The sequence below is a fragment of the Cervus canadensis genome, chromosome 9 (genome assembly GCF_019320065.1).
Source record: "Cervus canadensis isolate Bull #8, Minnesota chromosome 9, ASM1932006v1, whole genome shotgun sequence".
Lineage (NCBI taxonomy): Eukaryota > Metazoa > Chordata > Mammalia > Artiodactyla > Cervidae > Cervus > Cervus canadensis.
Genome location: NC_057394.1, coordinates 34,226,661 through 34,298,749, shown reverse-complemented (window position 1 = coordinate 34,298,749; position 72,089 = coordinate 34,226,661). Strand labels below are relative to the sequence as shown.

Sequence of the window (72,089 nt, the reverse complement as noted above, 5' to 3'; positions counted from 1 at the left end):
GATTTTGAGGGTTCTGGTTAAAGGCACATCTGTAAGTGTGGGGTAGGGGGCTGACTGGACTCAGGAGAATTTGTAACAAAATGGCTTAGGGTTGATAGATGAAGTGAGGCAAGCATTTTAAAGTGAATCTTGAAGGGTAGACAGTCAATTGGGGAACCTCATGGAGTCATCTAGTGTCCTGAGTAGGGGCTTTTACTCTGAAAAGGACTAGTTGAATAGTCTATTAATGGAACAAATGGACTTTTGAAAGTTTCTCCAAAAAGTAATTAAGTATGTTATTTGCAACTTCATCTTCCTGGGCAAGAGATTACTGGAATAGCAAAGTCTTATTAGAGCAGGCATTTGAATTATAAAGCCATTTTGATGTAAACAGTATGCTCTGTGGTGACAGATAATTTAAGTTCTACAGTAAGTTTTTGTAATGTAATTTTCAGTGACATTTAATTTTTCTGTCATTTGTTTATCATCTCAGGATATAAATAAAATGTATTGGAAAGGGCAATTTAGAAACTGTAGTTTAGTATTTTAGAGCTAAAAGAAATGGAGACAATAGAAAATTTGGACTTATTAAATGGCAGAATAATCCTGAAAAAGCAGACAGTTTTTAGATAGAATTGTTTTGCTAGTTATTTTCCTTGGAAGTAATATGTAGTCTGTCTTTGTCTTTGATTTGTAATGTTTCCAAAATAGATATTTTATATCTTTTTTGATCATTTTTATTGTACCTTCCTCACTGCAAACATCTTTATGGACAGTAAGTTTATCTATATATTTTAAATTTTATGTTTCCTGGTTGAAAGTTAGCGTCAATAGGTGACATCAGTAATGTTTCTGTAAATTTACAATTGGTATTTTGGCAAGTCATTTGGTTTTGAATATGTTTCATCTAGTTCTGTCAAACCCATCAATAAATTGGACTGAATTTATTAACTGACTATTTCAGTGTCATGTAGATAGCTTTGGTGTGAGTAGAAATCAAAGCAACACTAAATATCTCAGAGAGGTGAAACAGGATTTGTGATCCTTGGAGGAAGTGGTGCCACTGGAGTGCCTTTACCCATGACTTTGAACATCACACTAGGAATTCTGCAGCAGGTGTGTCTGGCTTGTGGTTTCTGTTTCTTCTTTCCCTTTTAAAAATTCACTTTCAGGGTTCTTATTTCTTTCCTCTCGTTTTATTAAGTAGGTAGCATAAGAACCCAGTGTTATGCCCGATGTCCGAATCCCTGAGTGGGAAGAGAGAAGGCTTCCAAGACATTGCAACTGGCAAAAAAGGGAAGTTTATTGCTGACTCGAGTCAGGGCTTACTGCCACAACCAACACAGTGGTGCAGGGTCAGGAAGCCCTGAGCCCAAGCTGTTACACAAATTTATAGGGTGAGCATAAGCAGTTGGTAGCTGGCTTAAGCAGATTGGTTACATGTTTGCAAAGTAACCTTATTGGCTCAAACCTTCGCGGGCTTTTTTCAAACTTGAGCATTCTCGGGCTTTTCAGCTTTCCCCTGATAGGTTCCCTTTTTCTTACTGGGCGCATATTGATTGGCTGGCCTCAGGTGGCCTGATGGGGGTACGGAATCTTACCATTTCGGGGGAAATCTAAACTTAGGTCTGGGCCACCTGTCATGGTGTTAGCCCTCGCAGCCTCACATTCCCCCCTTTCTTTGTTTCTATGGAAGGCTCAATCATGGGTCTTCTATATCATCTGTGGGGACAGTCAAATATTGAGATCTGAGTAACATTAGGTGGACAGACAGGCAGTGTGTTTTCTCTAACAACTCCCCCTTGAGAGACTTCATACTCAAGATGCTTTTTGGGAATTGGGGTGGAGGTCTCTTTCTTCTGTAACTTCTTCCTGCTGTGCCTGGGCGTAGGCCTGTCTAGCAGAGCAGAAGTCTCTCTATACCTGACCTAAGTTGGGGTGTTTTATATCTGAAACCAGCTTTTACTCTTGTAATAACAGCAACTTAGTTTGAAACTGTTGGCGCCTCTCAGAGATAAAATAGACAGGGGCCAAACAGGAGACTTAACAGGATGGTCATCACTGGTCCCCAGAAAGAGGAGGCAACATTTGAGGTGATTGGCTGGTGGCCAAGCAACAGAGCTGTGTTCTAGGAATCTTGTGTTTAGTCTGAAGTTACCATCTTCCACCTGGGTGGGGGCTCCAGTTCTGTAGAAGAACTCAAAAGACATTGTTATGCATATTTCTTTGAGTAGGAACCAGGTCCTGTCTCAAGGCTGTACCACCATTTGATTGTTTCCCCTCTGTTTTTGTATTTCTTCCCTTCTCTGATTAGCAATTGTTTGAATCCACCCCTTGGAACTCAGGAATACTTCCAATTCAGTGTCTCTTCTCCAAGCTGAGGCAGTCCTATGCCCCATTTTGACAGAAAGTTATCACAGTCATAGTTGCCCTGTTCTCTAAATTAAAACTGAGCAGGACTCTGTGGGTGGAGACTCTGGAGTACAGATCTGCTGTACTGTAAAATATAGGCTTTATTCAGCCTCTTTGACCTTCCCTGAGTTCCAAGTCCTAGATCTGAGCCTTGTATGATTAAAATCTCAATCCCTTGGTCTGCCATTTTGTTGTAACATACCCAGTTAGTAGTAGCTGGAGGAGCAATAACTGGAATTTTAATAGACAAAATAAATCTCTTTCTTTTTAGAAGAATAGGCCTGAAACCCAGTCTGGAACTGGCACTTCGGGGAGACTTTTAGCCAGGTGGCCAGTTACCTAGTTTTATAAAAAGTAAGGTATAAGTTACTAGCTTTTAGCAGACATTGTTTTGAGAATGGTGGCATCTAAGCCTGACACGACTCAGAAAACTCAAGTGTTTAGCAATACAATGTCTAATCTGAAATTACACGCATAGTAACACCTGGTTATTTCCCAGGATGTCTGAACTATAGCTGAGTACTCTATTTTGACTTTTAATTGTTAAATTTTTTCTTAATAGCCAAAGCAGATGGCACCATTAATGATGTCAGTGTTTCTCTAGGTATGAGAAGATGCAAGAATTGGGACTCATAAAATCTCCTGAAAAGATCTAACTATCTGAAGGCCTGTTCTGTCAGTTTTTCCCAGAGCATGGAGCGCCTCATTCCTGATCTTCACCCTGAACTCCTTTCAGGGCCGTTGAAAGTCAGCAGTTGCAGTGGCCATGATATAATCTCTGTAGAGGTAGATGGCAAGTGTCAATCTTCAGTTGGCAGAGCCCCTTTTTGCTCATAAACTTGACCATGATTTTGAGGGGGGCATTTCATGACCATTTTATCCCACGGTGCTGAGAATGTCCATTCTCAGGTTTGGCAAAGATTTTGTTGACAGGCCACTCAATGTGCTGTTACTGGACTAGGCCATAAAACAGTATCCAAAATTCTCTGGACCACCTGTCTTACTAGCCTCTTGGTCCAGGAAAACATTCCCTCTTGTTGCTTTTTCTCATATCTAGAGTTACACTGCCATCACCATCGATCTCATAGGGAACTATATATTATTTTATCAGAGGCCTCAGTCACACATTTGGCACTGTAAGAAATAGCAATTTTGTAAAACAGGTGAAATACAAAGAACATAGCCAGCATTACTAGTAAAGTCACAAGTAAGACTTAAGAGCTTCCATTAGATGTAGCCCAGTATATCCCAGGTCGTCTGACTTAGTCTACTCTGTACGAATCTTTATCTTTCAAGGAAATTATACATTGGCACCACCATCTATAAGGCACATAGCCCAGTTTTCCAGTGTTACTAGACTGATTATCCTTAGCATGATATAATTATTTTCAACACAGAGGAGACTTTAAACCTTAATTACCACAGCCTGGTGTTATCTATATAAATCCATCTTATAATTGTGGGAGATTTCTTTTTCCTTTGTTGAAACTTTTTTTGTTGCTCTGATTGAGCTTGAGAAATAGAAAAAGGCTCAAATTTATGGCCAGAGTCAGAGTAGGCATTATTAATTGGCCCAGTGAGGGGATCTCGTCTGGTAGTATCACAGTGACCTGAATATGACTATAATTTTTTTTAAGTAAATTTCCTCAGGGCCAACCAGTTAGAGTCTTGTAGTAGAGAAATTTACCAAGGTAACCCAGAACTAGATACAGGTAATTGGCCACAAACCCAACAATTGGATTGATTTCTAAAACTGGCATAGAATCAGGCCTATGATAGAAAAGCATTTGATTTATATGCAAAGGTCTAAGAAGTCAAGAAAACATTATAAATGATCACACGAAGCAGATCCAGCATCTTGGGCAAGCTGTCTACCTCTGATGTTGCTGTCTTCTCATCCTGGTGTAGTGTAGTTTCTCTTGTTTGAGCATCATTTTAAGGTGAGATCAGGTCAGCAGTCTTCTCTATAGACCAATCCAGTGTAGGGGCCTTTGGAAGTGGGAATTAATCTAAGAGTTAATTTCTCTTCAGTTTCATTGTGCATGAGCTAGTTAAGAGTACCTGATAAAAAGTCCTTCCATCCAGGTTGGAGACAGTCTCTTAAATTATGTCTTTTTCCAGTCCTGGTTGCAGGTCATGAGGCATCTGATCTTCATCCAAAGATAGATTACTGAGATAAGCTTCAAAAACAAACTTTCACATTAATATTACATAACAGCAAAGAACTATCTGAGAAATGAGTCTTACTACATGCAGACCTCCATTAACAAACTGGGATTTAACATTTTTTTTGAAATATCTTTTTCTCCCTAAAGTTACCCTCATTTTTATCAAATACAACCAAATTAAGGCTAGTTTGCTCGCAAAATAGGTCTGTTTTCACTAATTTTGGTCTGATGATTTACATAACCATAATTGATCATAGACTTTTTATTTTGCTGAAACACTTATTGGATCTCAGACTGAACTTTTAATATAAAACAGGGCTGGGAAACTCACACCAAAGGCTTATCACAGATTTTGCCTAACAAATCTAGGTGAACTCTTTTCTTTTTAAGGTCTCAAAAATTCCTTGAGATTTTTGTACCTGTTAGTGAGATAACCTTTTTAGCTCATTTGATAAGCTTACTGGAAACTTAAGAGTTTCAAATTTCTGGAGGAGTCAGATAGAGAGAAAATATAATTGTTTTGTTTATAACGTGTAATTTTACCAAATTATTTTTATAATTAGTTTGAGAGGAAGGTTTTCCCTACTCCAGGAAAACACATGATTTAAACCTGTAATTTCTCAGATAGAAACCATAAAAATTATAAGCACATTCGCTGGTTCATTCAGTCCTTTGTTAACTTTTGTGAAGTCATCAGGTTTTTCATTAGAATACCAAGACATATCAAAATGTTAAGAACTCCATATAATTTCTAGGATATCTGTATTAGTAATTTTTCATACATTATAACATGAGCAGATTTTTACTCATTTGATAATCTTTTTTATGTAATTTAACCAACCAAATAGTTTAATATCTCTCTTTGGGATGTTTCAGGGGCCCTCTGAAACACCCCAAAGTTAGCTAGGTGTCAAAGGAACTTCAAAAGAATTCAATTTAGGAAGTTTTATCTAAAAGATCAATTAAAAGCTTTAGAACATTTGGTCAGATTTAGTCAATGTTGATGGGTGTATCATTTAGCTTGTTGATATGTCACAATGGGCGCAAATACCAAGGCTCAAGGTCTAGTGAAAGTCAGTTCTGCCATCTTGGACCTAATTGGCTCTAACCAGTTTTCTTATGACCATGTCATTTTTAACAAAATCCACTTATCTAACTAATTGTAATCTAATTTTAGAAAATCTTGATCATGCATAACTCTTTTTAGTATTTTTTTTTTACACTTTTTTAACTGAAAGCACACTTCTTGCTTTCCTTTAGCAACCAAGAGCTAACTTTTATATTAGCATTTTATAGATTGGTGAGCATAAATACCAGTGATAATTTCTAAAACCCTTGCCTTTTTTAAAACATTTTAGGATGGCATCAAACATTATTCATTTATAGTCCCAATTCTCTTTAGTTTTTCTGTAAAAGGAAATCAGTGTTTAGTAGTAAATGTTTCAAAATCTTATTTCATTTGGAAATGACCTAATTATTTAATAGACTTCCAATACTTAGTTTAGCACAACCCTTAGAAATTCAAGTTACACCAATCTGGAGAGACTATTTTAAACAGATATTTTTAAAGAACAATTATCTTTAATAGAGTTTATATACAAACTCATACCTCATCTACATTTTTTAGAAGTTTTTTTTTACTCGAGGTAATTTCCTTGTTGACAAACCTGTAACAGGTATAATATTTAACTTGTATTAAACCTAGGTACAATGAAAATATTTCACTTGATGTTAATTACTCTAAGACATGTCTATATTAGATAGGTCAACAAACAAACATTAATATCAGGTATTTAATACTGAATATTTCCCAGTTCACCTAAACCTGGAATTTATTGTTTAATTTAGAATTATTTGATTTGTAAGTGCTTACCCCCTTTTTTAAGCCAATTAAATAGAGCTCATTTACAAATTAACCTAAAAAATATTTTCCAGAGACAAAGACATACCAAAACATATTTAGACAGACACAGTGCAAGATCTAGCTTCATTTTCTAAGTTTGGTCATGAATTAGATATTACAATGTAAAATTTACTAGTTTATAAAAAAAGTTGAAATAAATAACATTTTTAAAGGCTTTTTTCCTTTTTCTCTCAGTCTCAGGAGTTAGAGATGGTCTAGATAAGTGTTCCTGAGAGCCATGGTCTCACGGCACAGGGAAAGAAAATCGAGTTCTAACAAAATGGCGGCAGGTCTAAATGGTGGCCAGACAAAGCAAAATGGCCGTCACAAATCACAACACAGAACAGAGTTAAAACACACACATATAAACCTGGCAGTCCTCATCAGACACTCCCTTAAATACAAGAATACAGTCTCTCAGAAAACCATCTATAGAGACACAAAACTTCAGATGTCTTCAAAGATTTCAAAAGGAGGAAAGGAAGCCAAGTTGAAAGAAGGAGGAGGAGGAGGTGGGAAAGGGGGGCAAAAGGGGTGGACTTACAGACGTCTCCTGCCACCTACAGACACCCAGGTGTTACAGGACTTTTCCCTGGGCTTCCAGAAAAGGGAGACCAGAGACAATGCCGGCACACACACAAACATGGAGAGCCGAAGACAAACACACGGACAGACAAACGTCAGCCGACAACACAGCACTGGGTTTTCGGGCCCCCTGAGTCCTCTTGCCTCCCGGTACAAGGTTTACCTTACCGAATGGCATCCACTGCTCACCAGACTCGGAATCAGGAGAGGAACTCTCCTTCCCGCAGAGCCGGCTGCCTTCCAGCGCGCTTGCTGGCCTCAGTCTTGTGCCGGCTGGAACGTCCAATCCGTTCCCTCTTTATAGAAAGCTTTCTCCTGCGCCAGATACCTCCCTGCTTCTCAGCAGGGCCTCGGATTTACACTGGACTTTCCTGTCCTGCCTGAGCACTGGTGCTATTATTTATCCTTCCTCTCTGTCCTGGAAGTGTTCTCTTTCCCCGGTCAAGGGATCCCGGACGAGCCCCCAAATGTTATGCCCAATGTCCGAATCCCTGAGTGGGAAGAGAGAAGGCTTCCAAGACATTGCAACTGGCAAAAAAGGGAAGTTTATTGCTGACTCGAGTCAGGGCTTACTGCCACAACCAACACAGTGGTGCAGGGTCAGAAAGCCCTGAGCCCAAGCTGTTACACAAATTTATAGGGTGAGTATAAGCAGTTGGTAGCTGGCTTAAGCAGATTGGTTACATGTTTGCAAAGTAATCTTATTGGCTCAAACCTTCGCGGGCTTTTTTCAAACTTGAGCGTTCTCGGGCTTTTCAGCTTTCCCCTGATAGGTTCCCTTTTTCTTACTGGGCGCATATTGATTGGCTGGCCTCAGGTGGCCTGATGGGGGTAGGGAATCTTACCATTTCGGGGGAAATCTAAACTTAGGTCCGGGCCGCCTGTCATGGTGTTAGCCCTGGCAGCCTCACACCCAGATCTTCACTTTCTTTTTTAACAGGGGAAAGTGAGCATTTTCAAAGGTGAACAAATTTAATAAAAAAAAATATATACCACATGCTATGTTGCCTGTTTAATATTGTAATATTCATCATTTTCATTTATGGTTTCCAATTCCTACCTTTAAGATGCTAAGAAATATAACTATGTAAAAATAACCCTAGGGATGAAGTATATTGCTTCTTGGGTGTATATATATATATATATAATGGGCTTTCTGGGGACTTGAGCTGAGTTATAATACAGAGGAGTAAGTTTAGGAATTGTTTAGGAGCTGAATTACAATACAGAGGAATAAGTTTAGGAATTGCTTAAGAATGAGTCCTAAACAAAAGTTCATATTACATTCTCAGAAGACCAAGTACATCGTAAAGAATAGGCTCAGTGTTCATATCTTTGTGTGTCAACCTTTTTCGTGTTGTGTGTGCATGCTAAGTTGACTTCAGGAGTGTCCGACTCTCTGCGACCCTATAGACTGTATCCTTTCAGACTCCTCTGTCCATGAGGTTCTTCAGGCAAGAATACTGGAGTGGGTTGCCATGCCCTCCTCCAGGGGATATTCCCAACCCACAGATGGAAGCTTATGTCCCTTGCATTGTCAGGCAGATTCTTTACCATTCCTCAGAATGGGATTATTTGTTTTCAAATCAATCAGGTGGAATAAAAACAGAGTAAGTAGCTCTGAAGAGGAACCACATGTAGCTTTTAGGTACACCAAATCTTGTAATAATGATGCTTGGTCATGAAACTTCAGATTAATCCAAAGCTCAGGATCCTAAAATGTGGATCAGGAAGGGAGCTCATGGTGGAAAGAAATTGGTTCACCTAGCAGATGGCTTAAACATAGCTGAAGGAAGGGAGTTTCAAAAGGGAGAGGATATATGTATACCTATGGCTGCTTCATGTTGAGGTTTGACAGAAAACAGCAAAATTCTGTAAAGCAATTATCCTTCAATAAGAAAAATAATTAAAAAAAAAATAGCTACGCTTGTCTAATGCATGGTCAATTTGTAAGGTCCATACTGTTACCAAAACAAATGGATGAGTTTTTCCTTCTTTTATTCCCCCACTCCTGTTATGGGACATTGTTTTCCTTTTCAAGACTCATTTTGAATTTTTTGGGGAACATGTTGTGTTGGAACTAATCACATGAAATGCATGCATGCTCAGTCGCTCAGTCATGTCCGGCTCTCTGTAGCCCACCAGGATCTTCTGTCCAGGGGATTTCCAGGCAAGAATACTGCCATGGGTAGCTATTCCCTTCTCCAGGGGATCTTCCTGACCCAGGGATTGAACCGTGTCTCTTGATCTCCTACACTGGCAGGTGGATTCCTTACCACTGAGCCACCAATGCTTCCCCAACCATAAGTGACAATTCTCTTAAAATAATCCATATGAATTTATCCTTAGTAATTTTTTGAAGACTTATAGTTTGCTCTTTTTCTTTCTGATTAAGCTATATGCATACATGTGGTTGCTGTATGGTTCATAAGTGAATATATTAAAACATTTAATTTACCAGTCTCTAAATAAATTAGGCCAGATATGCATGTTATCTTGTCCCACAAGACTATAAAAGATAATCACTTAATTTTCCATTTTTATTTTAAATTAGGAGAAACAAGTGAAAGATAGATACAGAGCTGGTGAATAATGTGCAACCTGCATTTAGTCAGTCAAGGAATTTTTGGACTTCGTGTGCAAGTCCTAACAGATATCATGACATAGCTACTCCGAATCAGGAAGTAGATTTCATTAGAAATTAATACTTTTTAAAGTCTCAGTTTCCATTTTGATTGTCCTATTTCATTCTGCATATCAACAGATCTTGTGTATTTGTATGCAAACCTTGAGTTAAAATCCTTTTCCTATTCCACAAACTAAACTTACTTACAGGGAGTTTAAACGAAACACCTGATTCTGCTAAAACAAGCTGATACATTATTTCAATTTTATAAGAGTTTTGTTTTCCACATGTGACAAGATATAGTGGGGATAATTTGACGATAAAGAAGATATAGAAACAGTTGAGTCTGTAACAAAGAGGGAAATATAGAAAACAATTTTACAAATATGAGATAAAATCTTTTAAAAATAATTTTATTTTTAATTAACTTTTATTGGAGTATGGTTGGTTTGTAATGTTTAAAAGCAATTTTAAGTGAATAAATAAAAATACTTTAATCCAAGAGTCTGTTTTTATTTTTTTTTCCAGTTTTATTGATACATAAAATTTTATTGATATATAAAGACTGACATAGCATATAAATTCAAACTGTACAACATAATGATTTGATATATGTCTATATTGTGAAATGCTTGCCACAATAAATTTAGTTAACATCTATGACCTCATGGGGGCTTCCCAGGTGGTGCAGTAGTAGACTCCGCCTGCAATACAGGAGACATGGGTTTCACTCCTGGGTCTGGAAGAATTCCTGGAGAAGGAAATGGCAACCCACTCCAGTATTCTTGCCTGGGAATTCCCATGGATAGAGGAGACTGGTGGGCTACAGCCCATGGAGTCACAAAGAGTAGGACACGACTCAGTGACTAAACAATAGCAATGACCTCATAGAGCTACAAAGTAACTTTGGTATTAATTTTAGTCTGATTTCACTTGGAGGGGAGAGGGAATGGAGGGGTAAGACATATGTCTGGACTGACCATCTGAACTCAAACCAGGCCCTTTGTTTCTTGCGAAGGCTACTTCTGGACCCAATATAGTCAATGCTGGCAATCCTTCTAACTTAGCTGCTCTTGGTGTGGGGAAATGGCTCACTTCCTTGAGTAATAATTTCACCCATGAACAATGCATGTTTTTAAGACACCAATAAGGGGGAAGAGAGAGTATGGGTCTGTTATTTTTAGCCGTGGTGCACAATGAAATCCCCTCAGGAGCTTTAAAAATGATCACTGCCTCAGTATCCTACTCAGAGATTATGCTTTAATTGATTTGGGGTATGTTCTGGGCACCAGGATTTTTAGCAACTCCCCGAGTGACGCTGATGGACAGCCAAGATTGAGAAAGACTGGTTAGATGTAGACCTGTTCAACTGTGTGAGACTGATGGCTCACACTGTAAATACGATGGCTCACCGTATTTACATATGATTCTTTTATTGAGAAAGAACTTGAGTTAGGGTAAATAAGTTAGTTTACAAACAAGACCATTGGAATTAAAACAAACAAATCAAAAAACCTCAACAAATTTAGAGCATCCCTATATATGACTCTCATCCTTTATGTTTGAATCATCCAGTGTGTGCTAAGTCGCTTCATTTATGTCCTGCTCTTTGCGACCCCATGAGCTGTAGCTCGCCAACCTTCTCTGTCCATGGGGTTCTCCAGGCAAGAATACTGGAGTGGGTTGTCATTTCCTCCTCCAGGGGATCTTCCCAACCCAGGGATTGAACCTGCGTCTCTTATGGCTCCTGCATCGCCATAAGCAGATTCTTTACTGCTGAGCCACTGGAGAAGCCTCTTGAGTCATTTCAGAGAACATTTAAAATACTCTAGGACCTGGCCCCAACCCTTAGATCTGGCTGAGTTGGCCCCAGACATCCAGTATTGTTCAAACAGAAGATTTTAATGAGCATCTAGGCTTGAGAACCGCTGAAACAAACTGCAGTACTCTAATAGATGCTACCAAGCCCCAGAGATAAACATTTTACCTCATTCATACATGAAATGGAGTGGTATGTGTGTATGCAGTCTAATTCACTTCAGTCATGTCTGACTTTGCGATGCCATGGACATCTGTCCACTAAGTTCTGCCTTAAGATCTAATAAAAGGGAGCTGAGTTGCCATCCGGGTAAGAATATTCGAGTGGTTGCCATTTCCTCCTCCAGGGAATCTTCCCAACCCAGGAATCAAACCTGTGTCTCTCATGTCTCCTGTATTGGCAGGCCGGTTCTCTACCACTGGTGCCCCCTGGGAAGCCCAAATGGAGTGGTTCCTGGCAGCAAAGTCAAGGGGAAAACATGTTACAGGGCTTCCATTTTCTGGATGAAGTATACTAAACTCTTCTTTATTGTCTTTTTAATTATTATTATTTTTTCTTTTAATTTTAATTGGAGGCTACAATTTAATTTTAATTGGAGGCTACAATTACTTTACAATATTTAGAAGCAACATATTTCTGGAGTAAAATTTAAGGTTGAATTTTCCTGGACTGACCCTTGTGTAAAGTCCTGAGCAGCGATTTATGGCTTTAATCTAAGTATTTCAATAGACACATGTTATATGCCATGATGCTCAAATGAATACTTCTTATAAAGACCTGTTAGAGATGCAGAGGGTCAGTTCAGTTCCATTCATTCTCTCAGTTGCGTCCGACTCTTTGCGACCCCATGGACTGCAGCAAGCCAGGCTTCCCTGAACAACACCAACTCCTGGAGTTTACTCAAACTCATGCCCATCGAGTTGGTGATGCCATCCAACCATCTCATCCTCTGTCATCCCCTTCTCCTCCTGCCTCCAATCTATCAAAGCATCAGGGTCTTTACCAATGAACCAGTTCTTCACATCAGGTGGTCAAAGTATTGGCGTTTCAGCTTCAGTATCAGTTCTTCCAATGAATATTTAGGGCTGATTTCCCTTAGGATTGACTGGTTGGATCTCCTTGCATTCCAAGTGACTCTCAAGAGTCTTCTCCAACACTACAGTTCAGAAGCATCAATTCTTTGGCACTCAGCTTTCAGATAAAATGGGTCTGTGAAGGAAATTTTGGCTAGGTAAAGAAGCAAGGAGACCTGAGAGAGGAAAGTCACTTATTATTAACCTAATTTATTAATAGATATAACTCAGTTACCCCATTAGAATTAGTTTGCATCTCTGGCTCAAGGAATCATTGAGTGGTCACGAATATTCCTGAAGCCTGATTTGCACAGGTGTCTCAGCCTTCCATGAAAAGCTAATATGAAGATCTATCTCAGCTTTGGCCTAGTTCCTTAGTTATCTTAAGTGACTTGCCTGGGGGACATCCTGATAAAAGTTGAGGTAGCAACTTGAAGAGAAAAGGCTACTTGGAGACTTGAGGGGTAAGGACCTGAGTTCTGCCTTAAGACCTAAATAAAGGGAGCTGAGTTGCCACCTGGAAGTTGACACTAAATCTCTCTGCAGCACATGTACACCAGAGCATGTGGATCTTGTAGCTAATATAGAGTACCTGCTCTATAAGTAGCAGAAGGAGAATTCAGTCATGAAAGAGCTCCCAGTCAGCACTTGATAAAGGTTCAAAATATCTGAGTTGAGGCAGACTCTCACACATTTATGTTGACATCACTAAGGTCCTCAAGTTCTGTCCCTAAACAACCCTCTTTGTTGCCTAGTTACAGTTGGTTCCTCTCTGTTCATCAGTTTGAGTCCTCCTTGAATTCTGGGGTTAGGGGCACCTAACCCCACTGGACTTCATGGTAGGAAACTGTTAATAAAGAATAAGAAAAAGAAATCAATAATTTCCACCACTGTGCGGAGTCATATTCTGAGTCCTCTTCTTTTTAGCTAAAAGTTTGTAAAGGTGAGTTATTTAACTCTTTTTGCACCTCACTTCACTCATTAACAAAGTGAAGATAATTATATGAAACTGGTAATGTTGGTGTAAGGATTAAATAAGATAATGCTTGCCAAGAAGGTCATTATATAGTTCCCAACACAAAGCAATCATTTGATAAAAATTAACTATTTTTGTGGTCATCATTGATGTTTTCACTATCATCATCATCCCCTGAGTGAAATACAAAAGTTTCCCAGGTAGGCAAGGCAATAAGATAGACATCTATTTCGGGAGTGTCAATTTTACTATAAGACTGAGGAGTCGGATTGGAGAGAGAAACATTTTTTATTAAAATAGCAACATACTTTGAAATAAATTTCAAAAATCCCAAGGATATTTAGGCTAAAATATGAGTAATCTGTGCTTGCAAAATGTCATAAATCTGTGCAACTTCACGTAAGTCTCAAGACCTCAGAGGTCACATATCCGCTCTCTTCTGCCATCAATGGAAATTTTCTGGAAATTTTGGAAAGTGTGATGGTGTAGCAGAACTCTACGATCAATTGCATCTTAAATAGTTCCTTTCTCTAGAGGAGTTAAACATCACTGCAATTCCCACTGGGCTTTATACTACACTGTGAGTTCCCAGCGAATGTGGGGTTGGTGTGGTGCTTGAGGAATCAACTCAAGAGGCAAATGGACAAATAGGCACACACACACACATACACACAAAACCTTGGATGCTGTAGGGAGACAGGTGCTGAAGTTCTGTCTAAGAACAGCTGGGAGAAGGAAGAAACCACCTGTCCTGGTGTTGACTACCAGGGCAGCATCTGTTACCTGCTGCCCAGACTTGCTTCATGAAGCAGCATACGGGGTTAATCCTGAGTACTGGGACTTCCAGGATTCTCCAAACCTCTCTGTTACCTCAGCATGAGTCTCTTGAAAGATGCGTGCATGTGTGTGAGAGAGAACCAGGAAAAAGTTAAAATTAGATTGGGATTTGTGAGAAGTGGTATTTTTTCTTAATCATCATCGAGAAGAACTAACATCATCTGTGGTGCATCCCAGTAGGACTGAGTGCTTGGGAATTCAGAGGGGACCCTGGAACCCAGTGAAAGAGAATAAATAATAGGAAGTAGGCAAGCAGTGTTGGTGTCCAAGGCAAGAGGGCTTAGGGAAGGACTAATGGAAGCCACAATTAGCCATCTCTGAGTTTCTCTCTCAACTCTCAGATATTATTCAGATTCTTTTGAGTCCAAATGGAAAGACTTAATAAAAATCAGAATCTGCCTCCATGACATTTTGTGGACTTTAATTTTTTCAGATACTTGATGGAATCGAATTGTATTCATACTTCTTAATTTGATAGAGTAGGTATCCCGTGTAGACTGAAGGAGGGCACATTGAGCATGCGTGCTCAGTTGCTTCATTGAGTGGATGTCAAATTTAATCCTTTAGTTGTAACCTATAGGAGGATCTCATTCATGTTGGGTTTGGTTTGAAGTGAAGCTTGCAGGTGGATCCAGTATATCAGAAGTTTGCACTTCTTAAGCACTTGAAATCATGCATGATATAGTCTTTTAAAAACACTGATGTAGCAGGAGCTGGTTCAAAGGACTCATATGCCTCTTTTGAGTGCTGCTATTCAAGCAGTTACATTTTTAGTTGCCTATGGCATCAGAATATGGATTATAAGACTATCTATTTTAATATATAAACACATAGAAAATAGATATATATGTATATTCACTGAAAATGCATATATAAGAATTCAAGTTGCATTTTCTTACTTACATTGGCAAGAGAACCTAGTAATAAAGAGGTTAAAACCTTGTTTTAAGTTTAGTTACATAAAATGGATTAAAGTTTTAGAATTTTTCTAAAACTGAATGGAAAAAAATTAAAGTCCACAAAATATCATCGAGGCAAATTCTGATTTTTATTAAGCTCTGCTATTTTGACTCAAAGGAATCTGAATAATATCCTGTTATAACAGGGGATTGCAATGAATGTCTGAAATGAAGCAGGTAAACAATTTTGGTTCAAGTATACTTAAGGCAGCTAGCCGAAATATGAACTATAGCCCAAAGCTTAAAGTGTGGGTCTCCTAACAGAAAACATAATTTCATCCAAAATCAGAATACACTGAAACTTGATAGAAAAAAAGGATAAAAATGTTTTCACAGGAAAGGGGATATTGCAAGGAAACTTCTGTTTTACCTCATTTTCAGTAACTTTTCTCACTGACTAACTGTCATGGGAGCTTGAGGCCAGTTCCTCTGATATCATTCTTCTTTTTATGCTTTATATATGATGCAGACTATTCAAACAGATTACAACTCAATTTCTTTGAATCAGGCTGCTATGACAGATTAATCATGATGAGTAATAGACTTGAATTCTTAAACCAGTGATGCTAATGCTTATCACTGCATCTGACAATTGGCTTTTTTCCATTAATGATTGAAGGAAGAGTGGCCTTAAAGCCATGATACTGTAAAATGGGCTTATAAAGAACTTGAAGTTAGACAAAATTCTTTAAAATGTTTTACCTTCTCAAAATAACAATTTTAAAAATTTCCATGTGCACATCTTTTTGGGGGTTGAAAGGGTATATGTGGATAGTTAGCATTATCTGTCTCTTTTCATTCAGAAGGTTGGTAGATCTTTGTGGGAATTGTTATTTTACAGATTTTTGAGAGTAATAATCTTTAAGAATCTGTGCCTGGAATATCCTATGAGCCCACATGCTACGCTTGCTCCTAGATGGTTTGTTTAGGATTTGTCCCCCACATTAGTCCAAGTCTCTTAAATATATTCCACATGAAAAATTTCCTATAATTTAGGCCCCATGGAAACTTTTTTCTTGATTAAAATCTTTTTGTTTACTGATCTTGGAAAATCATATTTTGACATGTGAGCCTGCTCATGATGAGTTGCACCCATTCATAGCAAAGATATATGAATAAATCTGGATTTATTTTTTGTTTGTCTTTTTCATATATTTGATATATTCTTAATTCTAAATGATAAGCTTCTTTAACCTGCCTTCTATGTTTTGGACTAACTCAAATCTCATATGGAAATAAAGTTGCTCTAAGTAGAGTATCCATAACTTTTGGAGTCCATGTCAAAGTGTGGCTGGGTTATCCCAAATTTTTAACTCTAGCTAATCAAGTCATAGTAAAGCTATAGTGTTTGTGCAAATAAATAAGTATATACAGGAATAAGGCCTTTTAATGTTTGCTGTCCTCAAAGAAGTTTTTAGGATAACCAGGCTGGGCCAAGTCACATTCTTACTATACCTTTTCTCTGTCACAGTGAAATTCAATAAACTCACCTATGCTAAGTATTATATTCTTTCTAACAATGGTGCCTTATTACAAGGAAATTCTAGAGACAACATCTATACTCACAGTCTAACATACACCCCAAGTATATCTTGGCAGACTAGTGAAGAGGTTACTTTAAGATTCAAGGGTTTTAACTTCTCCAGTTATCTCCATAGGCTGTTTTCTGTCTGATACTTTTATTTGGTGATGTAATTAAATGGGTCTCCAGAGGTTCATAGCAATGCAAATGATTCCTACTTATGGCAACACAAATGAATTTTATCTGGTAGAGGAGATATGATTTTTAATATCTTTAACTTCTACTGGGCCCTCTGCTATTTGAGAGGTCTTTACAACAAAAAAAAAAGTCTATATTGAATTTATTGCAATCTTGCATCTGTTTTATGCTTTAATTTTTTTTGGCCGTGAAGCACGTGGGATCTTAGCTTCTAGCTCGGGGATCGAACCTCCACCCTGCATTGAAAGACAAAGTCTTAACCACTGGGCCACCAAGGAAGTCCCTGAGAGATATTATATTAAATCTCAACTCATAGCTCCTGGAGTCAATGTGAATGCTGGAAAAGCTGGTCTGAGAGTGGTTAAGACCATCTCCAAGTCCTGGTGGATCAGTGGTAAAGAATTTGCCTGCAATGAAGGAAACTGCTGGCAATGCAGGAGATGTGGATTTGATCCCTAGGTCAGGAAGATCCTCTGGAGAAAGAAATGGCCACCCACTCCAGTATTCTTGCCTGGGAAATCCCATGGACAGAGGAGCCCGATAGGCTATAGTTCATAGGGTCGCAAGAGACAGACAATGACTTAGCGACTAAACCACCATCTCTAAGTCAATTGGTGGAGATTGGAAGTAATGATGGGTGGAGAAAGAGGCTGCCTTCTCATAGATATATGACCGCCTATTTGCTGTGCCTGCTTAATCTCCTGCAACAGTGAACATGCTGAAGAGCCAGTGATGTTATCTCCCAGGCAAACTTGAAAAGTGAATAAACAACAAATTCCTCTTCATTAAAGTACGTCACACAGCAGATTTTTTGCACGTAAGAGTTTACCAGAGAAAATCTGGAACCACTAAACTCTACTTGCTCAACCAGAACCATGTAATCATAACATTTAGCTCTTTGGAAGACATAAGAGGCAAGATGAGGAATAATTTAAATCAGCCAACGTCCCTCTAAGTAGCAGATGCACCATTCAGTCCAGAGGTCAACAGTGTTGGTCAGTTTTTAAGTCAGTAACTCAGTTAAGTTTGATAAGCGTGAAAATGCTCTTTTCTTCAGTTGTATAAGAAAGGAGATAAGCTGAATTTTCTCAGGCATTTCTCATTCTTTCAAAGACCCCTAAGATATAATGAAAATCCTGGGAAAGTAGTGACTATAGTAAAAAAAAAAAAACCCATACATTGTTAGGCTCTTTGTCAAAATCATTTCTGTGATTATTTGTTCTTTTGTTTGAGAATAAACAAATAATCAAGAAATACTTTAGTGAGAACTGTTAGATACATTTAAGGCTTTCTAGGTGGCTCAGTGGTAAAGAACCCGTTTGCCAGTGCAGGAGATGTAGGAGATGCGGGTTCTATCCCAGGGTCAGAAAGATTCCCCTGGAGGAGAAAATGGCAACCGACTCCAGTATTCTTGCCTGGGAAATCCCATGGACAGAGCAGCCTGGCGGGTCACAGTCCATGAGTTCACAAAGAGTCGGACACAACTGAGCACGCATGCATGTTAGATACATTAACTTTGGAGAGTTCCAGGGAAAATCAAGGGCAGATTCTTCCAGACCAGTTAGACTGACTTCATGAAGTGCTTAGCAAATGAGAAGTTTTTGGGAAAGTGCACTTGAAAGTCTGGTTGATAGATGGCTCTTTGTTGCCCTCTCCTTCCCTGGTAAACCATCAACTATCTGCTCTGTTGTTTCACAAGATTTATAGATTCTTTTGATGGAAACAGATAATACATTGAAATGAATAGATGAAAGGCAGAATTCTCTGTTACCTGCAGCACCGAAGGAGAGAAGGCTGCTCAGCAGGGCAATCTCAGGGGTTGCAACTGGATAACAGTTAGCTGGAGCTGTGGGGAGAGATCATTAGTGCAAGGGGATGAGGTTATCTTGGATTCTGGGATCCCCATGAACTGGCTAATTTGAATAGTTTCAGGTCCAGGACAGAGGGGCTGTTCCCAGTTGTTGGGTACCTGGCCCTGGTGATTAGGGCTGTCTTCTTAGAAAAGTAGCCCCAAGTGTGAGAGCCTAGAAGGGACGTGGTTGGAGACTTGATCAGTCGTTCAAAAAAAGAGAACTGATGGCCTCTAACTAGCCAGAACCTCAATAGCCAGGTCAAGATAGTGTTTAAAAAACCAGCTGTATTCCATCCATACCCACCTTTGTGCTTGGACTTCACAGGACTTATGGTGTAGAGCAGATGAGTGAGAAGATGTGCTGCTATTGAAGAAACATCCTCCAGAAGAGGAGGATGATTTCTGAGGATCAAATTCCCAGGTGTATGCAATTGTTGTGCAAGGTGTCTAATAAGGAGAAAAAAAGGTATCGTAATTACTTCTGGCTTGGAAATTCTGGGTGAGCTTCTGCAGTTTAAATTCCTTTATTGACTTTACTAGTTCCATGTGAATGTCTGCTTCTTATTTTTTACCAAAAAAAAAAGCCTTTATGGAGATGTAATTTAGATACATAAAATTTATCTGATTTAAATATACAATCTAATGATTTTTTAGTCAATTTACAGAATTTTGTAACCATTGCCATGATCCATTTTTAGAGCATTCTCATTACACAAGAAAGAGCCCTGTGTCTACCTGCCATCCATCTCCTTTCCCAACCCCAGCCCTGTGCATGCATGTGCTAAGTCACTTCAGTTGTGTCCAACTCTTTGTGACACTACAGACTGTAGCCCACCAGGTTCCTCTGTCCATGGGAATTCTCCAAGCAAGAATACTGGAGTGGGTTGCCATGCCCTGCTCCAGGGGATCTTCCCAACCCAGGGACTGCACCTGAGTCTTGGTTGTCTCCTGCATTGGCGGATGGATACTTTACCACTAATGCTACCCGGGGAAGCTCAACTCCAGCCCTGTACAAAAAGCTCTCATCTGCTTTTTGCCTGTGTAGGTTTGCCTTTTCTGGACTTTTCATAGCAATGAAATTATATGGTAAGTTGTCTTTAGATCTGAGTTTTGACTTAGCATGTTTTTGAGGTTCATCCACGATGTAACCTAGCATTTATGTTCCCTTTAATTGTGGAATAGAATTCCATTGTACGGCTGTACCACATTTTGTTTATTCATTCACCAGTTGACGGACTTTGAGGTTGTTCCCAGTGTGGGGACGTAGTGAACAAGGCCTCTTGCAATGTTGCATACAAGTCTCTATGTGGACCCATGTTCATTTCTCTTGGGCAGATACCTGGGAGTAGAATTACTTTATCATATGATACATTTATGTACAGCTTTTTGAGAAACTGCCCAACAGTTTTCCAAAGTGGCTGCATTATTTTATGTTCCCATCAGCAATGTTTGAGAGTTCCAGTTTCTCCACATCTCCACCAACACTTGTTATTGTTTGCCCTTTTGATTATAGCCATTCTAGTGGATGTGTGTGAACATTTACTTCTTGGTCTTGGTGTTGGAGGTTGAAGGGAGCAAAAAGTGCCAACTGAACTGAGAAAGTATCTTGAGACAGAAAAACGAGGCAGGAAGATCCGTATGAGCAATGGGTCAGTTTGTGATAGGGTAATTTACCCACAGGGTGGGGTCTGGCAAATAATGAGCTGAAAGAATTTGCAGCTGTACTCAGACCTCGAAGGAGCCATTTGGGACAATTTTATCATTAACTCAAGGAAGGGGGGTTTGTCTTTGGATGTAGGATGTACATTCCTGAGTCAAGATATATGAATAGTGACTAGTCTCTTGATTACCAAGAAAACACCAGCAAAGCTCTTCATCATTGTTTGGAGACTAACAGAGCATAGAGGCCACCTGGACCTAACAATTATTAGACAATATTAACTACAAAGCCCTTGATGACAGGGAAGAGATTTACTACACAGGACAGTCCTAGGTAGTAGGGTCAGTGAAAGGATGGGAGGAGTTGAATGGGCCCAACATGCCATTGGTTACACTAACAATCCTACAATTGGTTTGATAATGTGTTTGAAATGCATCTTTACTCCAAAAGCCTCTTCTATTCTATGAAGTGAAGATATTACCTCTGTCTTGGAGCTCATTTCCCAATCTTAAGGGAAGTCATTCAGTTCCCTTTTATTAGGACTCAGAGATCCAGGAAATGAGTTTGTACCTGTATTCTTTCCTTGATAGTCCCAGAATGCATGAGGGATATTTCCGTATTGATTCCCTAACCAGGAAGTCATGAAAAGGTATGATAGATGAAAAGTGAGTGCTTATTTCAAGCTTCATCTGTGGTAAATGATTCTATGGTGATAAATACCTCAGAATTAATTGCTGTTGTCCTGTTGTCCTTGGTTAATTGCAAGCACATAGCTGAAATAATTTGGAGTGAGAGACGGCAGACCTAGCCCAGATTATCTGTGTTTCAAAATAGATTTATTTATAGGGGAGGAAGTTGGTATAATGAAATGAAGTTTGAACGAGGACTCAGAAGACAGATCATTATTATTCCTCAAAGTGAAAGTGAAAGTGGAAGTCGCTCAGTCATGTCCAACTCTTTGTGACCCCATGGACTATACAATCCTTGGAATGCTCCAGGCCAGAATACTGGACTGGGTAGCCTTCCCCTTCTCCAGGGGATCTTCCCAACCCACAGATCGAACCCAGGTCTCCCACATTGCAGGCGGATTCTTTACCAACAGAGCTATCAGGGAATCACTGGTTACTGGGCCTGGAGCAGGGTTCTGGGACATAGTTAAATTATCCATAGAATGGAAATGGTAAAATAATCAGAGGATTTAAAAACTTTTTAATAAAAATATGAAGTTCTCTTTTATCTAGAAGCCTAAGGGATTAACCAGAAATAAGAGGGTTCGCTCCAATTTGGAATGGGATGAGACGCTAAGGTCCTAATTTTTTGCTTTCTTTGGTGGTTCCTTATCTTTCTCTCTCTTTGGGTAGCAATATCAACAGATCTCTAGGAATGTGCAGTAAGGAAATCACTGACTATATCATCTGTGAAATTCCCACTCAGTAACTAGGAATCTATCAGTATATAGCTTTTCAATTCTAGGAAAAGTTTCTTCGGATGCATTGTATAGATTCTGTTGTTGTTCAGTTGCTAAGTCAAGTCCACCTCTTTGCAACCCCATGTACTGCAACATGCCAGGCTCCATAGGATTCTGCAGGCAAAAATACTGGAGTGGGGTACCATTTCCTTCTCCAGGGTGTCTTCCTGGATTAGAGATCAAACCCCCATCTCCTGCATTGGTAGGGGGATTCTTTCCCACTTAGCCACCAGTGGAGCCCACAGATCCTCAGTTGTATAGATTTTACCTCTGTGAATAAGCAAGTGGCATTAAAGAAGCTCAAAACAACTTATTTATAACATTTTACATGAAATTCATAAGCTCAAAACAATGTGTTCAGACTATTTTACATAAAATTCCCAAAGCATATCAGTTCAGTTCAGTCACTCAGTCATGTCTGACTCTTTGTGACCCCATGGACTGCAGCACACCAGGCTTCCCTGTGCATCACCAACTCCCAGAGCCTACTCAAACTCATGTCCATTGAGTCAGTGACGCCATCCAACCATCTCATCCTCTGTCGTCCCCTTCTCAGGGACCAGGTCAATTATCCATAATCTAATGTTTAAAATGCAAAAGAAATAGGAAGGTTCACTTTCATAATTTTGCCTTTCTTTGATGAACTTTAAAATGCTTTTTTTTTTTTTTACTATATAGTTATTACCTTCTTGATTTTTAAACTAAAGAATCTAGAAGAATATGACATACTATGTGGGCATCACCTCACATATTTCTACATACTCAAGTTTAAGAAAATCTGTCCATTCATTTAAGCAATTATTGGAAACAACAGTTCATAAGTAGAAGATGGTATGATCTACCGGAAAGACACAGGTCAGGGAGTCAGGGGACCTGAGTACTCATCCTGGCTCTATGTCCAACCAGCTATGTAATTCTGGGCAACAGCAGTCAACAAATACTTGGTGAACAAATGGATTGACTCAGCCAATATTTGCTGCACGTCTACCATGTTCCAGGCACTGCTGTATGCCCTAGGGTTAGAGCAGTGAACCAAAGAAACCCTGCCCTTACGGAGATGTGATTCTAATTGAGAAAGGGAGACAACAAAACAAATAAATTTATAGGGTGGCAGATCTGATAAGCACTGTTGTGGGGAAAGATAAAGCAGAGAAAGAAGAAGCTGAGATTGAATGCTTGGGTCCCCTCAAAATTCATATGATGAAACTTAGTCATCAATGTGATGGTATGTGGAAGTGGGAAATTTGGGAGGTGATTAGGTCATGAGAATGGAGTGTTCATGAGTGGGGTTAATGCCCTTCTAATAGAGGCCCCAGGGATCTCCCTTGCCCCTTCTGTCATGTGAGGACAGAGAGAAGGCAGCTATCTGTGAACCAGGAAGAGCGCTCTGACCAAATCTGCTGGCTTTGATCTGGGACTTCCCAGCTCCAGAACTGATAAAGGAGGATGCTAGTGAGGGAGAGGAAAGGACTTTGTTTTCTCATCCGGAGCTGGGTTTTAAAAATGCTTTGTGGAGTTGGAGGTGGGGAGTCTCTTTGTGAATGCTCGCACATGTGTGTGTGTGTGTGTGCACGTGTGCACACGCACCTGCGTATGTGGTGGGGTAAAAACAGGGTGGGGTAGGAGGTTAGGAAAATTGCCCTCTGGCTCCACTTGCAAGTACCACAGTTAAAAAGGCATGACTATGTGCAGATCCTGGCTGTGAGCAGTAGTTAATAGCTGCATGAGGCCTCTATCACATACACATGGGATAGAAGGGGCTTGCCTCTTCACATCTACTATCTATCAGCTCCCTTTGTATAGCACATATTTATTACCAATCTCTGAACAGGAAGAACAACAGGCAGCATTGCATTTCCCCTTTTGGTTTCATGCAATGTGTGGTCTTACTTCTTACCCCTACTTTTGGCACAGTTGATTTCTTAGGAACCATACTACTTGGAAAAAGAAATCCTTTTGACTGATTTATGACTCTTCTTCCAAGTAATAGAGCTGAAGGTAGATGCTAGGTAATTGTACATAAGTGCTTTTTAAGAGATTTTACCATTTGGGATGAACATTCAAGACAAGAAAGTCAGGCTATTCCTCTTATTGTCCATAAATGGTGGATTGATTCACATGGAACTCACCATGACATATGGAGAAGGGCATGGCAACCCATTCCAGTATTTTTTTTTTTTTCCCCTTTATTTATTTATTTATTTTTTTCAGTGGGTTTTGTCATACATTGATATGAATCAGCCATAGATTTACACGTATTCCCCCTCCTGATCCCCCCTCCCACCTCCCTCTCCACCCGATTCCTCTGGGTCTTTCCATCATTCCGGTATTCTTGCCTGGAGAATCCCATGCACAGAGGAGCCTGGTGGGCTACGGTCTGTAAGGTTGCAAAGAGTTGAACATGACTAAAGAAACAGCATGCACACACATCATGACACACAGTGATGGGTTTTTTGGATTGACACTAGCCTCATTGACTTGTTCTCAATTACTGCTGTGATTGAATAGCATACAGTGTTTTAGGATGTATTAGGGTATATATATTTATTATTCTATTTGTTATGCCTTGATCTATTGACACTGATTCACAACAGATTGAAAACTTAAAGCTGAATTTCGAAAATAACTTTTCAAGCAATAGGTCTGGAAACAAGGTGACTTTTTGGTATATATTTTCTTGGTAAAGGCAAACTTAAAATGTTTTTTTGGAAAGAGTACATATTTGTTAAGATGTCTGGCTGGGTAAGTGGGACTTACAAAGAGGCAGAAGAAGGAGAAGTATTCACAAACTTCCAAGAAATCTATAATTTCAACTCAAGCTGCTGCCCAATATTTATGGAAAGCAATTAAGTAACTTTCTCATGTAATAATCTCAACAAAGTCCTGCTGTCCCCACCATGGTTTATTATGTATAAGGAAGATTTTCTGTAGAATTTATGTATTGAATAGCATCTGTTTCAGCATTCCAAAATGTATTTTGTAGATATACAATAATGTGTGTCTAAATAACAGCTTTTTAGAAGTCAAGGAGAAAATAGTGACTTGAACCAAGGTTAATCAAAAGAGTTGTTTCTAATATAACAGAGATGGGAATACCAGCCACCTAACCTGCCTCCTGAGAAATCTGTATGCAGGTCTAGAAGCAACAGTTAGAACTGGACATGGAACAACAGACTGGTTCCAAATCAGGAAAGGAGTACATCAAGGCTGTATATTGTCACCCTATTTAACTCATATGCAGAGTACATCATGAGAAACCCTGGGCTGGATGAAACACAAGCTGGAATCAAGATTGCTGGGAGAAATATCAATAACCTCAGATACGCAGATGATACCACCCTTATGGCAGAAAGCAAAGAAGAACTAAAGAGCCTCTTGATGAAAGTGAAAGAGGAGAGTGAAAAAGTTTGCTTAAAGCTCAACATTCAGAAAACTAAGATCACAGCATCTGGTCCCATCACTTCATGGCATATAGATGGGGAAACAGTGGAAATAGTGACACATTTCATTGTCTTGGGCTCCAAAATCACTGCAGATGGTGACTGCACCAATGAAATTAAAAGACACTTGCTCCTAGGAAGGAAAGCTATGACCAACATAGACAGTATATTAAAAAGTAAAGACATTTCTTTGCCAACAAAGGTTCATCTAGTGAAATCTATAGTTTTTCCAGTAGCTATGTGTGGATGTTAGAGTTGGACTATAAAGAAAGCTGAATTTATGCTTTTGAACTGTGGTGTTGGAGAAGACTCTTGAGAGTTCCTTGGACCACAAGGAGATCCAACCAGTCCATCTTAAAGGAAATCAGTCCTGAATATTCTTTGGAAGGACTGCTGCTGAAGTGGAAACTCTGGTACTTTGGCCACCTGTTGGAAAAAAATGACTCTGATGCTGGGGAAGATTGAAGGCGGGAGAAGGGGATGACAGAGGATGAGGTGGTTGGATGGCATCACCAACTCAATGGATATGAGTTTGAGAAAGCTTTGGTAGTTGGTGTTGGATAGGGAAGCCTGGTGTGCTGTAGTCCATGGGGTCACAAAGAGTCAGACATGACTGAGCAACTGAATTGAACTGACAATTACATCACTATTTTTTAAAAAGTTTTTTTCTCTCTCTCTTCTCCAGTTTATACCCAGTCTCTCCTTCGTGAAATCCAATCCCATCTCCTCATGCTTTCTCAGGACTCTCTTCTTTACACCATTTCCCAAATTCTCTTCTTTCTGTATCTTCAAACCTCTCCCACTCCAGCAATTTAACCCCATCGTTATATAAACTCTGTCAGGATTCTTGTGTATTTTTTTTTCAAAAAGACAAATGTTGTAGAAGTTCTTCAAGTGCAAGCGACGCCAAGTCAAATATTTATATGTTCTTCCTTTACTCTCGGCGTGTCAGGTGAGAGCATGTGTGCGTACACACACACACACACCCTTCATTAGAGGCTGCCTTTCTCTTGTGGCTCCCCTCTCAGTGAACAGCATCGCCCAAGTCAGACACCTGGGATGTGTCATTGACTCTTTACCTACCTGACTCCCACTTTTCATTCATCACTAGGTGGGGTCCTGTTGATTTATTTTCTAAATATCTCTTTTGTCCAGCTACATCATTCCAGAACTATTACCCTAGTCTAGGGTGCAATATCGGAGCAGGCAATGGCACCCCACTCCAGTGCTCTTGCCTGGAAAATCCCATGGACGGAGGAGCCTGGTAGGCTGCAGTCCATCGGGTTGCTAAGAGTTGGACACGACTGAGCGACTTCACTTTCATTTTTCACTTTCACACATTGGAGGAGGAAATGGCAACCCACTCCAGTGCTCTTGCCTGGAGAATCCCAGGGACAGGGGAGCCTGGTGGGCTGACGTCTATGGGGTCGCACAGAGCCAGACACGACTGAAGTGACTTAGCAGCAGCAGGGTGCAATATCTGTTACCTCATCACCTATGGCCTTTTAACCCATTTCTAGAATTCCAGTTTTGCCCTCATTCACTGTCTGTAGTAGGTCCATGATCATCTCTCTAAGTGCACATCCTGGATTGAAAGTACTTAGTGTCTGCCCATCACTGTCCAGGTCAGATTTGAAACTCTTACCTTTGAAGGGCCTTTCTGAACTGGATTTTGTTTACTTGTCTATCACTATTCTCTTGCTCTGATGCCATACACACACAGAGTTCAGATACACAAACATACATATGCACACACAGACACACACCCATGTACATACATATGCACACACACACACACACATCATCAGAGATCATGTCCTCTCTCATCTCTAGGCTGTGTGTGCTGTCCTCAGGAGAAATCTCCTTGTTTTGGACCTTGGAATGGCTAACTCCCACTCACTCTTAGACTTCAGCCTAAAAGTCACCTGCCCTAGGAAGCCTTCCCTAAATGCCACAGAATCCAGGCTCCTCTGCGCTTTGTTTTCCCTGTAAGAGTTCTTACTGAGTTCCACATGTGTTGTTGACTTTTGAGAGGAGTAAATGAACGGTGTTGCTTACCTCAGATTTACAACTTGGCTTTCTCCACAATCTGTTTAATATGTACTGAACAGTGAGGCCAAAGTTGACTATGGTGCCAATTTAAGTACTTGAAATAATAAAAACTTTCCTAGTTTTAAAGTACACTAGGATAATGCTAATTGACAATACTAATTGTTAATTAGGATAATTGATTAAGTTATGTTTCAACCTCTTGGAAAAAAACAATTTTTCTAGCACCACCTACAGTGTAATAAAGTGGACTTCATGTTCAGCCATTGTTTTCTTTTTCCCCTGTTTCCTTTGGTTTGCTAAAAAGTTTAAACTTTCAAGAATTAATTTAGTAAGTCATTCAAATTTGCCTGTTTATTATGTTAAATGTATTATACTTTTAAAATCCCCTTTGGAATTTAGTTGCTTAATCTTTAGTAAACATTACAAAATGCTTCTATATTGCCTATTTAGTAAAATAGCCTTGTTATACTTCTGCCAACCCCAAAGTATTCAGACACTCTGCAAATAATAAACACTCTGATTAATATGTGGCATTAAAAAATCTAGCCAGAATGCTTACAGAGCTTATGACCCAAGAAATGCATTTATATGCCTCTACCACTATTCCATTTTTAAAGATTAATTTTTACATTTAACAAACTAACATATGTGCCCTGGTTTATTGTAAGAAGGTTTATAATGAATACTAGCTGCTTCCTGCCCCTCCCCCATCCTTTGTTCCTGTGAATTCTGCATCCTTAAATAATATCTTTCTTTTTTCCTAGCCTTTCAGACTTTTCCTTTCACATTTCTGAAAACATAATTTACTGCTATTTCTCCATTTTTCAATTAGGTGTTATCTACATTTTTCCTGTTTTTTTTTCCCCACTTCTTAAATTGTGAACTACAACACAACTACAGAAGTGGGCATAAGACATGTATACTTAAAGAAATAATTATACAAATTTAGTAGTATATAAAGCACATCATATTTTATGTAATATGTTATAGTATCAACATATGCATACATAATATATGTAAACTTATATTAAATATATAATATATAATACATGTATGTATAATATACTTGTGTGCCTGCTAAGTTGCTTCAGTTGTGTCCAACTCTTTCCAAGCCTATGGACTGTAGCCTGTCAGGCTCCTCTGTCCATGGGATTCTCCAGGCAAGAATCCTGGAGTGGGTTGCCATGCCCTCCTGCAGGGAATCTTCCCTAGCCAGGGATGGAATCCAAATCTCTTACCTCTCCTGTGTTTGCAGGCTGGTTCTTTATCACTAATGCCACCTGGGAAGCCCCATGTATAAACGGCAAGCCACTCCAGTATTCTTGCCTGGAAAATCCCATGGACTGAGGATCCTAGTAGGCTATAGTCCATGGGGTCTCAAAGAGTTGGACACGACTGAGCGACTTCACTTTCTTTCTTTCAAAGTACATGTTGGGCTTCCCTGGTGGCTCAGATGGTAAAGAATCTGGTTGCAATGCAAGAGACTCGAGTTCAATCCCTGGGTCAGGAAGATTCCCTGGGAAAGGAAATGCAACCCACTCTAGTGTTCTTGCCTGACAATTCCCATGGACAGAGGAACTTGGCGGGCTACAGTCTATAGGGTCACAGAGTCAGACATGACTGAAGTGACTTAGTACAGGCACAAAGTATATATTTATATATAATATAGTTGTTACTGTTGTTATTTAGTTGCTCAATCCTGTCTAACTCTTTGCAACCTCATGGACTGCAGCCTGCTAGGCTCCTCCGCCCATTTGGATTTCCCAGGCACGAATACTGGGGTGAGTTGCCATTTCCTTCTCCAGGGGATCTTCCCAACCCAGGGATCGAACACACTTCTCCTGAATTGGCAGGCAGGTTCTTTACTGCAAGCTACCAGGGAAGCTATTACCATATATAGCCATATTATATATATCATATATTATGTATTAATATGCATGCTATTGTACAGGATACTATAAATTAATATAACAAATCATAAGCATCTCTCTAAAGCTAGAAGAGCCTCATGTATCTCTTCCAAATCACAATGATCTCCTATCTCCCATGAATAACCGTCATCCTTCCTGTGTAATTATTTTCTTGCTTACCTTTATTTATGTATGCATAGACCTTTGCCAACAAAGGTCCGTCTAGTCAAGAATATGGTTTTTCCAGTGGTCATGTGTGGAAGTGAGAGTTGGACTGTGAAGAAAGCTGAGTGCTGAGGAATTGATGCATTTGAACTGTGGTGTTGGAGAAGACTCTTGAGAGTCTCTTTGACTGCAAGGAGATCCAACCAGTCCATCCTAAAGGAGATTAGTCCTGAGTGTTCATTGGAAGGACTGATGCTGACGCTGAAACTTCAACACTTTGGCCACCTCATGTGAAGAGTTGACTCATTGGAAAAGACCCTGATGCTGGGAGGGATTGGGGGCAGGAGGAGAAGGGGATGACAGAGGATGAGATGGCTGGATGGCATCACCGACTCAATGGACATGAGTTTGAGTAAACTCTGGGAGTTGGTGGTGGGCAGGGAGGCCTGGCGTGCTGCGATTCATGGGATCACAAAGAGTCGGACACGACTGAGCGACTTAAACTGACGTATGCAATACCATAAAATATAGCTTGGTTTTGCAAGGTTTTGAAATTCATGTTAATGAAATCAGACTGATGGAACTCAGTGGTTCTCAGTAGGAGGCAGTTTGGCCCCCACAAGACATTGGACAATGTCTGGAGACATTTTGTTTGTAACAACTGAGTGGGGGGATGCTACAGGCTTCTACTAGGCTGAGGCTAGGGATGCTGCTAAACATCTTAAAATGCATAGGAAAGAATCTTTAATAAAGAATTATTGGGCCAAAAATGTAAATAGTGCTGAAGTTGAGAAAACCATAGTACAATATTTCACTCTATGGCTATGGACCACAAAATCTAGCCATAGAAAGTATCATGGATAGAGTTAGAGTTTTTCTATTTTTGGCTGAAACAAACAATACTTCTCTGAACATTCTGGTATCTGTATCCTGATTACATAAGCAGTATCTCTACAAGTAGAAATTTTGGTCATAGGATGAGCATATCTTCAGCTTTTTTAGGTAGTCAGCAATTGTTTTCCCTGGCATGCTGTAGTCCATGGGGTCGCAAAGAGTCAGACATGACTTAGCGACTGAACAACAATAGCAGTTGTTTTTCCCAAGTCGGTGTTAGGTTTGTATTATACAAAATTAAGACTTACCTCTGTGGCACCATAACCATTACACACGTTTCTTTCCCTTTTTTTCCTTCCAATTTATTTATATCACAATTTCATTTGTGTCACAAGATTATTTAAAACAACCTTCAGTGTTCACATTGACAACAACATATCCAAGTCATGTAGGTATGATTATTTTTTCTCTACCAGAAAAAATTCTGGAGATGAATGATTACCTAATTACTTTGTGTTTGCTTACATTCTATGCAACTGTTATCCATTTATCCTCAGGTGCTTTAATAGACTTACACACTCCTATAAATATGGTCAAGTATGACAAACAATCTCCCTCTTCTGGTTTTTTCTTGGTGAGCTCCTCCCCCTGCTCTTCAGCTCTAAACTAGACTGATTGCACAGTAGACAGGTTAAACAATATTTCCTCCCCCTCAGTTATCTTGGGAATAGTTTCTGAGCCTTTCCTGTGTGGGATTCACCTGTTTCCTGGATTCCTTAATTTCCTTCCTCAGTTTAGCTTAAGCACACTTTGGTAGAAGAGCATCACATTCTACTTTCCCTCAAGTTCATCTCTGAAATCCTTGCATTGTGTTTTATTTTATTTCTCCTATAAATTTTCATTTTTCACGAGCATGTTTTCCATCTTTGAACATTCCTTTTGTTTATACAACATCCAGTTTTTGCTGTTCATTATTTATTGCTCTGGGAAAATCAGTTATGATTTTGCTGCATTTTTTCACGTTTGTTTCCCCAGTCCCTTTGCTTTTTTTTTTTCCTGTTTGTTTTGGGTTCTTCCACTTCAAACGTTTTTCTAAAATGTCAACAGATCTTTGCCTGATTATTCATATTTCAAAATGTGGCACTAGGTAATTCTAGGTATGTGGTGGGGAAGAAAACCCACTGCAATGAGAACTTTCCCCCCCACCCTCAATAGAGATACCTGTAGACATTATTTTTCTTGAGTTGAGCTGGTTATTTCCTCAGAACAGAATCTTCAGTCTCCTGCCGGGACATACAAGACTGCTAGTCACTCTTCTGGTGTGTCTGGTAGGGGATGAGGCCTGAAGCTCTCACTGTCTATAGGGCAGTCTTTGCTTCGTCCTTTTGATTCCAGTAAGGGATCTCTTTCCCCTCCCACCTTCTGCCCTCCATGTGACCATAGAGCTGACCTCCACGGACCATGACCTCCACAGATAACCTGGTGCAACCTCTCCGGAAGTTCAGCCACATGTCTTCCGCGGACTAGGGGTGCTTACGGGTTTGTACAGGCTAGAGAGGGATGCTCCAGTCTGATCTTTTAGACTTATCATCAGTCCTTTTGTTTCTTGCTTCACTTCAGTCCCTTGTCTTCAGAGGGAAAGAAGACACCTGCCCCTCCAACACCCGAGTCTCTTCTGGGCTGTGAAACATGTCGACCTGCCTCTCTGGCAGTCACCGCATAGAGAAAGCCCGAATTTGATGGAGTTGTATCTCATCTTTCTGGTTTTCATCTTACTCACTTCTGTTAATATTTCTAATCAGATTCTATCTTCTCTTTCATCTCTGTCTTTGTGGGTTTATACCTTAAAATATTCTTTTTCTGTCATTTTAGTGGAGTTTTGGAAGGAGTATGAGGAAAAAGGCATATATTTTTAATACACTAATGTTAACCAAGAGCCTAATCCTCCTCTATTGCTAAGGTGGCATGATATATGACATATGTATAAAATATGTATTAGTGAGTGAATGGGAGATGAGAAAATGGAGATATATTGTCATCATTGCCGTCATCATCATCATCTCTCTCTCTCTCTCTCTCACACACACAGACACACACACAAACTGCTCCTGATGAAGTCTCTGATGTTTTTCAAATTTCCAGTTTCAAAGATCACTTTGAACATTCTCATTTTACTCTGGTTGACAGCTTATTCCTTTGTTTCTGCACCACCTTCCCATGACTTTAGTGACATCAGCCTTCATTGTCCCATGCAGTCTCTTCTGAATTTTCCTTCTCTGTCCACCCTCTTGCATTTGTGACCCCTGTTATTTTTATTCTTTTTTCTACTTTTTCTGATTCTCCTTGAACCTTTTCCCCTTTAATGGACATCTCTAAACTGTGGTGGCTCAGATGGTAAAGAATCTGCCTGTACTACAAGAGACTTGGGTTTGATCCCTGGGTTGGGAAGACCCCCTGGAGGAGGGCATGGCAATACACTCCAGTATTCTTGCTTGAAAAATCCCCATGGACAGAGGAGCCTGGTGGGCTACAGGCCATGGGGCCACGAGAAATCAGTCATGACTGAAATGATTAACACAAACCGTGATAAACACATCTTTGTCTTGAACCTTGACATAGCTCCTAAATTTCTCCGTGGATGTTTCATGGTACCTTAAACTCATTCCATCTCAAGCAGACTTCATTTCATTCCCAGAATTCATTTTTGTCCTCCAATTTAATTGCTGCCTTTCTTTCCCCTTAATGTTGTTTGTCTAAGTTGTGCTGGTGTGCTAAGTTGCGTTAGTCGTGTCTGATTCTTTGCAACCCCGTGGACTGTAGCCTACCAGGCTCCTCTGTCCATGGGGATTCTTCAGGCAAGAAAACTGGAGTGAGTTGCCATGCCCTCCTCCAGGAGATCTTCCCAGCCCAGGAATTGAACCCTTGTCTCGTGGGTTCTTTACCACTAGTGTCACCTGGGAAGCCCTTATCTAAGCCAGGGACTGGCAAATGTTTTCCGTAAAGGCCAAGTAGTAAATACTTCAGGATTTGCAGTCCATGAAGTTTCTATCACAACTGTGCTATTACAGTGAAAGGCAGTTATAGTCAATATGTAAAAAATGGATGTGGCTGTCTTCCCAGGACGTTATTTGCAAAAAAAAAAAGGTTAGTAGGCTGGCTTGGCCCTTGGGCCACAGTTTGCTAATTCTGGTTAATGGCCCACCAGCCAGAAACCTCTTAAAAAGTTTACCTGCCACATCTTTCTGCTTGAGTAGGTTATGATGACTGTCTTTCCAGGACTGTCCTCCATCCTCTCCACACACATTCCTCCCTCAGACCCTCATGTCTCTATTCTGTCTCCTTGCTTTCTGTCTCATAGGCTCCATGCTGCTTCCAAACCAGTGTCCTATGGGAACAGAATTTACCCTGTTGCTTCTTATTTAAAATACTCAGTGTTCTGCAAACATCTACATTGCAGAGCTTCCTCAACGTTAGATGCATAAGAGCTACTTGAAATCTTCGCTAAATTAAAGACTTCTGGGCCCCACCCCAGAGATTCTGAAGATATGAGTTGAAGGCCAGGAATCTGCATTTTAAACAAACCTCTAGATGGATTGGCACATGTGGTCCTCAAACATTTGAAAAACAGTAGCCTTAGAAAAAAAGGGCTTCCCTGGTGGCTCAGATGGTAAAGAATCTGCCTGCAATGCAAGAGACCTGAGTTTGATCCCTGGGCCAGGAAGATCCCTTGGAGAAGGGCATGGCAAACCACTCCAGAACTCTTGCCTGGAGAATCCTATGGACAGAGGAGCCTGATGGGCTACAGTCCACAGGGTCGCAAAGAGTCAGACATGATTGAGTGACTAACACTTTCACTTTCAGCCTTGGGAAAGGGCAAACCCCTCTGCATGGAGCACAGGTCCTGCATGACCTGTAATCTCTCCAGCTCCACCTCTCATAACTCATCCTTCAACATGCTGTGGGTCAGCCCTTTTCTTGAACTGGCCATACTGGTTCATCCTCTTTTTCTCCATTAGAGAGTCACTTTGCCAGTAATGTCATTATCTCCTGGTCTGTTGGGTAAACTTCCTTTAAGGTTCAATTCAAGTCCAACTGCTCTGATGAGTTTCCCTGAACTGTCTATTCTTACTGTGTATGTATCCATATTCTAGAACCTATAACATATTAGCTGCTTTAATTTGTTTATTTGTCTACTTTTCCCATTAGAGTGTGAATTTCTGAAGGACAGAGACTATGTCTTCTGCATTTGAATATACCTATATCCAGTGGTCATGTATGGATGTGAGGGTTGGACTGTGAAGAAAGCTGAGTGCTGAAATATTGATGCTTTTGAACTGTGGTGTTGGAGAAGATTCTTGAGAATCCCTTCGACTGCAAGGAGATCCAACCAGTCCATCCTAAAGGAGATCAGTCCTGGGTGTTCATTGGAAGGACTGATGCTGAAGCTGAAACTCCAATACTTTGGCCACCTCATGCGAAGAGTTGACTCATTGGAAAAGACCCTGATGCTGGGAGGGATTGAGGGCAGGAGGAGAACGGGACGACAGAGGATGAGATGGCTGGATGGCATCACCGACTCGATGGACATGAGTTTGAGTAAACTCTGGGAGTTGGTGATGGACAGGGAGGCCTGGTGTGCTGCGATTCATGGTGTCGCAAAGAGTCGGACATGACTGAGTGACTGAACTGAACTGAACTGATGTTTTAGACGGTACATTAAAATTACATATTAAGATTGATGCTTTCAAACTGGTGCTGGAGAAGACTCTTCAGAGTCCCTTGGACAGCAAGGAGATTAATCAGTCAATCCCTAAGGAAATCAACTCAATATTCATTAGAAGGACTGATGCTGAACCTGATGCAAAGAGCCAACTCATTGGAAAAGACCCTGATGCTGGGAAAGATTGAGGGCAAGAGGAGAAGGGGATGACAGAGGATGAGATGGTTGGATGGCATTACTGACTCACTGGACATGAGTTTGAGCAAACTCCGAGAGATAGTGAAGAACAGGGAAGTCTGGCATGCTGCAGTTCATGAGGTCACAAAGAGTTTGATACCACTTAGCGACAGAATAACACAATGCTATAAATGTGTTGATTTGATATAAAGGTTAGACTGGGAGTGTTACTATCTATGTTTTATAGATAATTCAACTGGAACTCTGAGATGTTAACTGACTTGTTTGAGATCAACTGAAGTGCCAAAACAATCAAGAATATCACTTTTATTTTTTTATATCTGGAATTTTTTCCATTACACATGCTGCCTTCCTACCATGATGGAGTTATTCCCTGGGCTGGTGAGCCTTACATTCTGGAAGTGTTCAGTGGGATTTTCTGATTTGGGTATACACATTTGGCCTGTTGATTATTTAATGTTGTCACTTCTGTGGCTGACTAATGACTGAAAGCAAGTCAGTCCAGCCAGATACATTATTCTTCATGAGTTTGGCCTCTGAACTGTTTGGATTTCTAGACATTTCCATCTTAGTGCTGCCACATCTTTTGGTTTTCTTTCAAGAACCTAAATTGTATTTGTTTTGCCTACATTGACTATCATGAATCATGTGGGCATTATTATTATTATTGTGACTTGATAACTAATATAGTTGAAGAGAAGGTAGGCTTTTTGTTGAATCCTTAGAGAGGATTCTGCCTGGGTTTTGCTTTTTGTACTTCTCACATAGCTGCTGAATTCAGAACATCTATATCTCAAAATAGATGGGGGCTTCCCAGATGGTGCCAGTGGCAAAGAACCCACCTGACAATGCAGGAGACATAAGAGATGGATGTGGGTTCTACCCCTGGGTTGGGAAGATCCCTTGGAGGAGGACATGGCAACTCACTCCAGTATCTTTGCCTGGAGAATCTCATGGACAGAGGAGTCTAGCAGGCTGCAGTCCATGGGGTCACAAAGAGTCAAATGTGACTGAAGTGACTTAGCACACAAGCATTTCTCATAATGCCCAGCTCAGATTAGGCAACTTGACATTCAGAAAAGGTGTGGAATAACTCATACAAACCTCTGGAATACTAGGCTGAGTTTAAGATAATTATTTGGTAAAAGGGTAAATGCAAATTCTTGATTATTTTTATCAGGGAAAGAAAGAGATTGTATATTAAGAGATAGAGGCATGTGAACCATGAAAGCTGCAAAACACAGTTATTTAGTGGTCACTTCATTTTGTCTTGTACTAATTTTTGCTGTCATTTCTATCTCCTATCAAGTAACAACCGACCTCTTATTTTCTTAATTTCATTGCATCTTTCACTTAGTAAATACTCAAAAGGAGCTTGTGAAATGAAATGAGTGATTCCAAAATCTCATTTCAGCCTTTCACCTTTCATCTATGGTACAGTAATAATTTAGACAATGAAATGCTACCCAGGCAAGAAACCAGAGATGGAAAGACATAAGGCGCCATTGGCAATTATCAATCAGATAACCTCAGAAAATTGAATGTATATATGTATCTGGTTACTCGCAACAATAAACCATTAACAGAAACTTGGCATTTTAATTTAAGAACTTTCATGTTTTCTTGATGGTTGTGTGTTTAACATAAGTAATGTCCATTCATGACATTTATATTTCCTTTAAACTTTAATACTAAATTAGTGTTTAATAAATTATTGCTTGCGCATTGAAAAAATAAACTTTTTTTCCAAAAACAATTTAAATTTTTATTGATTTTGTTTACATCATAAAGAATTAGCAACTATAGTAGTTGCCACTTTAAGTGACCTCAGAGAAACAAAATATATAATTATTTCACATGGTTATATTACAATTTCATAAAGTTAGTTACAGCATACTCATGCTTTGTTATAAACTGTATTCCTCTGGCCATATATTGTAAGCTATCAATATTAATGCACACCCATATTAGCAAATATAAAAGAGAAAATCTAAAAGTGTCATAAGTCTTTTAAGCTCTATAACCATGTTAACACTACTTTTGTCCATTGTTATATTATGCAGTTCTTAATACTAGAAAATATGTTTGAAAATCAAATGGTAGCCCCTTTCCCCATATTGATTTTATTTATGCTGAGAAATCATGTTTGTTTCTTACCAACCTTTGTCAGTCTGTTCAAATTTTGAATCAACCATTTTTAGAAAAGCTACTGAACATGAGTTCATTATAAATAATGCATGCATATACTTTCTGTGTGCAGTTTAAAATTTGGCAAGATGTTCACAGCCCATGATTCTGACACAGAGAAAGGGCATTATAATGTAAATGAGGAAGAAACAAAATGAAATGGTCACAAAATGAGCTCAAATTTAAATAGGAATAAAAAAATCCATTAAACTGAAAACAGTAGTGACCCCAAGTTAATTTAAGATCTGAAGTTTGAAATGTCTTTTGTCATGACAAGGATCTGAAAATGTGATTGGGAAGACATTAATAAACGAGACTGTGATGTGTAAATAAATTCCATGTGGCATATGAATCCATGACTTGTCTTTCCTTCCTGGCATTGTTGGGTTTTTGGTATCATCACATTAGGTGCTGGAAAGCAGCGTTGCTCATTTATTCCCAACATGTGGTTCTGGGTTACCAAAAAAAAAAAAAAAAAATCAGAAACTCTGTTATATTTTAAGACAGAGTTAAAGCTCTTGGGCCCAATTTATTCCTGAAGCCACTCTGAGAACATTGCACTGTGTTTTGCTGGAACAGAATCAGGACCTTTTGCATTGATGTAAAGGGCAATGACGAACATCAGGCTAAGAATGGGAATCTGTCCCCTTGGGTCTCCTCCCGCCCCATCTCATTTCCTCTGTCTTCCGTTTTTCTCTCGTACATACTTTCACACACATCTCATCTGAGTTAACCTAAGGCACTTTGCTGGGGAGATGAAAGAATTCGGCAAGAATGCACAAAGTTAAAAGATTCTTAACAGTCTCATGTGGCAGTTTTGCCTGTGACAGGAAAGCACCGCATCCAGAACTCTTTTCTATTAGTTATTTACAAAAATAATATAAAAATTAGTAATAAGCTTTAAAGGTGACTGTTACACTGACTGTAATAGCTATGATCTTAGAGACAGTATTGTAACTATCACATGATACATATGCCAGATACCGTCTTAATTGCAGAGAAGATGTTGCTGTCTCCTTTACCATATGGTCAATGCTCCAGGCAGCTCACATTCCGTCCATGATGGGGTTACTGGCATCTCTCCATTGTGAAGGTATGAACACCGGGGCCTGCCCTCTGTTTAACATCTACACGTTGTGTATTGTAGCTAAGTATTTACAGATGACAAAACTAAACGTACAGCATTTAAACTACAGTGGTAAAAGAAGAATGATTTAATAATCCTCAAAAAAATTGTAGGTAGTCCTTTCTTTGCCAAGTACACGAATAGGCGATTTCAAAGCAGTGTCTTGGGATGGCATTCCAAAACTTCTCTCTCTGTCCATTTGTGACATTTGATCTTATCTGAATGTAAAGTTGCATGATTTTCAAAAACCTCAGTCTCTCTGATTCTCCCTCCTGATCATTTAACTATGTCTCTAATGTCAAAAATCCACCAGCTGAACTATTTTCACGTGTTGTTTCCAAATATAGTCCCACCAATGATATGAGACTTTAAAAGATTTTTAAAATTTTAAATTGAGTAATTTAAATTTCATCTAAAAATTCTGTTTTGCAGTGACACATTTTTCCTTTACATCAGATTAATCTTGATTTACAAAAATAAACATCTTTCACAGGAATTCTGAGTGAACTCAAGTTAAATGTAAGTGGTGTATGAATAGACCAGAAGTTCTGAAGAGCTATAATATAGTGAAGTGCTAACTGTAAAGAATTAAGTGCTTTCACAATGAGGCTTTCTTAATTCTCACTGCTTGTCTTCTCAAGCTGTAAACAGCTTATCAAACGTCATGTGGAACTCTTGAGTGTGAAGAAAATAATCATTCTTACATTTGTGCATTGTTTTGTGCAAACACACACGTTGTTTTGTTTCACTTTGGCAGACACCCCTTTGTTTGAATGATTTCTGTCCAAAATAAAGAAAATGAATATTCCTTCTTTCAAGATGAGCTGTATTTATTACTGGAACGGAAGTTGTCATATCCGTGATCGTTAGCTTTGAACTTTAAGCACGACTGCTTTTCCTCCAAGGACTGTTTTTCTTCAAATGATTGGCACCAGCAGCATAAACATGACTGCACAAAACAGAGTTACTTCGTTACAAGTTTACATCAAGTTACACTATCACAACCCTCCCTGCTCATCAGAATTCTGGCTTTCTCTGCAGGAACAGCAATTCCTGGGCCACTTTCTTGCCATGCCCTTTTATTTTCCCCTTAAAAACATATAACTACAGAAGCAGTATATCATAATTTTTTAAACTAGAAGCTACACCCGAAGAAAAATGTATATAATTAAACTTCTTCATCTTTTAATTAAAATGAAATAGACAATTCTTGGATACTTACTCTTGGTTACTTGAGAAATACTCTTAATATTTGATAAATATATAACTCAAAGCTTTTTTCCTATGCAAGTGGAAATATTACCATAACCATACGTACATAATGATCTATAACTTTGTGGGCATCAAAATAATTGTAGCTTGTTCTGCCCATATATTTAAGTACACAACTAAAATTGTCAGCAGAGATGCTACAGACCCATGTTGACGTCTTCCACTCTGAGAATATGGTGCCCTAGAACTTCCCCCCTAATCCCATAGAAATGGAATGGCGGTTTACAGTGGTGAACTGAAAGCAGCTCCTTTGTCCCTTTCCTGGTTGCCTATTTCTGTTGACTTCTAACCTTAAAAGAACCTAATTATAGGCTTCTCTGGTGGCTCAGAGGATAAAGAATCTGCCTGCAATGCAGAAGACTGAGGTTCAATCCCTGGATTGGGAAAATCCCCTGGAGAAGGTAATGGCAACCCACTCCAGTATTCTTGCTTGGAGAATTCCATGGACAGAGGAGCCTGGGGGGCTACAGACCATGGGGTCTCAAAGAGCTGGACATGACTGAGCGAGTAACACACCCCTAGGGATTTGATCACTAAGCAATTGAAACTAACTCCTGACTTAATAATGCTCAACTGAGTGCACAAGATGCCTTGTCTAACCTGTTGATGCTTTTCCTAGATAAAAAGAAGTAGGACTAGGTCTGTACCTGTAGCAGTCCCCCCAAGGAATCCTGCAAGCAGATCACTGGCAAGAAAACATCTGAAGAGAGAGCCAGACAGTCTGCCTTCCATGGAGAGGTAGAACCCAACCTTCTGCCTGGATGAGTCACTGAGATTCTTTTCCCTCCATCTTTCCCTTTAAAATTTGTCATGACTGAACAGAATCTTTGGAGTTAGTCTCTGAGTCCACCATCTCCCTAGATTGCTGGCTTTTCTGATGAAAGCATTTTTCTTCTTTATTAACACTTTCCTCTGGAATTATTGGTGTTTGAACAACAAGCAGCCAACCTGGGTTTGGTTACACTAGGAACAAGTGGATATAAGGGAAGGAATATTTTATTCCATATTAGGTAACTGAAGGAGTGAATGAATGGGTGGATGTTACACACAAATGGAAGCAGCCAAATAAGGAATAATTTCATGTATTCTATATCAAGGAACACTGCTATCAAATGAAGGCAGAAAAGTGAAGGTAGAACTTGAATTACGTTGCTTTGTTTGACTTGTAATTCTTACCTATGTATGAAAAGGAGACTAACTTAGTTATAATTAGCACTGTGCTACCTAGTCCAAAATCTTCCAAAAAGGGGAATAGTGCATTTAATTCATGTGTAGCTCTTATTTTATCATGTGATAGCATTCAGATATCAATGCATGTAATTTTTTACTCATTTTCTGAGTAATTCTATGAGTAAAACTGATTGGTTGAGGCAGTAGTGAATGGTTGACTGGGATTTGTAGGGAGAAATAGATTATAGTGATTTAAGAGCAAAATTTGTATTTAAAGAATCATCTATCATGTAATATAAGGGAAAACTATAAAACAATTGACTAGATCACTCTGGATAGAAATATTAATAGTTTGAAAGGGTTATATTTGATAGCAGATTAAAAGGGTTTTTGATTTTTGAATACTCTCTTACCTTAAAGCAGTTTTTGAATCTTTTGCTCACCAAATACAGAGCTATTGGGTTAATACAGGAATTCAGGGAGGCCATGTTGATGCCAATGTAGTCCAATACCAACAAAAAGCTGCAAAAATAATACAAAAATTTATTTATGTGCTTTGAGCACATATGCTTTACAGACATTTGTGTTTTATAAATTAAAAAATTACCCATTTATAATTATTTTGACTTTATCACTAGTCTTTGCTGATTTTGATCTCTCTCTGTCTCTCTCTCTTTCTCTTTGCCTCTGTCTCTTTCTCTTATTCTCTGCCCCTGTCATATCCTTAACCCCCATTACCACTCCCACGCTCAATTCTCTGCCTTAAGATGAAATCTATTTTGTAGGTGCTCAGGCTGTCTAAAAAAGAAAGGATTTACAAAGTGCAATGGAGAACCAGATCTGGTATTTTCAATCATGCCACTCACTCACTTGGACAGCCCTGGCTCTCCATTCTCAGTGTTCCAAAGTGCCCCTTACTTCTCCGTTGGAAATAGAAGTAAAGGTAAAAAAAAAAAAAAAGTTGGGGGGCATCTTAAATCTCTCCCTTAGGATTAGAAAAATGGTACTCTCTCTTCCTGCCAATGAAAGTAATCAATGGAAAACCTGAATGGCATTTATTTACACAACTATTTCTATTTTACCTTACTTACCTCAAAAATTCACATCTACGGGGATCATGCTGATCATAAAGAGTGAGCTTCAAAATTCTGCTAAGATGAAGAGGAAGCCAACACAGAGCAAAGACAAGGACCAGGCAAAATACTGTTTTGGCCACTTCCCGTCTCTGAAATAAAACCGCAGTCAGACTCTGTAATGGATGGCTCATTATAATCACAGCATTCTCTCTTTCCAAACAAAATGTTTAATACTGTTCACAAAAAGTCAGTGGCATTTGTAAAAATTCAGGAGACAGAGTTTTAAACTGAATAGTTACTGTGAATTAGAACCTAAATGACTAAGATTCATCTTTTTCTTTAAACTTTTCATTTTGTGTTGGAGTATAGCCAATAAACAATGTTGTGATAGTTTCAAGTGAACAGCAAAGGGACTCAGCCGTACATATACATATATCCCTTTGCCCTCAAACTCCCCTCCCATCCAGGCTGCCACGCAACATTTAGAATTCCATGTGCTAATATAGTAGGTCCTTGTTGGTTATTCATTTTAAATATAGCAGTTGTGTACATGTCCATGTCACACCCCGTAACTAGCCAGCCCTTCCTCTCATCCTAGAGATTCATCTTTAAAAAGTAATGGCTTATATGTGGAATCTAGAAAAAATGGTACAGATGAACCTATTTGCAGGGCAGGAATAGAGACACAGACATAGAGAAAGGATGTGCGGACACCATGCAGGGGAGAGGAGGGTAGGATGAGCTGTGAGATTAGGTTTGACATAAATATACTACCATGTGTAAATGGATAGTGGGAACCTGCAGGATAACACAGGGAGCTAAGATCGGTGCTCTGTGATGACCTGGCTGAGTGGGATGGGGTGGTGGTGAGAGGGGGGTCCAAGAGGGAGGGGATATATGTATACATATAGCTGATTCATAGCAGAGACTACCACAACACTGTAAACCAGTCATACTCCAATAAAAAATGGTTTATCTAAGAAAGTGATGGCTCTTTTTACATTCCTTTAGATTATGTAGGATATCTCCAGAAAGATAATATAAAACATATTAAGAATATGAGACTAAGAAAAAGGAATAATGCTCTAGTATATGATACTTTTAGTTTATTATCACCACAATAATTTTCATATTCATAATTGAAAATGTAATCATGAATCAGCAAATATTTCTATTTCCTTACCTGCTTTAAGTGATCATTTAAAGCAATTTGCATGCCACTCTTCTTTCTCAACATTTCACAAGTCATCAGGGTATAAAACAATGCAGTGATGGCCAATGGCAGGCAGAAATAGAAACTAAATAGCCACCAGTCTTTAGCTGTCTTGTAAAACTATGGGGAAGAAAGGATGTTATAGTTAATATTTCTCTGTAAGAAAATCTTACATATCAAACATTAAAAAATGCTCATCAGGAATAAACTTCTAAAGTAGATCCATTTTATAAATACTATGTAGAATCTTTCAGTAGAATCTTTATTCTACTATGTAGAATTTTTAGTCTGCTGAACAAAAAATTAAGTGAAACAAACTTTTCCTGAAAGGCGTTTCAATTCTCTAAGGCAGTGTGCTATAATTAAATATAAAAATGTAAGCAACTGGGCAAAATTTTAAATACTTGATAACTCAAATATTTTTGTCTTCACATAAGTGAAAGGAATTCTTTGTGTGAAATACCACATCTGGATGTGTAAAGATATTCTAGTGTTTTGGGGAACTTCTCACACTTTAACAAGTTTGTTTCTGGGGAAAGCAGGTAGGAAGAGGTCTATAGTAATCATTTAGCTCAGGGATGTATGCATCTAAACTATCAACTAAAAATCAAAATTGCTTATAAAATGACTTCTCTCGTACTCTTTCTCTGTTCTTTTTTCCTTTTCCTTTTAAAGATTGTTGTTCCAGATATGTCTGTTGTAACAGAAGTTATGGAATCTATGCAGTACTTTGGGCTTCCCATGTAGTGCTTATGGTAAGGAACCCGCCTGCCAATGCAAGAGACATAAGAGATGGGGGTTTGATCCCTGGGTCAGGAAGATCTCCTGGAGGAGGGTACAGCAACCCACTCCAGTATTCTTGCCTGGAGAATCCCGTGGACAGAGGAGCCTGGTGGAGTATGCTCCATGGGGTCGCCAAGAGTGGGACATGACTGTGACTTGGTGCACCCCCATGCAGTACTTTTCCCATTGTAACTAATAAGAAACAAGGAAACAGCAGTTTCATTTTCAGTTTCCCATTAAGGCCCCTCTTTCGTCTTTTGTTTATCATGATCTATACACATATACCTAAAGTCTCATATAAACTTACATGTAAAATAGAAAATAATTATTTGTGACATTTGGACCCACTCCCTTTGCATTAACTCCTCCTCACCCTTTCTGTTGGGAAGAGCCTTTTTCACTTAGGGTCTATTTTCTGATGACCCGCATTGCTATTTTCCCCCATTTCCTAAATAAACACTCTTAAATAAAGACAAGATGAAGTTCTTTGCAATGGCAGCTTTCATTTTAGAGAGAGGACAGGCTTGTCATTCATACCAAGATTCATCAAGTCACGTAGATTTCTACCAGTCTATCCATACCAGGGTGACTTCTACTTGATCATTCCTTTAACCACACACTCCCGCCAATGACTGCTGTGTTGCTTAATGCAAAATATGTTGTAGCTGCCAGTTCTTATGTGAATTTGAGTAGAAAAGCTATAAATTCCCATCAATTCTCCTATGTCAACTTGGCTTATCTGTATTCCCGAGAACCAGGGGATTCTTGGAGAAGTAATGACCTAGCTTCTTGCAGCATGGGTCACTAGTCCCGCTGTTAACCCTGAGGTCCTGGGACCTATACTTTTAATTTATGCCAAGGACAGTCATAAATCAATAATTTCCCAAGAAGAGGAGATTGGGGGAAAATAGGTAAACATTTATAAGACAAGAGCAGAAAAGGGAAAGAAAAGTAAAATTTACCTGCATAAATGCTGTTTTCTGAGTGGGATGGAGCAAGCAGATTCTCAGATTATTTCCTATGTGATCACTGGTAATTATATCAAAACCCACGGCCTCAGGGACAGCCAGAACCACGGAGACCACCCAAATTAAAACAATTTCTACTGCTGTCCATTTTGGAACCCCGATTCCTTTGATCCGACTCCAAGAAGCAACAGCTCGATATCTGAAGAACAAAACAGAATCAATTGCCAAGCTGGGAGAGCCTGGTTTTTATTGAATTACAGTTTACTTTCTAAGTAATGTAGCAACCACTAGGATCGTGGTCAGGATATATGTTGCTTAGACACATGCTCTTACCTGTCAATACTTAGAGCACATAGACTCAGCACAGTGATGCCCACGGAGGCCTTCTGAATGAAAGGCACCAGCTTACACATCTCAACCCCAAAGGGCCAGTCCTTGGCGAGCAGCTGCATTGAGGAGACACAAGCTCTGTTAGGGAGATGTACACAGGGTGCTCTTGAACTGTATGTGCTACTTAGTGGAGGTGAATGAGCTTGTGGAGTAAAATAACAAATTCCAGTTCTTATTCTTTTTCTCATGGACTCCTCTGAAAATCACCTGCATTTGTGAGATATTTGGAACAAGAGAGGACTGGCAATCATGAAAGGGCAGCCAATTCGGGAGAATGAGCTACACATGAAGAAGAGTTTAGGGTCCAGGTCTCTTCTATTGTAGGGCCAACTGGGGCCAATTGCTCAAGTTCTCCTTTCAAAAATGGAAGCTGCTATATAGCACCAGGAGCCCAGATAAGTGCTCTGTGGTGATCTAGCAGGGTGGCATGGGGCGCAGTGGGAGGGGGGCTCGAGCGAGAGAGGATATATGTCTACATATTGCTGATTTCCTTCATTGCATGGCAGACACTAACACAGCATTATAAAACAGTTATATTCCAGTTTTAAAAAATTTTTAAAAATCGAGCCTGTAGTGCTGAAAATGCCTCTCGTACTCTTATGAAGTCTCCAATGCTCAGTTGGTGGCCAAATCAAACTAAAGATTAATCAAAAACAGGTGAAAAGTGTTCCTTAGTTAGAGAGACTCGACGACTCCCTGGGCTTCCCTAGTAGCTCAGCTGGTAAAGAATCTGCCTGCAATGCAGGAGATCCTGGTTCGATTCCTGGGTTGGGAAGATTCCCTGGAGGAGGGATAGGCTACCCACTCCAGTATTCTTGGGCCTCCCTGATGCCTCAGACAGTAACGAATCTGCCTACAATGCAGGAGACCTGGGCCCTAGCCCTGTGTTGGAAAGATCCCCTGGAGAAGGGCATGGCAACCCACTCCAGGATTCTTGCCCGGAGAATCCCCATGGACAGAGGAGCCTGGTGGGCTACAGTCCATGGGCGTCACAAAGAGCTGGACATGACTGAGCGACTAAGCACAGATGACTCCTATGGAGAACAGAGCGTGTGTTCGTGTACACATTCTTCACTCTGGTCAACTGCACTGTCAGTCAGCCCACTGTTGGGCACGTGTTCAACACAAGGCTCACTTCTTCCTGAAGACTTCACTTGAGTCCATCCTTCTCCCAGAAGGCTTTCCCCCACAGATCCATTTGGCTAAAACCTTTACTTTCAGTTCTTACTCAAGTCTCATCTTTTCAATAGGACCTCCCATGACCACACTGTTAAGGATAGGAAATGGTCAGGCCTCCCCATCTCCATCTGCCTATTCCACTTTACACCTACAGCACTTTTTAACTCCTATTGTGTATCATATAGTACACTTGTTTGTTTTTTAAGTTTTTGCTGTCTGCAACCCCTAGCCTATCAGACAGAACACAACTTCTGCAATTGCCTAGCACAGTTTCTGACACACAGCAGATGTTTAAGTATTCAAGTCCCTAAAATACATAGGCACTGGTTATTCAGTGAGCAAAATGACTTAGTATACAAACTATACATACTATGCATACATTTCTATTTCAAACTAACTATGCAGCCATCTTTTGTTAAACGCATGATTTTCTTTTGTAGGACAACTGGCTATGCCCCACACACAATGTAAATGAATCACATTAGGTACACATCTGGGTCAGATGTTTATGCAGTTTGAAAAGAAACTGTTTTAAATCTACATATGTGTGTTTTAATGTCTTAAAGAATAACCTTCCAAAGTTGACAACTAGTTTGAAACATAATTAAGTCTTTCCATTCTTTTACTTGTAACATGTCTTTGTAGAGTTTGTCATGCTGGGTAACTGTTTGGCAACTAGAATGGCACCCAAAGCTGAAACGTATGTCTCAGTACGAATATGACTCAGAGCTCCAGCATGAGACCAATTTCATTTCTAAGACAGACATGAAAATTACACCGACATGTAGACAAATGTTGGCAGACTTACAGCAAATATGCTTTTTCTAGGGTCGGAAAGCCTGCAAGGCCAGGCAGATCACACAAGAGAGAAGGCAGCCAGGAGCAAGAAAGTCATTGGTGTCAGGAAATAATAGAGGGCAGAGGGGTCTAGGGGTAAATCCTATCTAAAAGGAACCCCTGCTAATAAACATGATGTGATTATTGATAAGAAGTCCCCAATACCAAAATATCTTGATTTTTATCCCCAAATGTTTATATAAAATCTCACAATTTATAAAAATTGTCAACTAATTCATATTTTTGAAAAAATAAAAACGAAAACACTAACAGATAATAACATCATGTTAACAAAATAATTTTATACGTCAGACCAGCCTCTAACTTGTGACCTCTGGATTCATGGGCTGGTTCATAACTCTGCTTATTCACTTATTCATTCAACAAACATGTATTCAATACTCACCATGTGCCAACACTATATGGAGTATGGGAGCCTATCAGTGAACAAGGCAAACTCCCTGCTCTCATGGAGCTTACAGTCTAGTGAGGGAGGCAGAGAAAGAACACACAAATACTTAATATGGTGTTCACAGGATTTGTGGCAGCTGATGCGAAGAGCTGACTCATTGGAAAAGACCCTGATGCTGGGAAAGATTGAGGGCAGGAGGAGAAGGGGACGACAGATGAGAAGGTTGGATGGCATCACTGACTCAATGGACATGAGCTTGGGTAAGCTCCGGGAGTTGGTGATGGACAGGGAGGCCTGGCATGCTGCCGTTCATGGGGTCACAAAGAGTCGGACATGAATGAGCGACTGAACTGAACTGAGAAATTGTAATGAAATTTGGGGTGCTTTCTTGTTTTAAAGATAGTTTTGATGTGGACCATTTTTAAAGTCTTTATTGAATTTGTTACAATATTGCTTCTGCTTTATGCTTTGATTTTTTTTTTGGCCATGAGGCATGTGGGATTTTAGCTCCCCAACCAGGGAACCAACCTGCACCCACTGCATTGGAAGGCAAAGTCTTAACCTCTGTACAACCAGTCAGGTCTCTCTCACAAGAGGCAACCTTTAGTAGGGATTTGACTAAAATAAAACAGTAAGCCATGCAGACTGTATTCTAAGCAGAGGAAAGAGCAAATACAAAGGACCTGATGTCAAAATAAGCCTAGTGAGAGGAAGAGATGAAAAGAAGACTCTTAAGGCTGGCTGGAGTGGTCCAGACCAGTCTGGATGTAGTTAGAGGGAGGAGCATGATTTTTTTTTTTAAGGAAATCCATTGCAATATTTCAAACAGGGAGATGGCATCATCCTATTTATGTTAAAAAAATCACTCCAGGGACTTCCCTGGTGATCCAGTGGTTAAGATTTCACCTTTCAGTGCAGAAGTTGCAGGTTTGATTCCTGGTCAGGGAACTAAGATTCCACATGCCTATGGGTAATAAGACCAGAACATAAATAACAGAAGCAATATAATAACAAATTCAACAAAGTCTTGAAAAAAAAAATGGTTCACATCAAAAAAAAAAAACAAAACCCCAAACCCCTCTCATTCTAAAAACATAAAAAGATCACTCTGGATGCTCAAGATAGACTAGAAAGTGGTATGGTAGACTATGAATAGACTAAATAGACAAAATAGTCAAGAAAAGTAGATTTGATGAGAGATCATGGGCTGAAACTTGTGACGCCTTGCAACTGAAAGGAATGGATTATAGATGGGATATGTTTTGAAAACAGAGCTAGCAGGATTTGTTGATAGGTTGGATGTAAGATGTGAGGAGTCAGAAAACTCAAAGAGGTTGATCATATGAATGGTGAAGACATTGACAGAAATGTAGAAGACCCAGGATCTGGCAAATCTGAACCAGCTACAAGCTCAAGGTACTTTAGAAGACTTGCCAATTACCCTTGAAAACATAATAAAAAGATTCCAACCAATTGAAAGAATCCTTCCAGATCTAGTTTGGTATAAACTACTGCATCTAGGTGATAGTCTTTCTAATCATTCTGTCTTTATATGTATCAGAGGGGGAAGAAAAAAGAAAACTAACATTTACAATGAGTGGCTTCACTTTCAATTTTCACTTTCACTCATTGGAGAAGGAAATGGCAACCCACTCCAGTGTTCTTGCCTGGAGAATCCCAGAGACGGGGGAGCCTGGTGGGCTGACGTCTATGAGGTCACACAGAGTCGGACACGGCTGAAGTGACTTAGCAGCAGCAGCAGGTGCTATTCTAAGCCATTTACCTATGGTATATCATTGAATCCCCAAAGCAATCCTATAAGGTAAATTACTATAGTCTGCATTTTAATAGTTAAAAGACTTAGAGGTACTTAGAAGTTTATTAACTTGCTATGTTGGTTTTTTAGGGCTTCCCTGATGGCTCAGACAGTAAAAGAATCCACCTGTAATGCAGGAGACTTGTGTTCAATCCCTGGATCGGGAAGATCCCCTGGAGAAGGGCATGGAAACTCACTCCAGTATTAAACATGCCCACAAATTCTTTGACAGTCCTCCCTTCAAAATGTGAAGCTCATTTCCCTCCCTTTGAAGGTGAAAGGGAGTGAAGGACTTAATGATTCACATTTAGTAAATAGAATGTGGTGGGACTGATGATGCCTGAAATCTGAGACTAGTTCATAGACGGCATTATGGCTTCCTCCTTGTTTGCTCTTGGATCATTGCTTTGAGGGAGTTGCCGTGTCAAGGAGGAGACTCAAGGGTCCCTGTGAAGAGGCAACATGGCAAGGAACTGAGGCCGCCTGAAAACAGCTGGCACTGATTTACCAAGTTCCCAGCCTTGGACAAGCCTTCTCATGACTGCAGCCCCACCAATAACTTGACCCTCGTGAGAGACTCTGAGTCAGGAGAACCCAGGTCTCCCACATTGCAGGTAGATTCTTTATCAGCTGAGCCACCAGGGTCACCCAAGAATACTGGAATGGGTGGCTTATCCTTTCTCCAGTGGATCTTCCTGACCCAGGAGTCGAACCGGGGTCTCCTGTATTTCAGGTGGATTCTTTACCAACTGAGCTACCAGGGAATATATTTGTCCTTGGTCACTCACTTATGTGAGGCTTCCTGCGTGGCGCTTGTGGTAAACGACCCACCTGCCATTGCAAGAGACATAAGATATTGTGGGTTCTATCCCTGGGTCAGGAAGATCCCTTGGAAGAGGGCATGGCAACCCACTCCAGTAGTCTTGCCTGGAGAATCCCATGGACAGAGGAGCCTGGAGGGCTATAGTCCATAGGGCTGCAAAGAGTTGGACACAACTGCTAAAAGTTGACTTAGCCTGCACACAACGCTCACTCAGGTAACTAATAGTTAACTCCCTAGCTATTTTATTCATCTAATGTCCAAAAATTCAGATAGTTTCAAGTATTTTATTGTCTTGAATAATCTCTAAATATGCAAATGTGAGTATCACAAGGTACAGTCATTGGATGAGTCAAAATGAATGAGTGTTTGGTCACTGAAGGGAGAGATGTCTGGCCAATGAAAATGAGTTCTGCGTTGAATCCAGGCTCTGTTTTGAGGTTATTATTGCTTTTGGCTCAGACCAGACATTGGATGATTGTTCTTCATACCACTGGGAGGCCTGCAGTCCAACCTCTGACCCAAGTTATCACAGGGGACAGGGAAACACAAACTGAAAATTGTAGCAGTTCTCTTTAAGTTCAACACAGAGATAGTCAGAGACTTAATCACAACCGACAGATTACAATTTTCTAATCTACCCTTCCAAAGGAAAAGAGACTGCCAAAAAACCCCTCATGATTTCAATTCAGACATGAACGCTGCCAGTCCTGAGAGGCCACAGAGGTGGGGGATTGAGTGCCCATTTCTATTATTTTGTAGTCAGAGGATGACTTTGGCAACCTCTGCTTCTCTCATCAGAAGGCTTTGTGGAGACATTGAGAAGCCTGATCTCCTGTGACATAGACCATGCCTACTGTTGATGCTCATCTCAGTCTAAATGGCCTCCATCCAGAATGTCTTGGCAATTTAGGGCTTGGAGCTTATTAAGAATGCAAAGACATTAATCTCTTGCCCTGAGTGGAGGAAAAGCTGTGAATTAAAAGAAAAAAATCAATCTCAACCAAGACGTCACTTTAAAATTTGGTGAAAGAATGTTCTTAGAGGTTTTCATAATTCTTGGAAATTATTTCACTATTTCTTGACAAAAATAATGACACCCAATGCCTATAATCTGAAGTTCAACAATTCAGTTTTCCTTTTGGTAGAGGAAACTGATTCTCTTTTATTGCAAGAAGAAGCAAGTCTAACTTTAAACCCAGCAATAACACATTCATATTTCTTATTTTCAGTTTTTGTCATTCAGTTAGATAACTTACGGGCAAAATCTGAGTACTGAAGACAAATCATGCATGTAATCAAATCTCTCTGGTTGAAAAAAAAAATGTCAGGGATCAATATTGTTTCTAGGTCCCTGCCACATAACTTAAATGTTTGGGTCCTGTTTAAAATTAAGTTTGACTACATATTACTTACCATTTCTCAAATGTGAGCCAGTCAGAAAATATTCCCGTTACTGACACTGGTTTGCAATGGTGATGACTCATTTGAGAAAGAGCTTTTGTTAGTGGTGGTCCTAGAAGCAATGTAGTGTTCATTTGACAAGTGATAGCCGGTTCTCAGGCTTGCCTCTTTCACCTAAAGCTACCACTGCTTTGCTAGCACATTTCTTTTGTATAAATAAACACAAATAAACAAACAAATAAACACTAGATTGAAAATAGTCATGGTCATACTGACTATAAGGTTTTTACTCAAAGATGCCCATGATTTCATAACTTTATGTTGAAACACCTGTTTGAGAAAGAAAAAAGGCAGCAGAATACAAAAAATTTTCATATCATATTTTAAATTATTTTTATAGTACATAGTTTATACTATGTACTATATACTATTATAGTATATACATATTTTTACATTACATAGTTTAAAAAATTTCTAAAAGGATAAATAGTGTGAACAGAAAATCAATGTCTTTTCTTTAAAGGTATTGCTAAATGAGTCCTACAAAATCTTTCCAACTGGGGAAATTTATATTTTCCAATTCTCTTTTTAATTAAAAATTACATTCTTGAGAAATTAAACGGAGAAAATCCTATTAATACATACCAGTCTTAATACCCAATGGAATCTAGCCCCATAGGGTCAGGAAATGCCAAAGTTAACCATCTTGCACTAACAAATGTTCAATTGTCTCATTAACCATAATCACCTTTCTCCTTTCTATTTTTCAAAAAAATTAACAGGATACACTGAACTTTCACTGGTTCTTAGTTTCAGAATATTTGACAACATTTTTAGTCCCATGGACTACAGCATGCCAGGCTTCCCTTTCCTTCACCATCTCCTGGAGTTTGCTCAAACTGACATCCATTGAGTCAGTGATGCCACCCAACCACCTCCTCCTCTGTCGTCCCCTTCTCCTCCTGCCTTCAATCTTTCCCAGCATCAGGGTCATTTCCAGTGAGTTGGCTCTTAATGGTGAATGAATGAGTTCATGGACGAATGAATGAATTTGATCATAAGACAGACATCTTGCACTAAGACTTGTTATGAGCTTTTCAGTTCCCATATTTGAAACAATTCTTCTGAGAATTGAGATGACTGTGCTTACTATGGATTGATTGATTTTGTACGGTCTAGTCCAGGTCCTCCTCCCTTCCAGATGATCAAGTCTTCTTGACACATAAAGTCAGGGCCTCTGGAAATGAGGCGTTGACTCTTCTCTGGGAGTTCCGCTTGCCAAGCAGACAGGAAAAAGTGGAAAGCAAAATCCCTCCCCTCCCCTCTCTCTCTCCTCAAACCTGTCAGGGAAATGACTGGTATAAAACAGAACCCACTATTTCTCACTATCTGTTGGGATTCTATGAGGTGTGTTATTTGTAAACGTGGTGGAGATGAATGTGGAAAGCACAGGGATGCTTTTAGGAAGGCGGGTGAGCAACACATTACAAGTGACAACCAGGGTTACTTTGCCAGACTGCTGTCTGTTCCATCTGGTGATGAACTGTGAACATTTCTTTCAAATGACTGATATTATAGAAATGTTTTTACAGTCAGAGTCAAAAGAAGGAAATAATGGAGTGGTTGTGTTTCACAAGTTTGGGGAAGGGTGTAGTCTTCTGCTTTTATCTCTGTTTCCTGTGGCAGATAAAGAGTTTTTCTGCATTTGAACTGGCGTTTTAATAAGATAAGACACCCTCATTCAAGGATTTCCCATGTCCGATTGATCTCCCTTTCTTTTTTTTTTTTCTTTAACTCAAACTGGAGCTCTGTGACAACCTAGAAGGGTGGGAAGGGGAGGCAGGTGGGAGGAAGGTTCAAGAGGGAGGGTACATAGGTATACCTATGGCTGATTCATGTTGATGTTTGGTGGGTACCAATACAATATTGTAAAGCAATTATCCTTCAACTAAAAATAAATAAATTTAATTAAAAAAAAAAAACATACAGTGAGAGTTTAAGCTGCTGGTCAAGTGCACAGAAAATATTTTCTTGGTATACATGGTACTTGTGCCCTGGGGACTAATATTAATTACAAGTTCCATCTTACATCCATTAAAATGCACTTAGTCACTTAAAGAATAGGCCAGAGGTGCCATTTAAATAGACTACAGTATGAACAGCACACCCTGGAGTTGTGTAAGACAGAGACCCTGTCCCAAGGAATCTGTTATGTGCACTTCAGCAAAGAGCTTTCCACTGTTCTGAAAAGATTCCTAGGACTGGCTGAAATAGATGAACGACTCTATTAAAATGAGTTAAGTTTCTGGAAACAAAAGCTCTAAGAGCAGCAAAGCGACAGAAAAAAAAAGATAAAAAAATGAATATGTCTTAGGAGGAAATTAACTTCACCTTAAATATATACCCCTTCTTGGGTTACAATGAAATTTATTTCCACATCTGTAACAAGCCAATAAATAACTGGTTGGCTACTCTTCTATTATCTGAACCTGAAAACTTATCTTCAATTTGTGCTTAAAAGCTTTCATTGACATGTCACATATGTTGAAAAGATTCAGCTAAGAGCATTAAGAAATGCTATTCACAAATCTAGCTTTATGGTCAGTTTCACTTCTCTGAGCTGAATCTTCTAAGATCACTGTGACACCTGAAGAAACTAAGGAATTATAACCTGATGATCTCACGGTTCAGAAAGTGACTCTCAAACTTAATAAATTCAACAAATCTTATTAAGTCATTTCATGTCTTACTTAAACCTAATTCTATCCAGAGAATGGTTTATGGAATAATCTGTGCTTAGAAAACATTTGATTACTATGGAAGTCAAAATCTCTTTAATATAAATTAAAAACACCGTGTGAGGGGGAAGGAGACATATAGAACCTAAACACCCAGAGAACTGGGTTACTCCTTTCTGGAAAGTAAAATGAAGCTAAGGAGGAGAGAAGTAGAAACACAAGAGTGAGAAGGCATGAATATGTCTGGAAAGGAATCTTGGGGACAAAATGCCTCAGTCAACTCTGCTGATATATTTCTTTCTTCTCATGATGTGGACCATTTTTAAAGTCTTTATTGAATTTGTTACAACATTGCTTCTGTTTTATGTTTTGGTTTTTTGGCTGCGAGGAATGTGAAATCTTAGCTCCCTGACCAGGGATCGAACCCATACCCTCTGTACTAGAAGACAAAGTCTTAACCACTGGACTCCCAGGGAAATCCTTGCTAATAATTTCTGACTCAAGAACAACCCTCATTCCCTCTTCCTTCTACCACCCCATTTTGGCCATTTTCTTATTTCTTTACATTTTCTCCAGAGGATCTTTTAGGAAAGAGAAATAGTACATCTCTAAAAGGGATTGGAAAGAAAAAAAGAAAAGTCTAAAATTAGAGAATTTGCCAGCTAAGGTACATCCATATACCCACACTCAGTTATCTTCCAGACATAATCGACCTCTTCTTAACTTTGCAAAGTCCTCAAAGAAAATGCTTCACATCATAAATTATATCTAGAATCACATTTCAGCTCAGGCTATATCTGTCAACACCCTTGAAGGCATTTAATCGTTTATTAGCACTAGGCATGTTTCTCTAAAAATCATCAACCATTGCATATTAGCTACACGGTGAAAACCTTATTTGGTTTTCTTTAGAGAATGAAGACCCTGGCTCCCTGGCTTCAAAACAACATGGTCTTGGCTCTATCATCCTCTTGTACAACTATGGAAATACCTTCAGTCTTGAACTATTCATTTAAAATGAGCAAAGGAAAAAATGTAAAGCCTTTGATAGATAAGCCTTACCATGTTGAAAGAGACATTGCCTTGACATTTTAAGAACCTTAGATTTATGAAGTGACCGAGTGACAGATCAAAGGCAAACACAAGAAGAATCATAGAGTTAACCCCGGGAAGCCTTCCATTGTCCACGGCCAAGGGCTTCCCAATCATTTTGTCACAGGCATCCATGGGCAAAATGTGAAGCAGTGAATCAGAACTAGGAAGCCTTGAGTTTCTGGGTTATTTGACATCTGCTGTCGACCTCTTATTCCGCGATGGCCAATAGCCTCATATATATAGAAAAAAGAACAAAAATCCCCCTTTCTTTTTCATTTGGACAGTTACAAAAAGACGAGTAGGTCTGTCAACAGCATTTGTCTGTGGTTGACTGTTATAGGGTGTTGAAGTGTTAGTTATATTTATTGATTGATTCAAGGTCATTCAAAATGAATAGTCTTACTCTTTATTAATACTTTTAAAATATTACTACTTCAAATATGATTAATGGTGATCCTTAAATTTTTTTTTGTTTGTTTTGCTTTAAATGAATGAATCTCTAAAGTATCTAGGTTTGGTTCTGGGTACAAAACGCTTCTTCTACTAACATATCTCTGTGTGCTCAGTTGCATCTGACTCTGCGACCTCATCGACTGTAGCCCGCCAGGCTCCTCTGTCCACGGAATTCTCCAGGCAAGAATACTGGCATGGATTGCCATTTCTACCTCCAGAGGATCTTCCTGACCCAGGGATCGAACTTGTATCTTCTGCATTAGCAGGCGGATTCTTTACTGCTAAACTGCCGGTGAACCCTAACATATCTCCGGATATTACTAAAATATCACAGTTACTTAATTGAACATGTGAACAGTATTGTTATCTTGGGCAAAATCAGACTTGCTTACTCAATGATGGGGGCTTCCCTGGTGGATCAGCAGTAAAGAATCCACCTGCCAATGCAAGACACCCTGGTTTAATCCCTGAGTCGGGAAGATCCCCTGGAGAAGGAAATGGCAGCCCACTCCAGTATTCTTGCCTGGGAAATCCCATGGACAGAGGAGCCTGGCAGCCTACAGTCCTGGGGGTTGCAAAAGAGTCAGCAACAAAACAATGACAACAATAAGAACAACTCCATGATACCTTCTTGTGTTGCTATATACACATAAACTTCCATTTATTAATCAGAGAAGTATAACTTCAAAAGTTAAATTTGATGGTGTTCTGTTCACTTCTACTTCTAACTATGAAACTAGTTAATCATACACAGACTTGTTAAGTGCTAGAAGTAGTCTAAGATTGGAAAGTGAGAAAGGTGCTTTTGATTGAAATATAGCTTTGATTGTGTCGCAAGCAGGAAAGCCTATCGGACAAGGTCACTACAAGGTCATTTCACTCAAAACTCATTTGAGGGTTCAGTGAAGCAATTCCCATTTTGACATACCAGCATTTTAATGTTACATGTATTCCACCTGAAGTAGCTAAATGTTAAAGATCAGTAGTTTTTGCCTCTCAGACATACGAAGGCAGCCTCTTTGCCTCCAACAGTAGCCTCCAAAGTCTTAACAATAAAACCATCTAGAGGCACTCCAAACAGGTCACCAGCTTAATTTTTAGAAAGCTCTCCACCACCACTAGACATCTGATTATACTTGGATCCTTATCAAAATAATGTCCATGTAGATATCTGTCATCAATTTACAAGGAGATTTGTTTTCAAATGCCCGGTGTGTGCGTGTGAGAGCTCTGTTGTGTCTAACTCTTTGCAACCCCATGGGCTGTAGCCCACCAGCAAAAAAAAAAAAGTCCATGGAATTTTCCAGGTAAGAATACTGGAGCAGTTTGCCATTTTCTTCTCCAGCAATCTTCCCGACCTGGGGATTGAAACTGCATCTCATACCTTTTGGCTCTTTCCCAGTAGGACCACCTGGGAAGATACTAAATGCAATTTGCTTACACATAGAGGAAACTTATTTCTATTATTTACTATATTTATGTTAACTATATATATCAACTCAGTTATGCATGTAAATACAGCACAAAGAGAGTAAATTTGTTACAATTTATAAGTTCGATATTTGCTCAAGCATTTTTAACTTCTTGAGATGTTAAGAGAAGTTGCAGAAATTTTAACTTCAACTTGCATTCAAGGTTTTTTAAAAATATCACTGCTAATCCAAACCAAGCCAAACCAACTAATCAACCAATCACTAGCAACACATAAACCTTCACAGCATCTATAAATACACTCAGCTCTTCCTATGCAACTTTGACACCGCTGCTACGCCAGGATGCTACAGGCAACAAACATCTAGATTATTTAATTTGTTTTAGTCTTACAAGAAGGACACAATAAGTAGTTTGTGAATAAGGAGAGATTCACCCTCCCATCAGATACTTAAACACCAGTTTTTGGGTCAGTATACACATAGCCCATATAAATACTGGCAAAGTGATTCATGTTATATTTTAGAGATAGACATTGATACATATATATGTGTGTATATATGTATGTATATAAGTGTGTGTGTGTATATATATACATATATACATATACATATATATACATATACATATATATATTATATATAAGGGCTTCTCTTGTGGCTTAGCTGGTAAAGAATCTGCCTGCAATGTGGGAGACCTCGGTTTGATCCCTGGGTTGGGAAGATCCCCTGGAGAAGGGAATGGCTACCCACTCCAGTATTCTTGCCTGGAAAATCCCATGGACAGAGGAGACTGGCAGGCTGCAGTCCATGGGGTCGCAAAGAGTTGTACTTGTCTAAGCCACTAGCACTTTCACTTTTATATATATATGAAAGTGAAAGTTTCTCAGTCGCATCCGACTCTTTGTGACCCCATGGACATATAGTCCATGGAATTCTCCAGGCCAGAATACTGGAGTGGGTAGCCTTTCCCTTCTCCAGGGGATCTTCCCGACCCAGGGATTGAACCGAGGTCTCCTGTATTGCAGGCAGATTCTTTTAATGTCTGAGCCACCAGGGAAACCCATAAAAAGAGGGCTTCTGACCAGGGCTCTCACCAGAGCTTCTGAGTCAGGGAGGAAATCCTGAGAGACAGAGTGGGAGACTCAGCAAACTGAAGCTCTAAAAGGGTTTCAGATAATCATGTGAAATGCTGGAAATAAAAGCTTATTTCTCCTTCTCAGCAACACACACTGGGTTGTCACTATATTACGTAAGAGCATCCAGATGAAAAATGAAATGCAAGCATCCAGAGAGGATGTTTAAAAATATGTAAATATATATGTATATACATATTAATATGTAAATATATTAAATGTTATAAAAATGTATAGATAAGTAGAGAGGTGAATATCATTGGTCACAGTACCTGGTACAATGTAACCAAGTAAATGTTATTAGAATGTGTATGAGTGCATGTGTCAATAAGAATGGAAACTTTTTTTTCCAGCTTTTGCCATTATAAGCATGACTACAAACAACATCTTTGTATACCTTTGTAACATCTTACATAAACTAGTGACTCAAACTAATACAACAAAGCTAGTACAACAATAACTTTGGGGGACCGTATAGCAATGTCTATCAAAATTACAAAGGCACACATCCTTTGATTCAATAATTCTAATTCTAGAAATTTATCCTTCAACTATAGTCACACATGTGTACAAAGCCATACAAAGAAGTTATTTGTAGTCACGCTTATGATGGCAAAAGTTGAAAAGCAAATTTCCATTCTTATTCACACACACTCGCTTACACATTTTAGTAACATTTATTACTTAGTTACTTCGTACCAGGTACTGTGACCAATGATATTCACCCATCTACTTATCTATACATTCTTATAACATTTAGTATATTTACATATGAATATGTATATACATATATGTGCATGTGTGTGCTCAGTCGCTTCAGCCCTGCCCTATTCTTTGTGACCCCAGGGACGGGTACTTGGCAGGCTCCTCTGTCCATGGGATTTTCCCAGCAAGAATACTGGAGTGGGTTGTCATGCCTTCTTCCAACTGATTCAGGGATTGAACCCATGTCTCCTGCATCCCCTGCATTGGCAGGAGGATTCTTTACCGCTGAGCCATTGGGGAAGCCCATATACACATACACTTATATATTTTTAAAGGTCCTCTTTGGATGCTTGCATTTTATTTTCATCTAGATGCTCTTATGTAATACAATGACAGCCCCAGTGTGTGTTGCTGAGAAGGAGAAATAAGCTTTTATTTCTAACATGCTTACTTGCCTATCTGAAGCCCCCTTCGAGCTTCAGTTTGCTGAGTCTCCCACAACATCTGTCAGTCAGGATTTCCTCCCTGACATAGGAGCCCTGGTGAGAGAACTGACTCTGTCTAGAAGTTTCCAGAGAACAGTTCCTTGAAGGAGTTGAGGCAGAAGATACACATGCCGTGAGGCTTGTCAGCGCTCACAGTAGCCCCTCCCTGAGAAGTCCCATCCCGTTTCTACAACTGCATCAAGGCGCACGCTTTTCAGCCAAATCTGTGACATTTTGTGGTTTGTCAACTTTATTGAACTCTAGAATTACTGAACTCCAGATTAAAGTTACAGATTCATGTTGAAGTTTCTACACCCGGGGTAAACAAATAGATGAGTTGCAGTATTCTATGAACCCTCAGAAATTGTGAATATATATTATATTATGTACTAATTATAATGCTCAGATGGTATAGAATCCACCTGCAATGTGAGAGACTCAGGTTGGATCCCTGGGTTGGAAAGATCCCCTGGAGAAGGAAAGGGCTACCCACTCCAGTATTCTTGCCTGGAGAATTCCATCCTGCTGGACATGGGGTCACAAAGAGTTGGACAAGACTGAGTAACTAACACTTTTTCTTTCATACACAAATTATCTATTTATATATTAATTTATATAGCATATAACATAGATAATTAACTGGATTTTCAAGAGACTAGTAACACTCCACAAAAACAAAATTAGAAATCACTAGAGCATCCCACTTTAGGCTAAATTTAAATGACACTCATAATTCACTTGAGTTCCTTTGTGTGAAGTATAATACTTGACTACTGTGAAATTCTAAATGCAAAAAATTTAAACTTCCTTATATAGTGACACAATTATTTAAAGAAATAAATGGCATTTAACTAGTCCTGGATTAGGTGTTTTCGTAAATAAAGGCTTTAGAATAACAAACAGTGATATTATCAATTTTATACATTATAGATCATCCAAGGGGAATTTCGGGAGATAGAAATCTTCAGATGACAAAATTAAAACTGAAAATGCTTCCCAAGTAGCCTACTGTGTGGTAATGTATCACACAATTGCACCATTATACTCCAATGAGGTCCTAACAATATTCCAGGCTGGAGGAGGTCATGCTGTGAGCAGCTCAATCTGTGCAGGGTGGGAGGACCATGGGTTCTAGGGCCAGAAGGCCTGGGTTCAAGCCCTAGTTTCATCACTTTCTAGTGGTGTGACATCATCAAGCAAGTTACTTCTTCATCTCTTGAAAATGCAATTTCCCCATCAAACAGGGGTGATAACAATACTACCTCCATAGGCTTTCTCGTAGTGATTGAAATGAACAAAACCAAGTACACAGTGGATAATAAATGGTAATCATTATTATTATATTATGTCTCAAGTGACACATATTTATGCATGTTATAAACATAAACTGAAGGCCACTGTGTAGGATTCAGTGATGGCAAACCTAGCAACAGGACCTAATTCTAGGTGATGGATTTGTTCATAGCTAATAAGGATGACTACAGGGCCGGATTTGTAATGACTCATTAGTTTGTTTATTTCAGAAACAGAAACACAGGTTGAACAGACTTAATGGTTTCAGGGAAAAGAATGTAACTTCCTAGGGAAATCGTAAAAGAATTTGAAAGGGAAGGAAAACCTGTGTGCCCCTTTGGGAACAGGCTCGTCTTTGGTTTATTGAATGTAATAATTTGGCTGGGCAGAGAAAGTAAGATGGCCCTGGAAGAGCTGATTTACATCTGGTGCCCTCAATCCTACCTTCCCTACAGGATTTCACCTGCCAGCTGACTCAGGAGTTAGGAGGATATCTAAGTGGGCTCACCACATGGCGTTTCCTGGCACCTTCCTTAACAGATCTTTCACAAAACTAGCAAAACTAGATGTAATCTCCCTTTTCAGAAGGATCTTACGATGCTGGGAAAGATTGAGGGCAGGAGGAGAAGGGGGTGACAGAGGATGAGATAGTTGGAGAGCGTCACTGACTCAATGGACATGAGTTTGAACAAACTCCAAGAGATGGTAAAGGACGGGGGAGCCTGGTGTGCTGCAGTCCATGGGGTCACAAAGAGGTGGACACGTTAGCGAATGAACAACAAGAAATCACTTACTTTAAAGTGTTTTCACAACACCTTGTACTCTAAAGTTGCTTAAGTCAGGTTTGAGGAATGCCTCTGCCACATCGGAACAGTAAGACTTGGTCTTTAGGACTCCTAAAATGGGTTACTTTTGGTTCTAATGGAGATGGGACTGCATGTAAGGGACACATTTCAGCCTATACTTCTCCCAGGAAATCCTCAGAGTTCATCAAAACTGGTAGTCACACAGGAAATTAAGATTTCATCTATTTATCCCTCATTTCTGGGAGTGTTTCTTTCTAGGACCTGGCTCCTAATCCAAAGGTGAAGGTGAAGTCGCTCAGTCGTGTCTGACTCTTTGCGTCCCCATGGACTGTAGCCTACCAGGCTCTTCCATCCATGGGATTTTCCAGACAAGAGTACTGGAATGGGTTGCCATTTCCTTCTCCTCTAATCCAAATACTATCTCTAAATCTTAAAAAAAAAAAATCTCTAGAATTCTTTAATGTGTGACTTTTTGGATTAGAATTTCCAGAGATTCATAAAAGGCAACTTAAAAGCATCCTATCTGGTAACTTCTCCTGTCACAAAGCTTCAAGAATTCCCCACAACCTTTTCCTAACCCTACATGCCTTCCCCCCCACGACCCCCACTCTTGTACTGAGCCCAGAACTAGCTTTAGGAAAATCCCCAATGTACATTCTGAGTCCCTCACACTTTTGGTTCTGTGTGGATGGGTGACTTCCTATGGCTGATTATGATAGGGATGCAGAGTTTTACATATTTGCATAGTCCTTTAAAATATTCCATCTCTTTCCCTTAGGCTGTTTTCTCAATGCCGCCAAATTCCAGTTGGTGGATACTAGCAGCTTACTGTAGAATTGAGGACACTGAGGTCCAGAGATGTTGGAATGTGTTCAGAGCTTCACAGCAAGCGAGAGTCAAATCACGTGGGGGTTTGTGTCCTGCCCTACTCTTCATGCCCATATCCTCTGATGCCAGTGGTAATCACACAATGATGTTAGCTACTCAAACTGTGACAGACTGCAGTTGAGTGTTCTTGGTCTTGTCCACAAAGTAATTGATGGGGTGCAGTTTGCACTTTGGAACCTGACTGATTGGGCCTGATTTTCCTCAGCTCCATCCCTTACTCCTTGTGAGATCTTGAGCATCCTATCATTGATAAAATGGAGTCATATCTACTCATAGGTTGTCAGAAGGAGGAAAGGAAAGTAACACATTTATCCCGGTGCTTGGCCCATCATAGGCATTCAGTAAAGACCAGATATGATACAGTCATTCACAGCAGATGAACTGTGTTTTCCCACTCACCTGTCTGGGACTCTTTCTCTTAGGCCATTTGTTTTCTAAAAACCTATTTGCTTCCCAAGGTTAGTATGCATATGAATCACATAGGTATTTTAAGATGCAGGTTCTGATTTAATAAATCTGGGGTGGACCTGGAGCTCTAACAAGCTTTCAGGTGATAACAATCTGCCAGTCCATGGTCCATCAATCTCTGAGCAGAGAGAATATACTTTTGCGAGTTGAATTTAGGGACAAGGTCCTTCAAGACCAGTGCCTTTCAAACTTTACCTGGAGGGCTTGTTAAAATACATTTCTAAGGAGTTCCCAAGTTATATTTAGGCAGCTGGTCTGGGGACTATGCTTTTTCTAGGCTTAGCAGGGGGCTACTGAAACCAGAAGGGTGTTTAGTTCCAATGATTATTGGAAGTATGGGGGAATCAGGGGTGTGGGGCCTAAGGGTGGAGGTGGGGGAGTTGGGGGGGGTGGCTCTTCTTGAGGAACCTCCCTGCAAAGACTTTCCCATCTTCCCGGTCCTAAGGGTGCGCCCTCCCATCGCGATCCTAGCAGGCACCCCTTACCTTGTAGGTATTGATGGGGATATCAATGATAATGTGCAGCAGGTCTCCGAGAGCCAGGCTGGCTATCAAGATATTTGGACCGTTTCGCATGCACTTGTTCTTGTAAATGATTCTCAGCAGCGTGGAGTTTCCGATGATGCCCAGCACGAACACTAGGCAGGACACCACCGTGTTGATGTACTTGAAAGTCTCCTTGATCTCTATGGGTCCGTCGCACGGGGGCGGGGTGCGCGGTGGGATTCCCGCCATCCTTCCCCCTCTAGGCATCTGCGGTGTTGCGGACGATCGCGGCTCGCTGGCGTTGGACCTCCTGGGCCAGGAGGTCTCAGTCGGGGTCTCCATCATCTCTACGGTCCCCAGAAGTGGCTGAGTGGCCCCGGCGGGCGGGAATTCCCTCTCTTCAGCTTGGATCCCCGCCACGCCGCAGGCAAGGATCAGCGCCACCAGGGCGCGTCCGCACAAGCTGGGCAGCGGCTGCATGCTGCTGCCTGCTCCAGAGGGAGTCGGGTGGCCGCTCCTCAGCTTTCCGAGTCTAGAGACCAGCAAGGGAAGGAAGACAGGACAGCCGGGTCAGCGTCCCCAGCCACGCCCCTGCAAGCCGCTATTCCGGAGCGCAGCAGCGCTCGCACTCTCCGCGCGCGAAAGTATTAATAAGTCGAGCCGGCGCCGGAGTGGGGAACTCTGGCGCGTGGTACTCGCCTGCGCCCCTAGACCGTCCCTCCAGAGCCAGCTTTCGCTGGCTTTTCCTCCCCTGCGTCCCCTGAGGGGTAAATGACTCGCAGTGGGGCGGGGTATCCTGGAAGGGGTGTGACGGGGAGGAAAGGATGGGTGTCCAAAGCAAAGCTTTGAGCTCCCGGTGTGCGCAGAGAGAGCAGTATTCATGTTCCGGCCAAGGGCGCGCGGCGACGGGGAAATCAAGGCACCTAGAAATCAAGGGCATCGCCAGTCTTTGCATTTGACTCCACAACAACCCCGGATGCCGCGTGTCTGGACTCCCAAACCCCTTCCTTCCCCGCTGCCTGTGGTCGGACTCCTCCGCCGCCCCCCCGCCCCCCGTCCCCCACCCAAACACACACCCCAGGACTGCGCCGGCTGACCCGGAAAATCTCCCGGACATCGCCACTCGGTCTGGTTGTAAGAGTCTCTATCTGGATTGACTCGGAAGTTTCTATCCGCTCCGAGTGAGTTCAAACACTCAAACCCTCTCCTTCACTCCAATCCCATTTTAATCTGCTGTAGCTACACGTTAAAACACACACACACCCCTAACAAGTAATCCAAACTGAAGCCCCAGGATAAGGTTCAATCACAGATTTGAATTAAACACCAAGCAGAACGGTTACCTCTCGGTCCGGACGCACCAGGCTGGGACTTGCTTCCCCCGGCGCGCGGCTGGGCTCCCGGCCGCCCGGGAGCAGAGCGCGCCTCGCTTCAGCAGCGGGAGGGTCTGGCTCTGACGAAACGCCGAGGGAATGCCTGACCGTGGAGCCTCCGCAGTTTGCTCGGGATCCTTGCTGTCCCTAGACAAGTACTTTTATTCATTCGTCCCTTCCCCATCAATCACCACCAGACTCCTCCCGTCCCTAGCGACCGCGCAGCAACCTTTCCCCTGGGGCGACGCCTGGACAGCATCAGTCGGACCGGCCGCTGCCATGCTGGGCAGTCCTCGGCCAGAGATGCGTCCTGGAAGGCTGTGGACTTGTCATGGCTCAAAGTGCTTCAGACGACGAGCCTCGGCCAAGGGCAAGTTTTTACACAACTCCTGGCCCTCGAGGCTCCAGACTGGAACCTGGCTCTGAATTAAATGTGTTTAATGCCCGCTTCCCAGGTGGTGCTAGTCGTAAAGAGCCCACCTGCCAGGGCAGGAGACAAGAGACTAGGGTTGCATCCCTGGGTCGGGAAGATTCCCTGGAGGAAGATATGGCAACCCACCCCAGTATTCTTACCTGGAGAAGCCCCATGGAGAGAGGAGCCTGTCGGGCTACAGTCCATAGGGTTGCACAGAGTCTGAAGTGATTGAACACAGGCACACACAATGTCTGCTAAGACTCCCCCCTCCAAAAGTTAAATATCCTACGGTGATACCTAAACTTCGATTAGTTGGGGGTGGAGAGTGCTCTTGGCTTTTTAAAAAAGTTATTTATTTACTTTAATTGGAGGACAATTACTTTACAATATTGTGATGATTTTTGCCATACATCAGTATGAATCAGCCATAAGCATACATGTGTCACCTCCAGCCTGAACCCCGACCCGCACCTCCCTTCTCACCCTATTCCGGCTTTGGGTGCCCTCCGTCATACATCAAACTCCCTGCTGCCGATGCTAAGTCACTTCAGTCATGTCCGACTCTGTGCGACCCCATGGACAGCAGCCCACCAGACTCCTCTGTCCACGGAATTCTCCAGGCAAGAATACTGGGGTGGGTTGCCATTTCCTTTTCCAACATCAAACTCCCACTGACTATCTATTTTGCATATGGTAATGTATATGTTTCAATGCTATTTCTCAGATCATCCCACCCTCTTCTCCCACTGAGTCCAAAAGTTTTCCTGTTAAGTCTGCACGGGCCCCCACCAGCATGGAAGAGCTCTAGCCTTTCTTCTCAAGCCCCATCACTGCCCTGAGAGAGAATTAAAATTCCTCCCTCCTTTTCTCTAGCGTTGGCTCTTCTCTCTTCCTGCTATGTCTTAAAGTGCTATTGTCAGCCTATCTCCGGATTTTATTACTGTCAGAACCTGATACCTATCGGGGGCATGAAAATAATCAGAGAGCTAACATTCAGATTTAGGATATTTATCAGCAGAGCCATGAAGTGAATTCTTCCTATCCATTCTTGAGCTCAATTTTTAAGGGGTAGAAAGAAATAACACTGGCTGAGAATTGTGGCCAGTTTTAGCTAGATTATATAGAACAGAAATGAGAAATTCAGGCTGTACAGTGTACACTGGATGTTACTTTGCTGTTCTCCAGTCAGCTAAGTCCCTGTTGGAGCTGTGAAATTTCAGACCCAGGAGGAGCCACTCTTTGCAGCAATCCACCTGGTGTCTAGGTGGGTCATTCTTAGCTTCACAGCTGGTTAATGGCAGAGGTGGGACCAGAATCTTGGATTTTGGGGCTTCGATACAAAGTTTTCTGGGAAAACCTAAGTAGGAAATCAATTTCTATTTTAAAAGGTGAACTTTAAGTGTGAAATATGGTCTAAAGAACATGATTAAGAAGTAATGCTAAAGGAATGAGAAATATGGTCTGGAGTTGTGAGTACTAATTCCAGATCTGGCTATTTTGAGCCCAGTACTCATCCTTCCTGTCTTGGTAAAAAACAAAGTCAACATTCAGTTGCTTCAAAACTGAGTCAAGTGACAATACAGAGTGTTATGTGAATGAGAAATTAAATGGATGTATTTGGAGTATATTGTGCTCAGTTTTGGACCTGTCCTTCTCCCCTATGGCAGGCACATAGAGCCCAACGATGCGGTTACTTTCTTTTCCCCCCTAGTCACTCCCCCATCTTCACTGCCCTCTCCAGTCATGCTTCTGCCACCCAGTCCTGGATGTCTATTCTGATTCTCACCAAGATCTCTCTCTCCTTTTTTCTCTTAGCGCTTTAAGACTGTTAAATACAACTGAGCACTTGATCACATCGAGGCTTTCATGGCTCAAGGTTGGTTTCATGTGTATTCTCTTCTTTTTCAGGACAGGGACAGAATGATAGGTTCTTTCTGAGCCACCCCAATATACCTGCCACAAGCTGAGCTCCAGAAATAATTTTTATAGATGTGATAATTACATTTTGAGTTATTTAATTGAATTATATTTTAACAATCGTAGTCATAAGTCTCAGGGTCAAAGCCAAATAATAAGGTAAATATACACATTCCTCACCTGAAACTTAAAATACAATATTGGCTACCTACTCCAGGACCAGGAAACCTGAGATTCCCTGGTGGCTCAGATGGTAAAGAGTCTGTCTGCAATGCAGGAGACCAGAGTTTGATCCCTGGTTTGGGAAGATACCCTTGAGAAGGAAATGGCAACCCACTCCAGTATTCTTACCTGGAAAATTCCATGGACGGAGGAGCCTGGTGGGCTACAGTCCATGGGGTCACAAAGAGTCGGAAACGACTGGGTGACTAATACACATACACTAGAGGACGTACTAGGCACCTCATCCACAGGATCTTATTTACTCCCTCATCATAGTCTTTGGGTTAGGAATTATTTTTCATGATTTTATAGGTAGTGAAATCAAGCTATAGAGATGCGTGTAAGATCATGTGGTTGGTTAGTTGTTGGGATTAAGATTTCCATCTAGGATTCGAATCTGAGTCTATCTGGTTACACAGACTGCACTTTTAATTAACTCCATAGATTCTACACATATATATTTTTTTTAATTTGGGAAAGCAGTATTTTAGACATCAGAATATTCAGTTGAAATTTAACCTTCAGCTGAGTGAAAATGGTAAAGGTAATGATGTGAAAGTTTCCTTACTTGCTCCTCATGAATGACCCTAATCAAGTCACGAGAAGTTGAGTCTCAGTTTCCTCTTCTGTAAAATAGAGGGAAAGGACTAGATGATTTTTAAAGCTGTCTCATTTTAATCCATCAGTTTGACAGATAAGCTAACTGATCCTAGAAGTGTGTGAGTGTGTGTGTGTGTGCGTGTGTGCTCAGTGACCTGAAAAGCAGAAAAGTGAGGAGAGATCTCATGCCAGACCTTATTTTTCTTCTTTGTACTTTCTCTGCTACTCATGGCTTGGGCACTACTACTACAGATATAAGGGTTTTTTTTTCACCTAATGACTTAAAAGCCTGTATTGATAAACTTTATTTATAAATTCACCAGTAGCTAAAGTGTTGTGTAAACACTTTTCAGTTGTAAATAGGAGAAAAAAATTGGATCAAGTTTTAATAATTCTTTCCTGGAAACTTTTGGGTTTGAACTAATTCCACTGTTAGCATTTATGAAGGGAATTTCTTTTTTTGACTTCATAAATATGGGATCTTTTACAAAGTTGCTTTTATGAAGACACTTTTTGAAGCACCTTAGGAAGTACTTCAAAATCATAGATTGGCTAAAGTCACCAAAGACAGAAAGGGTGGTGAAGAACAATGTCCCACAATCCCTTTCAAATGCTTTAACTAGAAAGTCTTGAAGACATGGTTGAATGCACTTCAGAATTCATTTCTCAAAGATGTTTGAGAAATGGGGAGCTCACCCAAAGCAAACCTTTTCCCCTGGTAAGAGAACAAAGAAAAAAGAAATCCCTTATAGTCACAAGAAAAAGCTAACGCTTTCATGTGATCCCCTTGCTATGAATGTACCTTTCGAAATATGCCTGCCATTCCCTAAACCATCAATGCTGGGGAACACAGTGTATGAAAAACAGAAAGAGTTGGTTCAGCTGCTCTCCACATATCTCCCCTAGGAACAGATCTGATGATCAAATAGAGGTTGAAGTAAGCCAAATAGAAGATTTAAAGTGACTGTACAAATCAACAGCAAGCAGTCTGAGCCTTTCTATTTTTGAATTTTTCTCATATATTAAGCGACTGTAGCTATTTGGGCCTTATGGCTAAGGATGCTTTTTTAAGGCTTTCAAAGTGAAAGTATAATTTACATGTAGCTAAATGGACAGACTTCCCTGGTGGCTCAGTGGTAAAAGAATCCCTCTGCCAGTGCAGGAGACATGGATTTGATCCCTGGGTCAGGAAGATCCCCCGGAGGAGGAAATGGCAACCCACTCCAGTATTCTTGCCTAGGAAAACCCATGGATAGAGGAGCCTGGAGGACTACAGTCCATGGGGTTGCAAAGAGTCAGACATGACTTAGTGACTAAACAACCACAAGTGAACAGGGAGTAAGGGCACAATTTTCACTATTGGACGACTTTTGACAAATGCATGCTCCCTGTGACCCATACTTACCAGGGATTTTTTGAAAATGCATTTATTCTTCTTTTAAAGTAGCAACATTTGAATATTTTGGATCTGGATACTATTCCTATGAAATTTTTTATTTAGACATCATTTCTACTCTAGTAACTTATTTTATACATGTTATCAGTTTCTGTGATTGAAACATGATTCATTAGAGGTGTGCTTATAATTTACAGAATCTAAAGTTTGAAACTTTATTGATAATTGCTTGACAATACCCCTAAAGTCATGAAAGTTTGATAGGATTTTAGTAACTAGAAATAAGACATAACTAGTTATCTGCTTAGAGGAAATACGGAAAATAACAAGGCCACACTTCCTTTATTTCCTGAGAAAAGCAGCATAGTTCAAATACCTCAGGCTAAAGTCTACTTTAATTAAAGGACTTAATTAAAGGATTTGCTCTCTTGCTTATGGCTTGAGAAATTTTTATATTTCTTTCTTTGATGTACTTTTTGGACACCAATGTCAGTAAAAGAAAAAAAAAAATGAGTATAAGCTGGTCTACAAAATCCTTAAAACTGTTCACAAGAACTACTTGGCACAACTTAAAAATGTATTAGAAATCCCTTCTAAGCAAGCAGTTCAACCTGGGCTCTCTTGGTTTGCCAAGAGCACACTTAGCATTTACAGAAATTATTCTTAGTCCATTCAATCATGGACAAAACACTCCCATTTCTTGATATTAGAATAATCCCATCATGTGTCAGGAACTCCTTTGAGGGGCTGTTATTTCATTGGGATGTAATTTATGATGAATTTATAGATCATTTCCTCTAACTCTATTTTCTTTAATTTTCACCTTTCCTCATTTCCATTCTTTTAATATCCAAAAAAGAATGTTCAAAAAGATATTAGTCAAAGGAAGTTAGAAAGAAAGCAGGGAGTGAAATATGGGAACTCAATAATTCACTGTTGAATAAAGGAGAATTGCTATTTTCTTAAAGAAAGGAGTTCTTTGCAGTACAAAATAGAATGTGCTAGGAGACAATTCTTTTTATCAAATTAACACAGCAGGCTTTAAAAAAATGTGTTTGATCAATGAGGTATTTTTATTTCATTTTTGCTAATAATTTAAGTCTGGATTTTAATGAAAATATTTTCAATCAAATTCTGCTGACATCTTTAAAAAGTTTCCTATCCGTTGAGATCTATTAGTAGAAGAATAGAAAAGTTTGAACTACAAATGTAAAGGGAAACTGAATTTCCTGGAAGTTCATTTACCTTACATAAGATGAAAAATTTGATCTCCAGTCCAAACTAAAATAAGTATCTCAGAATTATGACACCTTTGTTAAGGTGAGGCATTATGAGGGGTTTTCAAAGCTGTGCCTGATTTCATAAGGCTGTTTTGGTCAGTGACTCAGTGGTAAAGAATCTGTCTGCAGGACAGGAGACACAGGTTCAGTCCCTGGGCTGGGAAGATCCTCTGGAGAAGGAAATAACAAACCACTCCAGTATTCTTGCTGAGAAATCCCATGGACAGAGGAGCCTGGCGGGTTACGGTCCATGGGGTCGCAAAGACATGCCTTAGCGACTAAACGACAATAACAACGATTTAGAGATGGATGAGCAGAGAATTGCCTCTTCTATTTCAGGCCTTCTAGGAGGAACAGTTATTGCTACCTATGGAAACAGGGATTCTGAAGTGATTTATCAGCTATTAATTATTGACATTGCCCACATGCTCTCATAGGAAATGCACAGAAGACATACTTCCTTCAGGGGCTGCTGGTCATTTGAGGGGCCGCTGCAGAGGCGGTGGGTACCAAGCAGTTAGGTAGGGAGGCAGACAGGATATAGCAATAGGGAATCTGGCAAGTGGTTCCTCCTTTGAAAATCTACATTGTTTATTTTCTTATTGTGATAAAAAACACATAACATGACATTTACCATCTTAATCATTTGTAAGTGTACAGTTCATCTGTGCTGGGAATTGTTACAGGTCTCCAGTTTTCATCTTGCAAAACTGAACCTCTGTACCTTTCCCCTTATCTCCCAGGTCCTGGTAGCAACAGTTCTAATGTTTCTATGAATTTGAGAACTTTAGATACCCTTGTAATTGTCTTTTTGTGACTGGCTCACTTCACTTAGCCTAATCCTCAAGTTTCATCTATGTTGTAGCAGGTGACAGGACCTCCTCTCCTTTTAAGG

The 72,089-nt window shown here is 40.1% G+C and overlaps 1 protein-coding gene across 1 annotated transcript; it reads right to left on the bottom strand.

Annotated features, from left to right (window-relative positions):
* Positions 1–37,095: 37,095 nt before the first annotated feature.
* Positions 37,096–65,588, bottom strand: EDNRB (endothelin receptor type B). The gene is made up of 8 exons (XM_043478075.1): positions 65,335–65,588; positions 63,992–64,523; positions 45,485–45,597; positions 45,146–45,350; positions 43,371–43,520; positions 42,203–42,336; positions 41,525–41,633; positions 37,096–39,618 (listed from the first exon to the last, which is right to left on the bottom strand). Exons 2-8 carry the CDS (start codon positions 64,469–64,471, stop codon positions 39,484–39,486), a joined length of 1,326 nt encoding a protein of 441 aa, XP_043334010.1. The 5' UTR covers positions 64,472–64,523; positions 65,335–65,588; the 3' UTR covers positions 37,096–39,483.
* Between the last annotated feature and the right edge of the window lie 6,501 nt (positions 65,589–72,089).

What these genes read in the sequence shown, in the direction of transcription:
- EDNRB (XM_043478075.1), bottom strand. Translation starts at nt 64,471, where the DNA reads ATGCAGCCGCTGCCCAGCTTGTGCGGACGCGCCCTGGTGGCGCTGATC. An exon ending in TCCCCATCAATACCTACAAG is followed by an intron (nt 45,598 to 63,991) that starts GTAAGGGGTGCC and finishes TCCTCAATGCAG; the next exon opens with CTGCTCGCCAAGGACTGGCC. An exon ending in GATTCAAAAACTGCTTTAAG is followed by an intron (nt 39,619 to 41,524) that starts GTAAGAGAGTAT and finishes TGTTTTGTGCAG; the next exon opens with TCATGTTTATGCTGCTGGTG.